This window comes from Chenopodium quinoa, unplaced genomic scaffold (assembly GCF_001683475.1).
Source record: "Chenopodium quinoa cultivar QQ74 unplaced genomic scaffold, ASM168347v1, whole genome shotgun sequence".
NCBI lineage: Eukaryota > Viridiplantae > Streptophyta > Magnoliopsida > Caryophyllales > Amaranthaceae > Chenopodium > Chenopodium quinoa.
The window spans coordinates 4,311,265-4,383,353 of record NW_018743252.1 but is presented as its reverse complement, the minus strand read 5'-3'; the positions used below and the strand labels follow the sequence as shown (position 1 = coordinate 4,383,353).

Below are 72,089 nucleotides of genomic sequence, written 5' to 3'. Positions count from 1 at the left end.
TTGTCCATGACAATAACAACAATTACATGTTTAATTATTTTATCTCGCGTGTTTTTTTTTTTTATTATTTGAATATACTTCATAATTTTTAATACTTAATTAGTCGATTTATTATATTTTATACCCCCTTTTTTTTTGTAAATAATACTGACTTATTTTACTTTAGTCCTCATATTAAGAACTCTTTTTTTTTTTGCATTTTTCCACCAAAAAAAGTAAATCAGTTGTGAGATTATAGCTACGAAGTACAAGTAGTAATAATTCTAATATTTAAGATATATAGTTGGTCAAACATTTACATTGTCATATTTGCCTAACAGAAATGGATCACTTGTTAAAAAAATAGTGGACAGTATAACATATTAATGAGTATTAAACTACCAATATTTTTTCTTATAAGGGGCCCTTATTTCTTACTTTGCCTAGGGTTCATAAAATGTCAAGTACGGGGTTTGAAATATCAAAGAACGCAAGCCAACTACTTGTTCTAGCTAGCTTGACCTAGCTCTCAAACATTGTACTAATATTTAACTACTCAAACAGACAAACACTCAACTTGAGTCGCATCATTTTACAAAAAGGAAAATAAAAGTAATTTATAGATACATAAAGAGTAATGGCAATACATAAGGTGAAAACATGGAGTAGAAACATTATAAGTTAGTGATACAAAGATGGTGAAATAGAATCCATAAAAGCTGTGTATTATAATGTAATTTATATTCCTGAATTCTTGCTTGAAGATGGGTGGTAGCATAAGAAAGTGTTGTAGCTTTCCATTTGGGCATTGCAATCAGGGCAAACCATAGTTTTAGAAGGCTTGGCAGGAGCTGGGAATTCAATACGTCGGTAAGGAAATTCCTGTTGATAACGCTTACGATAATGACTTTCAAATGCTACCTCAAACGCTTTTTCGGACGCATTTTCTTTCCAAAGCTCAAAATCTTCAAGGGTAGACAATGCCACTCCGCCATGCCCTATGACCCAGGCAAATAGATCACATACTATTACCCAGCCAACATTGGATTTTTCATAGTGAAACAACCTTTGAAGGTCTTGTAGAATGACAAAAGCATGGTCACCTACATTCGTGTGATTTCTCAAAGAGGATATCATGCTCTCTATTCTAACCCAAAAATAACTGTCTTCAACTTTAAACTGTTTTGGGTACCCTTCATATAAAACCCTCCATTTTATATAATTATCCTCATTTCTCCCTACTTGGACGACCTTATTCATTATATATCCCCAATGTTCAACTTCACCTACTGCGCCTAATAATCTCAGGATCCAGTCTTTATTATCACCTCCATATATAAAATAGCATTTGTTGCCATCCGATGAAAGTGTCCTTGCTGTTTCGCAAGGGTACTTGCTTAAAGAAAAAAAACAAAAGAACTGTTCAGAATAAACCAAAAGCTTGCCGCGTTAAACTAAACACAATGCACTATCCAACAACGTTAGAATGCACATATGGCCCCCAATCAAATCATTCGTGAACTTTATAAGGTTTAAAAGGTCCTTTATCCCTGAAATAGAGTAAGAGCAGATTAATATGCAATTGATGGCCTATTTCTTTCATTTTATTTAACTAATTACTTCCTCTTGGTTTTTTTGTTACTGGTAAACATTTTTGTTTTTCACATTTATCAAATGTATAATTTCAACCGTTAATATCTCGTGTTAGGCATTTATAAAATTGTACAAATTTAATAAATTGCATATATATTAAGATGGATCTCATGTCTATATTGAGATGGATTCAATCATATAAGATTTACTTAAAAATTACTTCCTCTGTTTTTTAATACTTGCAACACTTCTATTTTCACGCTTGTCAATGCACTATTTCAATCATTAATATTTTTAATTACTAATGTGTAAAAATTATAAATATTGATATCATAGAAGTTTAAATCAAGACATGCGTATATAACAAAATCCCACATGAATATAAATTTCCTAACCGATAAATCACCAAAGCTAATCAAAGTGAGATATATGAATAGTGTAAAAGTCAAATTGTTGCAAGTAAACAAAAAGCGAAGAAAGTATGAGGCACAAAAATTATATTTGCTCGATTTCATATTGCTATTATATGAGAAGGCTATGGTTTGTGAAATTTGGGCTATGAAAAGGGTTTGGACTAAGGGAAATCAGACAATTCTCGGGTTGGGATACGCAACCCAAACAAATGGTAGTGAAAGATTACTCATCATCGAATTTGGGCCAAGGAGACACAACTATGTGTCTACAATCATATATGTGTTTAACACAATGTATGCTCATTTGATCAAAATATTAGGTAACAAAAATACTCTATGACTTCTTTTGAAAAAAAAAGGTAAAAGTATCTCCAAAATGTTTTACTGTAGTATAGTTATAGATTATGCATTTGGAAAAAATATAATAATTAATTTTAAATAAATGCATATAGAGAGTTTGAGACCAATTAAATTTAATAAGATCTTGTATGACAATTTTTTTTTTTTCATTTAAGTATAAATAATAAAATATGATTGACATAGAGTATGTAAATAGTGTGCACAACTAGTAGAAATGTTGCAAGTTAAAAAAAAAAATGCAACACCTTTGTCGCACAATTTTTAGGAGTAATTGATTAGAGTAGGTCAACAGTGACTTTTTCAAAATAATTTGAGCATCAAAATTAGAGTGGAATTAGACGTGTATAAATTATTTTGATTAATTTTTTCAGTTTATATAGCTTAATCTCTTTCTGAAAGTGCGTACCAAAAAGGTGTGTTTATTTATAAGAAAACAGAGGAAGTATATTGATAGATTATGGAAATAATCTATTTATGTTGATAATATTTTTGTATTTTAATTAATCTTGTATTTATCTAGTTTAACCTAGCTTAGCCAATTGTAATTTGTATATATATTGCTTTGCAATTGGTGAAAAGGCCACGACAAATATTCTTATATGGTATCACGAGTCTAGGTTTTCTTCTTCTCTCTTCCGCAAAACCCTAATCTCTTCTTTTTCTTCTTCCCTGTTTTCATTCGGCACCTTCATCCACCATGGCTCAAAATCCAAAGATTCACCCCGCAACCCTTAGCTTGTGATTAACATCAAAACATGTATCCTCATTGCTCTTGATTATGATGGTACCTAATTCAATAATTGGTCTACTTTATTCAAGCTTCACGGCCGTGCTAATATGGTCATTGACCTTAGCTTATTATTCCCCCTAAGGATGCTAAGAAACCAAAGTCTAAGAATGCCAAGCAATCTGTGGATTACAATGCTTTGTGGCAACGACTTGACGATATTGTGCTATAATAGATTTATGGGACCATCTCTAATGATCTTCTCAATTCTATTATTTATCCCGATGACAAGGCGGTTGATACACGGAAACGTTTAGAGAATTTCGATCTTTCACAACAACAACTCTGCTCAAGCATTACAACTTGATGCGCAATTTACTAACGCCAAGCTCGATCAATTCGATGGTGTTAAGCCCTATTGCACTCACCTTAAATACCTTGTTGACAGTTTGAGGAACGTTGGAGATAAGGTAGGTCTCCGATAATCGAATGACATTGCAACTCTTAAAGCTAGGGTCTTTCGGAGGAATACAAACCCTTTCGCACGTCCATTCGTCATATGGACCCGCTACCTTCCTTTGATGCTTTACGTTCCATGTTGGAACTTGAAGAACAAGGTAACACCGCTGATATTACGGTGGAATCTAGTGAGGAATCTCATCTCACTTAATCCTCATCGCCGGTTTCATCTTTGCAGCAGCCCCATGGTAACTCTTCTAGCAATCGTGGTGCATCCCATACGTCTTGCGGTGGCCGGAAAGGAAATAAAGTGAAGGGCAGCCGCAAGACAGGTGGAAATGGCAGCTCCCATGTAGCCGAAGCAACCATCAGCAGCAACAACAACAACCCCAGCAGCAGGGTGGCTCACAACAACAGGAACAAAAGCAACCTGCTCAGGGTTGGATGTTCCCATCTTAGCCTCATTGGAATCAAGGTCCGTGGGCAACTCCACCGTGCCCTAATTCTTCTCAAGGCCCAGGCCCAATGTAGTGGGCAGTCCATCCAAGTCAGTCTAACAGTCAGTCAGGAGTTCTTTGTGTACGCCCTCCTCAAGCCTACTATGTGTTCAATCCTTCTTCGGGTTACATGCCAACCAACATTTAGCAAGCTATGCACACCAAGACTTTGGCCGACCAGAATTACTACATGAATACCGGTGCTACATCTATCACACATGACGAATTCTCAAGGTAACTTGTCGTCATATTTTCCTTTGAGCAAAAATATTAATATGCAATTATTGTTGGTGATTCTAGCAAGGTTCCAATCACAGTTTATGGTCACACTTCCTTAAACTAAAACACACTTCAGCTCAAAAATGTTATTCATGTCCCCAAATTAGTCAAAAATCTCATTTTTGTTAGAAAATTCACTATTGATAACAAAGTGTCTGTTGAGTTTAATCCTTTTGGGTTTTCTGTGAAGGACTTGCTGACGGGGAGAAAAATAGTGACGTGTAATAGCAATGGCGATCTTTATCCTTTCTTCACAAATCGTCAAGTCATTTACACTTCAATTCCGTCGGCTTTTGTAGTTGTTTCTCCTAGTGTAGTAGTGTGTGGCTTTCCCAATATAGGTCATCCGGGAAATGCAATTCTTAGTTCTTTGCGTAGTATGAATCTTATCAGTTGTAATAAGGCTTCAAAACATACTTGTCATTCTTGCCCTTTGGAAAACTTAATGAAAATGTCTTTTTATGATTCTATGTCTTATACCACTATGCCCTTTGATATTGTTCATAGTGATTTATGGACATTTTCAATTGGTAGCTCTCTTGGTCATAAATATTATGTTTTATTTCTTGACAATTACATGAATTTTCTATGGACTTTTCCTATCTCTTCCAAATCTCAAGTTTATAATTTATTTATTCGTGTTAGAACATATATTCGTACTCAATTAAGAGAGAAATAAAAGCTTTCCAATGTGACAATATCGTGAATTTGAAAATGAACCCTTTAAAGATTTTTATCGCAAAAATGGGTGGTTTTTCGCTTCTCATGTCCATATACATCACCTCAAAACGGAAAATCGAAACGGAAAATAAAAACGATCAATAATATTGTTTGTACGCTCCCTTTGAAGGATTTATGTCTTCGTCAAGTGAAATTACTAGATATATCAAGGATCATTATTATGGAGATAATTAGTTCATTCTTTTGGGTAATCATTGTCTGTTGCTAGATATGATAAATGATCTTTGGGCTAGTCAAATAGTTCAAAGGCCAATAGAATGGATCCTATAATTAGGTCACACACAAGGGTTAAGGATTGAACAAAGTATAAAGCCCATTAATGGCCCTCATGAGGTAATGACAAGCCACATAAGAAGTGAGTCTAGAGAAGTTTGGATTAGGTTAGGAGTTCACATGGACAAGACATTAATGGGCTTCACATGGACTCTAATTATATATGAGATATATAAATAGAGGTCTTGCCTAGGTTATACACATAAGCCACAATTAACCCAAGCAGTGAATTATGAAGCAAGCAACAAAACTCCCACCCCTCTCTCTCACACGCCTTTCTCTCTCTCTCTTTCTCTCTCTCTCTCACTCTCCCCTGTCCGTACAGTACGGACGCCGGCCCCCTAGTGGACGCACGGTGGTGGTGGTTCGTTGGTTCATGGCTCGTTCGTTCCTCTCTTCTCCGTAGAAGGTTGATTGAAGGGTTCAATCACAACTAACTAGCATTAATGGAGGTTCAATCTTTGTCCGTGGACCAAGTAGAGGAACCACGTTTGGGGTTCTTGTTCTCCTTATTATTCTTGCTTGATCACTCGTAGTGAAATCACGCTTCAAAGGTATAACTATGTGTTCTTTATGTGTTATGAAAAGATCTTGTTTTTCAATGCTTATGAATATGATTTATGCAATTCCGCTTATAGTATCTAAAGTCCTACAATGATATCAGTTAGCCTCTTGCATTTACGCATATTGATCATAATTCTTTGTTGTCCACAAATTTTATTTCAATTAAGAGGGAGAATAATTTAATTATGGGTCAATTATTATTTTAAGTGGTGATTTAACATATGGAATCATTAAAGATGTTTAATTTGCTCAAATTTTTTCCTAAAATTGGACCGAATTTTGCCCTAGTTGGTTCGAAAAATTCGAATCCCCCTAAATCCTAATTCGAAAATTCCAAAACCCTAAACCCTAAATTTTGATTTTGTGTTTTGGTTTTTGAATTAATTTTGATAGTTCCTAGTTTCATGTATTTAATTTAATTGATTTCATGTATAAATTGTGAATTTTGCATGATCAATAATTTAATTTAAGTGTTAAATTGAATTGAGAATTATTTTCATCAAGAACCCTAATTTTAAAATTGAATATGATTTAATTTTAATAACTTGGACCAATTTAATATAGTTTAGCAAGGGTTGTTTTAATTAAATTAAAACTAAAAAAAATAAAAAGGATTTTTGGGGTTGTTTTGAGACGGCAGCCGCGGATGGGTGGCGGCGCAGCCAAGGTGGCTGTCGCCGATGATGGTCCAAGAGGGAAGGAAGAGAGGGGTAGCAGGTTCAAGCAAGGAGGAGCAGCAATAGCACCGTGCAAGAGTTGCGCGGCACTACTGTTGTACGTCGCTGCTGTACAACTACACCGTACAGGTGTACGGCCACCGTGGCTAGCTTTGGCTGGCCACACCGCGGTGGCTGACGTGTTTTTCAAAAAAAATTATTTTATTTTATTTTAAAATCAGATTTTATTTTGAAAAAGATAAGTTTTCAAAATTAAGTTGTTAATTTTGATAAGTTTAATAGGATATTTTGAGCAAAAGATTCTATATGGATAATAATTGATTTAATAATGAGATTATCCCATAATTATTTTAGGACATAATTGATTTAAAATAATGTGATTGGCTAAGTAATTAGTATAGAATCTCCTAAGTTAGTTTGGATAATCAAGGAAAATAAATATGATTTATCTTTCCAAGATTAAAATAAGATTTTATTTTATCTCATACCTAAATTAAAATATAGATATTTTATAATTGGTCATGAATAATATATGATATTATCTAATTACTGTTTAAAATATGAGATATTTAGGTACCATGTTTCCTTAATTATGAACATTCGATGTTGTAGTTTAGGCAAGCATGTTGAGTGATTTATTATATGGCAAGTTTTATAATATATAATATTATTTTGCTATATATAGACTAGTATGGCCCATAGATTCTAAATCCGATCTGCGCATCGTGATGTATTTTTGTAATCTAAATACGGTCTGCGTACCGTTAAGTATTTTGGTAATTTATTTTATTTTATTTAACTAGTAGATAGAATAGAATAGTATTACAGGTTGCAGTTACTCTAAGAAGCCAATGGAGTGAAGACCCAAAGGAGCAAGGTGGATGAGATCCATGAAGGTTCAAGTGGAAGCTTTTGCTTTATTAGTTTTCTTAGGATTAAGGGGTCATACTATGTCATGTTCTATTTTATGCATTAGTAGATTATGCATGCTAGGTTTTATTTATGTTGATGATGATGCGCTACAATTCACTAAATTAATAACAACATAATAAATCTAGGTCCCGGTAATATTGAGATTGTTTTTCCAATTAAAAACCCAACAACCCTTCGATAATTAATGATAGGTCATGCCAAAGCTGAGTATCATTTTTGTATCTTAGGTGACTTGGGGTAAATCAAGTTTTACAATTTTAATTGGTTGTGCTCAACAAGGTTACCTAAAGAGTTTAGAACCTTGAAGCAAAGGGTAATAATTAAACATGAGATGGTTAATTATTCAACCAATAGTTAAAAGTGTTGTAATCAGTAAAGAGTTTACTCACCTTGAAATTGTAATGGTTGATGGTAGTGCCAAAGTCCGGTGAATTATTGCACAAATAAAGGGTCTTGGAATCACTTAATTCAATTGGGATCATTTAATATTGAATAAAATGTTTTAAAGTAACCTATTTAATTCGCTTATGGTGCTTTAAATTTTATTGAACATAATTATTGAACTTTGCCTCGTTTTGTTTGTAGATGAATAGCTTTAACGACAACACTAAGCTGCCAACCAAATTGAAAACAAGGCTAAATCTCATAAACTTCAAGGATTGGGAAAGGGAGCTAAGAAGTGTTCTAAAGAGCCATGGGCTCGAAGCTCGCCTATATATTCCCATTGAAAGCAGATTTATAGTAGGTTTCACTCCTGAAAGGCGTGCGAAAGATGTTTCAAATGCAGAGAAAGTCAGGAATCTCATGTTAGCCTTTATTCCAACTTGTTGGAAAAGAAGGTTTAAGGATTATGAGCCAACCTTACTGAGAGAATGCCTATATGTTGTCTGTAAATGGGGCATATGGGCATTAGGGAGTGGAGGCATCATTGATAAGAATGTCAAGGAAATCGTTGATTTTATTCCCAAGATATATTACTCCTGGACTAACAGTGCAAGGTTTGAGACTTACAATATTCATTGTAAGATAATGGCTAAGAAACTCATACCTAGTCAGTCAGCTAAGACCCATGTAAAGGAACTGATTGAGTTACTCAATTGGATGGATATCTTAGGGAGACCATTTGATGATGTGTCTGCTCATGACACAATTCTGTTTTCACCCCATGTTGACTTTGATCTCGTCAAGCTAATTCATGATGATGAAGACTCTACAGTCACGCTTGTCGATTTATTGGTCAACCACACAGAAGAGTACTTGAAGAAAGAAGGAAGCCAGTGTTTCAATTACGTAAGGTGGTCTTACCACTTACTAGAATGTCCTCACAACATGCCGTTAAAAAATGGAAGGTAAGGAGTTACCTAGTATATTTGTTGTTGAAATCAATCTTACTCCTTCCACTTAGGTATTTGATACTAGTTGTGGTGCTCACATTGTTAATAACATGCAGGGCTTAAGAGAGATTAGGAAGTTAGCAAAAGGGGAGGTAACGCTTCGAGTAGGAAATAGAGCAAAAGTTGCTGCACTTGCTATTGGAAGCTATCACTTGAAGCTCCCATCTAGTCTTATTTTGGTGCTTAATAACTGTTATTATGTTCCAACAATTACCAAAAACATTATTTCAGTTCCAGTGTTGGATACTGAAGGTTTTCTTTTGAAATAAGAGATAAAAGTTGTTTTATTTCTAAAGATAATATGTTATATGCTAACGCAAAATTGATTAATGGTTTGTATGTTTGAGACTATACAACCCACGTTTACAACATAGATCATAAAAAGCGCAACCACAGATGAATCAAACTAAACCTACCTATGGCATTTTAGGTTAGGTCACATAAACCAATCACGCATCTAGAAATTACAAAAGGATGGACTCTTATCCTCATTTGATTATGAATCATTTGAGAATTGTGAATCATGCTTGTTAGGTAAGATGACCAAATCACCTTTTAAAGGAAAGGGTGAAAGAGCTAGTGACCTTTTAGGCCTCATACATACGGATGTGTGTGGACCAATGAGTTCAAAAGCTAGAGGTGGATTTAACTACTTCATTACTTTTACTAGTGATTTAAGTAGGTATGGCTATATTTACTTAATGAGGCACAAACTAAGTCGGAATCCTTTGAAAAGTTCAAGGAATTCCTGAATGAAGTACAAAATCAGCTTGGGAAGACAATTAAAACACTACAATCTGATCGTGCAGTGATGGTGAATATTTGACTCGAGATTTTGATGATTATCCGAGGGATTGTGGAATACTTTCACAATTAACTCATCTAGGAACACCACAATTAAATGGTGTGTCAGAAAGGAGGAATCAAACTGTGCTTGACATGGTTCGATTCATGATGAGCTTTACTGATCTGCACATATCGTTCTGGGGAAATGCATTAGAGACAGCTGCGAAAATACTAAACAAAACCCTGTCCAAAGCAGTTGAGAAGATGTCATATGAGTTATGGACTGGAAAAGTTCTAAAGTTGTCTTTTCTCAAGATTTGGGGATGTGAATCCTTTGTAAAACGTTCACTAGGCGATAAACTAGGCCCTAAATTAGACAAATGTTTCATTGTGGGTTATCGCAAGGAGACAAAAAGGGTATTACTTCTACAATCGCGCAGATAACAAAGTGTTTGTTGCTCGCGATGGTGTCTTTTTAGAAAAAGGATTTCTTTCTACAAAGCCAAGTGGGAGTAAAGTGGTACTCGAAGAAATTTGAGACAAGCAACAAATGGATGTGGATAACACCACATCATAGGCGAGGGCGCATGAGTCAGCTAATTTGACAAATCGTACGTCAGAGCAAACTAATTCAACTAACGAGACTCCTATCATCCCACTTGAATCTAATTCTTGCGAAAATCTTCAAAGAGTTGAAGAGATTATTTCTACTGTTGCTCCTACCCTCCGTAGGTCTAGCAGAATCAGAAATAAACAGTTGGTTGATGTTCTGTTAACTGAGGATTTCGAAATCTTTCTATTGGAAAATGAGGAACATACAACCTACAAATAAGCTTTGGCGAGCCCCGACTTAGAGAAATGGCTTAGGCCATGAAATCCGAAATGGACTCCATGCCTGATAATGATGTGTGGACCCTCGTAGACTTGCCTAATGGGGTCAAACCCATTGGTAGCAAATGGGTTTACAAGATCAAGACAAAAAAGATGGAAATGCCTACATCTATAAAGCAAGACAATTTGCAAAAGGGTTCAGACAAATTCATGGTATAGACTATGATGAAACCTTTTCCCCAGTAGCAATACTTAAGTCTATTCGGATTCTTCTAGCGATTGTTGTATTTTTCGATTACGAAATCTAGCAAATGGATGTCAAAACCGCCTTCTTGAATGGGTTCTTGACGGAGGATGTGTATATGACACAACTTGAGGGTTTTGAAGATCAAGAAAATCTTGGAAAGGTATGCAAACTTCAGAAATCCATTAATGGATTGAAGCAAGCATCAAGGAGTTGAAACATTCGCTTCGATGAGGCAATCAAACAGTTTGGTTTCCTCAAGGGCGAAGAAGAACCTTGTGTATACAAGAAGTCTAGTAGGAGCAGCCTAGTTTTCTTAGTCTTATATGTAGATGACATATTGCTCATGGGGAATGACATACCAATGCTTGAGTTAGTCAAGGAATGGTTGAAGAGTTGTTTCTCCTTGAAAGACTTGGGTGACGCCGAGTACATATTGGGAATCAAGATCAATCGAGATAGGTCTTGAAGGATGATTGGACTAAGTCAAGAGACTTATATTGATAAGATCCTTGACAAGTTCGACCTAAAAGACTCCAAGAGAGGATTTCTTCCCATGTCTCATGGTATTACGCTTGGTAAAACTCAGTGCCCTCGATAGCCAGAAGAGTTGAAGCGTATGGCTAGTGTACCTTATGCCTCTGCAATAGGGTCCATTATGTATTCCATGATATGTAAAATGCCGGATGTTGCATATGCCCTAAGCATGTATAGAAAAATTTCAGGCAAATCCAGGGGAAGCGCACTGGACAGTTGCCAAGAACATCCTTAAGTACTTGAGAAGGACTAAAGGAATGTTTCTAGTTTATGGTGGCGAAAATGAGTTGGTTGTCAAGGGCTATACAAATGCGAGTTTCCAAACAGACAGAGATGATTTCAAATCCCAGTCTGGGTACATTTTCTGTTTGAATGGAGGAGCAGTGAGCTGGAAGAGTTCAAAGTAAAGCACTATCGCAGACTCTACGATAGAATATAAGTATTTTGGTTGCGGTAGAAGCAGCTAAGGAAGCAGTTTGGATCAAGAAGTTCCTTACAGAGCTAAACATTGTACCTAATGCTCAAGAAGGAATTGAGTTGTTATGTGACAACAATGGCGCCATTGCTCAATCAAAGGAGCTAAGGTCACATTACAAATCCAAACATGTTGAGAGGAAGTATCACCTCATTCAAGAGATTGTTGGCAGGCAGGATGTCAAGATCCGCAAAGTTCTTACGGATGAGAACATCGCTGATCCACTTACTAACCCCTTCCAAAGCCCAAGCATGAGGCTCACTCTAAGGCTTCTGGATTGAAGCAAGTCATGTAATTTAATTTGTATTAGTTTTGAGAAAACTTACTACATATGTAATACAATTTAACTTGCAGAATTATGTTTAATCAGAAATTTATTATTTCTCCTATTTAATTATGGTTTTGATGTTAAATAAAATGTCCAAAATAATTATGAATTGATGGGATCATCAAATACGTGATTTGGTGAATGAAGGCTTAAATACGTGTACACATTGACTTAAGGAATTTTAATATTGCACACTTGTCTCAAACAAGTGGGAGATTGAAGGATTTATGTCTTCGTCAAGTGCAATTACTAGATATATCAAAGACTATTATTATGGAGATAATTAGTTCATTCTTTTGGGTCGTCATTGTCTGTTGCTAGACATGATAAATGATCCTTGGGTTAGTCAAATAGTTCAAAGCCCAAAAGAATGGATGATATAAGGTCACACACAAGGGTTATGGATTGAGCAAAGTATGAAGCCCAATAATGGGCCTCATGAGGTAATGACAAGCCACATAAGAAGTAAGGCTAAAGAAGTTTGGATTGGGTTAGGAGTTTGAGCTTCACATGGACTCTAATTATATATGAGATATATAAATAGAGGTCTTGCCTAGGTTATGCACATAAATCGCAATTAACCCAAACAGTGAATTGTTCCCATCGCTAGTGGACGCACGGTGGTGGTGGTGGTGGTGGTGGTGGTTTGTGGCTCGTTCAATCCTCTCCTCTCCGTAGAAGGTTGATTGAAAGGTTCAATCACAACTAACTAGCATTAGTGGAGGTTCAATCCTTGCCCATGGACCAAGTAGAGGAATCATGTTTGGGGTTCTTGTTCTCCTTATTATTCTTACTTGATCTCTCGTTGAACCACGCTTTAATTATGTGTTCTTTATGTGTTATGCAAAGATCTTGTTTTTAGATGCTTATGAATATGATTCATGCAATTCCGCTTATAGTATCTAAAGTCCTATACCTTTGTCATGCTTCTATGCCGCCATCCATTTGGCACCATGCCTTAGAAATGGCTACATATCTTCACAACATTTTAGCAACCAAAATTCTTGGCTATAAATAACCCACTCAAATTCTCTATCAAAAGCATCCTGATTATTCTCACCTTTGAGTGTTCGGTTGTTTGTGTTATCTTCTCTTTCCTTCTAATACAATAAACAAACTCCAATCCTACTTAACTCCTTGTGTGTTTCTCGGTTATCCAAGTAATCATACGGGCTATAAGTACTTTGATATATCAAGTTGCAGAATAATAATAGCTAAGCATGTATGTTTTGATGAGTCGATCTTTCCTTTGGCCAAAGTTTACACTCCTAATGATCACTCATATGACTTTCTTGATAATTCTCTTGACACTCCCATTTTGAGAAACTACCTTTCCTCGGACTTGGATGCTGATCCGGTCCCTCATAGCCCAAGCACAACCTCCCCTCTTTCACCCATGTCAAGTCAGCGAGGACCGCAGCCCACCTGCGGCACCTCATCTCCCTCCGCAGGTAGCCCGCGGAGCTTACTCTAATCCCTTCCATGCAGCAGCCCTGAGCTCTCTCCTCACAGCCTGCGCCCGCAACACTTGCTGGGCAGCAAGCTGGGCACTCACTATCTGGTCCGCAGCCATTCCCTACGCCCGCATCGAGTGCAGGCAGCATCCTCATATTCCTGCTCAGCCACTTCGTGCTACTAATCTTCCTCCGTCCATTCCTTCTCATTCCATGATTACTAGAAGTAAACATGGAATAGTCAAGCCCAATCCAAAATACAAAGATAGTGCTTAGCCTCATTACCTGCATATCTCCTATTCCAAAGAACCCGATTTATGCCCTTCGTGACCATAACTGGAAACTTGCTATGTAGGATGAGTATGATACTCTCATTGAAAATAGAACTTGGGATTTGGTTCCTTGGCCCTCTAATGTCAACATCATTCGGTCACTATGGATATTTCGGCACAAGACGAATTCTGATGGCTTCTTTGAGAGACACAAGGCTCGGCTTGTTGGGGATGGAAAAACACAACGGGAAGGAATTGATTGTGATGAGACCTTTAGTCTGGTTGTTAAACTGGCTACTATTCGGGTGGTTCTTAGCATTGCTTTATCCAAATCTTGGTCGATTCATTAGTTGGATGTCAAGAATGCTTTCCTACATGGTAATTTATCAACCTTTGGGGTTTAAGGATCCTTCTTGGCCTGATCATGTCTAGAAATATTTGTCGTGGCCTTTTCATTAATTGGCTAAACTAGGTTAAACTAGATAAATACAAGACTTCTTTCAAAAAAAAAAAAAAAAAAAGATAAATACAAGACTAAATAATATACAAAAATATTATTGACATAAATAGATTATTTCCATAATCTATCATATATATCAACAAAAAGAATTATTAATGAGATATGTGCAAGCATTGGAAACCATAAAAGCAAGTGTTCCATAAGATAGAAAGTGAGGGAGTAAGAAATAATTTTTAAAGAATTAAAGAGAATAACTTTAATCCTGCAATGAGGTGTTACCTTATACATGCCATGCAAATCGCCAAATATTTGTTTAGCGTAATAACCAAACAACATATCAAGGCTCGAACGTTGCTCCTTCCACAGGGTCTCCTCCCTTGAATTTGTGAACGGGACTGCCTCAGATTTCCAAATGTGTATCATGTGCATCGCATTTTGATGTAAAACATTTCTTTGAGGATCCAACACCACAACATTAGGATCACCCTTAAACTCCCATTCTTTTTTGAGAAACTTAAATAACTGCATTTTTTATCATCCTAGGGTGGTTAACAGAGTAGCCGGGCATCTTTTCTTTCTGACTCGAAAACTTAGATTCGTCTATGGCTTCAGTTTGATCAACAGGAATCCAGACAACCTTGTACCGAGAATAATCTAATGAAGCAATTTTTGTCATACATTGTATAGGATAAGTAGGGATATCCAGGTCTGATATGAGTAATAACACATTTTGTCCTTTCAACACCTCAAGATGGACCTGAAATAGCTCAGAAAAGAAACAACTAACCTCAATATTTATACTCCTTAAGTGAATCAAAGTGGTCCATAATTACTTTCATTAATCATAGTTAATAATTTCATGATGAAAAGAACTATATATGCAGTGACTACAAATTGTAACATACCTTTCTATGAACCTGGCAATCATACAATTGTGAGTTATCTTTGCCTGAAATAAGGGCATTAAGAACTTTCATGTTGTCAATGTGTTTTTCTTTTAGTACAGCTTCCTTAACCAAATTATAAGCCTCCATGTCTACGTCTTCCTCTGCATCACATCATAAATTATCCTCATTCTGTTTTTACTTTTAAATGTGACAGGATATTATTCTATCACTATGTCATGTCGCATAGTAAACATACCTAGAAGTTTAGTTAATTCAGGCAACATGTTCTTCAGATCATCACTAATACGTTTTAGCTTCGTAGCCCAGTCGAAAAGCTCCATACGATTTAAGGTAGAAAATCTGTAAAATTAATGAATTATCATGTTAGTAACTCAGCCCAGTTGAGTATGTAGCTGCTTAGGATTCAAGGTAGCCCAGTTGAATTACAAGAACTCACATTAGTCTAATGAAATATATTTTCTTCGTTTCTTTTTACTTGCAACACCTTTTAGGCACGCAGTTTTAGAAAATGATTAGTAAAGGTAAACGAGCGATTTTATCAATATAATTTTAACACGAGGATTATAGTAAGGTTAGGTATCATGAGTAAATTGTCCGTTTACAATATATAAACTCGACCTCAAAACACGTGCCATAAGACTGTTTCAAGTAAATTAAAACGGAGGAAGTATATATTTATAAACTTACTTGACTCCCCTACTTGACATTGTGATATTGTGGGCTGCAGCAGTAACAACAGCTCTGACAACCAAATAGACAGCAACTAGAAAATCAGTATTAGCATTCTTGATTTTTGGATCTTCCGAAGTGAAAAATGATGTGGGTAAATTTTCGAAATCAGCAATGCAATTAGTTGCATCGACCATGGCATCGATTAGACTTTTTGTGGGTTCGAACTCATGCTCATTGAACAATGGTGATTTATCAACGTTGGTCCTGGATTCTGCTGTCAAGTTGAACCCAGAGTCTCCAAAGGTCAATACAAAAGTTGCAACCGTTAGAGCCACCTTTGATTCCCAAGAAAACTTTTGCAATACATTCAGCACAGAAAGGGTGGTGGTGTGTGAATCAACCTCATCATTCACGACCTTGCAGGCTATCTGCATTAGTTTTATACTTTCAATTAGGATCGCAAAATATACCATTCCAATTTAAGTTGTCATCAGATATACCATTTCAATTTCGTTTTTCACTGTGAGAAACAGGGAATTTCCCTTTAAGTTGTCATCAGATATTTTTATAAAATTGTAAAATCTACAAAGTAAGAGTTTGTGAATAGTCTATATACTCAATTAATTCTTATAGATTGATTTCTAACTGCAGTATTCTACAATCATGGATTATTCAAAAACTAAACTATTTAAAATAATTAATTGGAAAATGAAAAATAATCACCTCACTTGCTACCTTTCCGGCAATAATTGGCATGTCAGAGAATTCTGGTAGACTGTCATAGATGCTCGGCGGAGTATCCTACATATAACATATCAGAACATAAGCAATGATTATTGTTTGTTTTTGATGGGAAAACATAAGCAATATAATGTAGTATTTGTAAAGTAATAACACTCAATGATTAAGTTGTACTAACATACCTGTGAAGCTGCTTCTACAGTTTGAGAGGCAGGTGCGGGTTCAAGAATACGCTTAACAAAAAGAGAAATGGGCTTGGCATTAACATTACTACCATCAGGCTTGTGCAGCTGCTCAACCTGCCTGACGATGTCATGTTTATCCTTTTGTTCATCATTTGATAAGGACACATACATGCTACGTTCGTTACCCGTTGCTTGTGGCAACCCTTGATCTTTGCTCTTTGATGCTTCTGTGACATCTACATTGTCGGAGGATAGATGGGTGGTTGCCATAGTTGTGTTTAACTATTTTCTTAAAGAATATGAAAAAATGGATATATAAATACATATTAAAGCCTTTATAAATTAAAGGTTGAGGAATTTTGTATTAATTTAACTAGAAGCAAGGAAGTTGATTCAAATAAACGAATAAAGCCTTTTGAATCAACTTCCTTACTTCTAGTTAAATTAATACAAAATTCTCCAACCTTTAATTTATAAAGGCTTTAATATATGTAATTATTATATATACATGGGAATGAAATTCATCTACATTGCCATAATACACAACTATAACCTCTTTTTTTCTTGCTTTGATTTTTTTTTTTTTTAAAGATCATAAAAATATTTTAAATGAGAACAACCAAAAATGATCAGAGGGAGTATTGTTTCAGAAGAAATTATGCCATATAAACTTCCCTACCCCCATTCAACTTTAAACAAAAATTCTCAAAAGTTAAAGGCTAGGCTTTAAAGTTAAGGGTCACCATGTCAATTATGTTGTTTCATTGGGGTTAACAAAAAAGAAAAAATAAAATATCTTGTGGTGTTCATCATAGGTCCAAAAAAACTAAAAAGGGATATGAAGATATTTTGGAATTACTTAGTCCCTATTCACTTCACCTTATTTTAATTTTGCTGAACTGAAATTATTTTTACTGAACTAAAATTATTTTTGCTGAACTTTAATTATTTTTACTGAACTGAAATTATTTTTATTAAACTGGAATTATTTTTACCGATTCTCTGTTATATTTCTTCATTAAAGTTACTGGTTTTTACTGAACTGAAATTATTTTTGCTGAACTGAAATTATTTTTACTGAACTGATATTATTTTTATTGAATATTATTTTTGTAAGGTAAAGTGAACAAGGCCTTAGTGCAAGTTTTGAATATTCCATTGGAGCCTTTTATTTTACCAACTTTGATCATGATATTTAATATCTCACAAAAAAGATTTTAAATGTGATGAGCAAAAACGAATGGGACTGAGTTTTTCTCTTGAACGAATAAAGCCATCTAAATTAACTTCCTTGCTTCCAATGAATTTACATTCGCAAAAATCGTCAACACATTCATCATGCCGGTAAATTGATGGAGAAGTTACTCAAAATCTATTTGCTTTAGTGTGAATGTGGAATAATCTTTAATTTTTAAACCCTTATAGAAAAACAATAAGTCTTATATAAGGTGGACTTACTTTAATTTTATTGTAACACGATCAATTTGAGGGTAAGTTTAAAAGTTTTTATGGTAACTTTAATCTATGTAAAGATAACTTTTAATTTGTAATGAGTTTGATTGTAATTTAATATGTAATTTCTAATAGATGAATGTTATGAAGGCTAATATGTACAAGTGGCTTTTAAGAGTACAATTTATAATACGAAAATAATAACTTTTGTTGTATATATATAAGCAGGGGCGGATCATTAAAGAGACTACATGGGGCTTGGCCCTGATATGAAAAGGCTTAAACTACATTAACTTATTACTTTTCTATTTACATATATAGGAAAGACAAATAATTAGGACTACAATAACTATATAATTTCCACAAATCAGTGACAACCAAGGATGCACGGACACGCCAAAAATCTGAAGAGTCCGAGTCGACACGCGTGTCGGACACGGACACGGATGAGACACGGGGCGACACGTGTCCGACACGCAGAAAACCGTGTCCGATTTTTTTTAACCGTTTTTGATTTTTGGACACGGGCCGTGTCTTGGGCTGACACGGGCCGTTTTGGTATGGACACGCGAAATACCTAAATTCCTATGCTTTGCCTCTCTACCTCTTTCCAAGTTTCCAGTTCTCAAACTCTCAATCCTCTCATCCTCTCAAGTCTCAACTGAACCCCTTGCTGCTCACTTGCTCAGTCGCCGACTTGTAGGTCTCACCGTACCGCTGGCTTGCTGTCTCCGTCATCGCCACTCGCCTCCTTGCCGGTTGTCAGGGTTGCTGGCCTGGCCCTTGCTGCTCGTGGCCTTCATCTCTCATTGTTGCGGGGGTTGCTGGAGTTGCTGGCCTGGCCCTTGCTGTTCGCCTGCTCGTCCTCAGCCACCACCTATCACTCCACCGCGCACCTTGTCGCCCGTCGTCCGTGTCAGCCACCAGGTATGGTTCTTCTCTACTTTTTTTTAAAAAAAAATTCAATTAAAGTTCTGAATATGCATCCTTGGATGTCGAGAAGTGAGAGAATGTCGGTGAGAATGGAGTCTGGGAGAGAACTTAATCGGTCTTCATTTTCTGAGTCTCCGCCATTGTTGTCTTTAATGGAGCTCAATTTCAGCCTTTTCGTGCTTATTTCTTGGTGTTCTGCCATTCAACAATTGAGCTCCATTGTTATCTTTACTGGAGCTCAATTTCTGCCATTCAACAATTGCTGTGATTCTGAAGTGAATTCGAGTAATGCTAATTTGGAGAATTTTTTAGGGTTTTAATCAGTGTAAGTGTGTAAGAACTTCTGATTTTCTGAAATTCAATTGCTTCAATAATTCAATTTGTTGTTCGTCGTCAGCCAGACAACCACCGCCCACCACCGTGTTTTGACAGTTTTGTTGATTACTTGATGAGATGTTTGATTTTGTGTTATGTTTCTAGTTTTGTTTGATTACTTGAAGAGTACTATTAAGACATGTCTGGTTTGATGGTTTCTTGATATGTATCCGACTATGTCCGTACACTTTGTTCATTTACTTGTTTAATTAAAATTGTGTGTTTTGAGGCTAATTATTTAGTGTTTTATTGAATTAGTTGTCAAATTCTCGTTTTTTTTAATATATTATATGCCTTGTTATACGCCGTACCCGTGTCCCCTATTTTAGGATTGCCGTTTTCCCGTGTCCGTATCGTGTCCGTGTCCGTGTCCGTATCCGTTTCCGTGCATCCTAGGTGACAACACACTACCCACAAAACTCCTCTTTCTCTTTTAATCCACCCATCAAACCATCAATTCAATAAAGATGAAGTAATGCACTTTTTTCAGGGGAGCACAATTAAACGCATCAATTAAAATTGCAAACAAACATCAGTAATAATATTTCGTTTAATTTTTATTTGGATCTTGTGTGCTAACAAACACCCCGAGGCATTAGATAATAAGCATTTAAAATATTTATCAAAGTAGTACGGAGTATTAATGATTACGGAGTATTAATTTAGGAATACATACCAAAATCACGCGTCAATCATTGTAATTAATGTTCATTTTTATTCAACATTTCTACCTTTTGTTATCTAGCTTATCCAACGCCCCCGAGACGATCGTTAGTTTTTACCTTTTTATATTTCTGTATTACTGAATTTGTAAATGACTTCATATGCTTATTTAATTGTAGTCTTGTTTAAGCTGTAAAATTATGTAATGTTGTATAAATTATTGGCCCCGAAAGAAAACTTTTAAGATCTGTCACTGTATATAAGGGTAACATTAAATACTTTTAGGATAAATTTAACCCGGCTTACAATAACTTAACAAAAGCCCGCCTTAATCAATAATTTGTGTAAGCCAAAAACCCAAACAAAGGCTTTAATGTTTCAGGTCACCATGCCAATTACAATAATCGTATATTAGAGAATTACTAGAAAAATGAAATTATATTGCGGGGTTCATATGACCAAAAAAATGTTCAAGAAGAAATACAGAGCTTTAGAAAATAATTATGTAATTTAGGAATATTCTCTCATATCTAACCCATTTTATTTTTTATTTTTCCTACTAAAGTTTTTACTTTTTTTTCCTAATTAAAAGATTTCAAACGTGAATGACAAAAAAGATCAGATTGAGGGAGTAATGCTCTGGAATGAATAAAGCAATCTAAATCAGCTTCCTTGTCCAGTGAAATTCATACAAATTAAAGAACTATGACAATTACTTTTTTTTTAATGTTAAGTTTCAATCACAATGCCAAAAAAGAACTATGACGATTACTTTTTTTTTTTTTTTTTTTTTTTTGAAAGAACCATGACAATACTTGAAAAAGAAAAAAAAATCTTGTGGGAGTTTATTGGGAAAAAAATATTAAAAGGATACATCTTTTTTTCAAAGAAAAAAAAAATAGCAATAAAAAAAAAGAAAAAAATTGAAAGAAAATATTATGAATTACATAGTACCAATTAGAATTACTCCTCCTTTTATTCTTACCACTTTGATTTTTATTTTTTGTCTAAAAAAAGATTTTGAATGGGAAATATTAAACAAAATTGATCATCAAATCAGCGCGTGTATTACTATGGAGCACAAAAAAAATTTAAATGGGAAATATTAAACATTTTAAATGGGAAATATTAAACAAAATTGATTATCAAATCAGCGGGAGTATTACTACAACATATAAACCATTTGAATAAACTTCTTATAACCATTGAAATTCATACAAAAAGACCCAAGCTTAAAGGCTTTAATGTTAAGGTTCACCCTGCAAACATTTTATTATTAGGGTTACAAAAAAAATAGGAAAAAAAAAAAAAGGGAAAGAAAAATAAAGCTTGTGGGGTTGATAGGTCCCATAAAAGTTGCAATGGAAATAATGTTATTTAGTAAATTCTTGGTGCAAGTTAAGAATATGATCCGAGAATGTGCTGTATATGAAGCCGCTTTTAATAGGTCCCAAAAAAGATTAGAAATGCTTATCCGTCTCAGCCAGAACATTTCTATTTTTCTAATAATTACTACTCCATACTAAACTTATTGTTTTTAATTGAAATGAAATTATTTTTCACTAAATTCTTAAATTATTTTAACTTTGCAATTTAGCCACAATGAAATAAATTATTAGATTACGTGTACGCTCAACTTGAGGCGAAGAATAACACAAACTATTGGAGTAGAGTGCAATGAAAGACATGAATGATATTAGAGGTCAAATGCTTCATCAAAGCTAATGACTTTATTATTTTATTAGCTTTTTTTTTTAATTTTTAATTTTCAAACCCTCCCACTTGACACCCCCTCTTTACACTACACCTCCATCTTTGATCTTATTACTTTTTGCGCTCAACAACCCTTAATATTACTGCTCAAATAATGAAATAAACCCTTGACTTGCTCGATTACCTCCACAGCCTGAATGAGCTCACATTAGTGTACCATGTAAAATATGATTAATATACTAATTTTTCTTGGTGTTTAGAACAGTCACTAGGACGAGTAATAATAATAGAACTTCTGAAATCGAGAGGAAAGCCTTAACCACATGAGCTATTGCAAAGCTTAAGATCCATTGTCATTCATTGACAAAAATATATAACGTACAACTTGGCTAAAATATGGTAAAAAAAATATCTTAGGTAAACTACCTAAAATATGATAAGCAAATATCCATAAAAACAATCTTTTCTAACATTTTTTATACTGTGTATATATCTCTATTATATAAGGCAAGAGGGGAGGGGAAATTAAAATTTGGTGTCCGACTTTTAAACTTCCTAAATTTCCCCTAATAGCTAAACAAAAGAATGAAATCTTACATATAATCGTGAGTTTGCAAATTTTGAATACCTATTTCATTAATATATAAAATAATAATAATAAATAAATAAAAAAGCAAAACAAAACAAAAAAAGCAAAAAAATCATTGACTTACTTAAATATACTAATCAATCAACATTCAACTATTCATATTATTATACAGTATTAACTATTATTGTCTCAAAATAATAGATTTTTGCCAATAAAATATGCTACGAGTATTATTTTCATCTATATATCAGAATGTGTGATTTAAAACAAAAATTTTAATTATGTACTCCTTCCGTCCCTTTATTAAATGTCTATTTCTAGCATTTATTACTCACATAATAAAAAGAAGTATGTATCTAATTAAGGAAAGGGAGGAGTATTAAGTATTAACAATTCACAATATTCAATTATCTATAACTTATTAATATAAAAAGTTTTGGAAATTTTTTTATTACCAATGTATTTATCATCTATCTATAAAAATTATACAAACTATATGAATTAAAAAATTAGAATTTTCATGCTCCTGTATATTGTTTACTTCTTTATTTATTTATTTTTGAAGGGACTTTATTTATTTTTATTCCATAATCATGATAATTTAATACGGAGTACCATTAAAGTTTTAAAAGCTTGTTAAATCTTTTATGTGATGTCATTTTTAACACCATTAAATTAATAAACAAATCATCTTTATAAGAGATACTTATCTAGTTCGGGCATTCGTTTTACAATACTCCGTATTAAATACTCCTTATGAATTTTACTTTCAAAAATAGCAATAAACTTGAAGTTCATAATAGTTATTACATCCAGTATAAATATCAAGCGCGCATCGCATGCATGGCTAGTATTACTTTTAAGTTAGGATTAGAATAAATGCAAAAGAAAGAATAATATAAAGTTCTGTTGTAGCCCTTTACGCCAATGGCATTCCTTTTTTTTTCCTAATATTTCTTCAGGAACGGTGGGCATGGTAAGGTTATACTTCATACATTAATTTGCATTTTATCTTGTAGTAGTTACTTTAATTTATGTCGACAGTTATCCAATAATTATGGAAATACCAATGGTATAAATATTTTATCTTGTACTAGTTACTTTAATTTTACTTTTTTGTTTGTTTGTTTGTTTTTTTTTTTTTTTTTTTTTTTTGACAAGTTTAGTTATTTTTACTTAAAATGAATTAAGCCTTGATGAATATTTGAGTCATGACAAAATTTTAATTTGCATTTTCAGAAGATACAGGAGTACGGGCCATACGGTAGTGAAGATAAAGAAGAAACGAAGTGGTCCGTGGAGATTGGTTGGTACGATAAGATTGTAGAAGTGTATATTGCCCATACAAATCTCGGGATTGAGGGAATCTCGTTCGGCATAATTGATGCAATAGGAAGAAAAATTACCAAGAATGTTGGAGCCACGGTATTAATCATTCCCAATCTCTTCACATTCTAATTTCGTCAATACTAGTAGAGATTTAGACGGTCGTTCCATGCCCCACGGTATAGCTAAAAATTGTTTCATGCTAACTCCTTTGTAAATTATTTTAAGAGTAAACAAGTAAAAATAAAAATAAGGAAATTTTGATTTTTAACACAAAAAAAAAAGGTTGAAATTGGTTTTTAACACCACCAAAATAAATTATTTTAACACGACCAAAATTTTAAAAAATTGGATTTTATCATCACTTAACTGGCTCCGTCAAAGAATCCGTTTAATAGAGGTAACAGTGCCACATGTCACTTTGTTATTGGCTAAAAAAAGAAAAAGATTTTAAAAAAAACAAAAAAAGAAAAATTAATAAAAAAACCTAAAACTACCCAGCCACCCCAGCCCCACCACCGCCACCCTCTTCTCCGCCCCCACCTAGCACAACCACCGCCCCTCGCCCCACCATCAGCACACCCCCTTCCCCAGCCTAAACCCGCACCATCGGAACTCTCCCCCTCCCTTTCCCCCAGGCCTAAACGCCCCAACACAACCAAACCGCAGCCCCCTTCCCTAAAAAAACGTCCACGAATTCGGCCACTAATGGCCGAAAAATCGGCCGGCCAAATCCGTGCCCACTTTTTAGGGGAAGGGGGCTTAAGTTTGGCGGTGGTTGAGTAGTTTATGGCTTGGAGAAAGGGAGGGGGTGGGTTTTGGTGGTGCGGGTTTCAATTGGGGGAGGGGGTGTACCAGCGGTGGGGCGGGCAACGACAGCTGCGCTGGGTGAGGGCGGATAGAGGGTGGCGGTGGTGAGGCTGGGTAGTTTTAGGAATTTTAATTTTATTTACTTTTTTAAAACCAATAACATGGCAACTCGTGTCACTGTAGACCTCACTTAGGGGTCTTTTCGTTGGATCATTTAGAATGGGTTGGAATGGAGTTAGAATCCATTCCATCTAGTTTTTTGTTTGGTTAAGGTTTTTAGTAATGGAATCTCATACCCAAAGGGTTCTAATTTCCACCCATACCCATAGAATCTCATACCCACCCCTCCCTCTAGGATTCACAATCCCTTCCAACAATTAAACCAAACAATTTTGGACTAGTATGGGTTTTAGAATCCATACCTCTCTAGTATGAGATTCCGTACCAATCCGTTCCAACTTGATAACCAAACACCCCCTTAATGAATTTTTGGATAAAACTGTTAAGTGGTGGTAAAATCCAGTTTTCTAAATTTTTGTGGTGTTGAAATAAATTATTTTTTGGTGGTGTTAAAAACCAATTTCAGGCTTTTTTTGTGTTAAAATAAAAATAAAAGTACGAAGAGTTGTCTATGAAATTCAATTCACATTAAATGATAGATTGATGTTTCAAAAAAAATAAAAAAAAATATCGATTGAAAAAAATATTCATAAAATAAAATGGAAGTAGTGAATAGATACTCCAGAAATAAAAAATACTGGTAAAAATATTTTGTACGCTAACTCTTCACATGATCAGTTTTAATTTGAATAGATTCTTTCCGACCACCCAGTCTCTTACATTTATATACTAGTTCAAAATTCATGTTATGCACGGTTTTACAATAGTACGTATTTTATTATTCGTATTAGAAATTGTACAAATTGAAATATTGAAAAAAAAAAGAAAAGGAAAAAAAAAGGTAAATAAACATTGTTTTTTTGTTTTGGTGCAAATGAGGGGCAAGGTAAATAAACATTGTGATACCATAAGATTAATCTCAATGTTTAATTTTATAGTACAATTAATGTGAGATGGAAGGAATAATAATAAATTAGTATTCGATATAAAAGCATACTCTTGTTCTTAATTAAAAAGTACGAGTACTCACTATTATTGACATTATATTCTTGTTGATAACAAAAAAATAATAATAAAATAATATTTTTTGATAATATCTAAGTAGTATTTAATAATATTATTACGTAACATTTTTTATTCTTTACCACTATATTTATTAATTTTATTTAAATTATTATTGTTGAGCATCATTTCCTAAATATAAGGCCAAAATTTCACTATGAGATATAGTAGCAAACATCTTTCAATTAAAAAAAAAAGTATAGTAACAAATTTTTTTGGCGGAATTTTTTTTTTATGAAGTGATGACACGTGTATTTAAGGGATAATTACGGGGATTACTTTAGTATTAATATATAATAAATGATTGATATTTTTTAAAATTTTAAGTATAATAATTTTAGAGCAAACTTATTTAAATCTTATCTACGCTTCTCTGCATATTGAACCAATTTGATCTCTAAGCTTTTTTCTATTTTTTGATTTTTTTGCTTTCAACTTATTTTTATTGATTTTTTGAAGTGTAGGTAATAAACATAAATATAAATTTGCTGTCAAATTGTCTAACGAAATTAATTTGGCTAGACAAGGCCCTGTTCACTTCACCTTAAAAAAAGAATATTCAGTAAAAATAATTTCAATTCAGTAAAATTAATTTCAGTTCAGTAAAAATAAGTTCAGTTCAGCAAAAATAATTTTAGTTCAGTAAAAATAATTTCAGTTCAGTAAAAAGTAGTAAACTTAAAGAAGAAATGTAATAGAAAATCAGTAAAAATAATTTCAATTCAGTAAAAATGATTTCGATTTAGTTAATTAATTTTAGTTCAGTAAAAATAATCAGTAAAAATTATTTCAGTCTAGTAAAAATAATTTCAGTTCAGCAAAATAAGGTGAAGTGAACAGGGCCAGTTAGCGTAAAGAATCACCTAATAATCTTTTATCGCATTAACTTTTTTGTTTTTGAACATTTTACATTTACTTAGTAATGCAGTTTAGATTTAAGATAAATTCTAACTCCGTATAATTGATGGAATTTAACCAAAATGTGAAAGAATAATGCTTTAACTAAGGCCTTGTTTGGTTGACGTAGGAAGTAAATTTCCATGGAAAATTCAAATTTATGGGAAATTACTTTCTTAATAAAAATTTCTAGGAATTACATAAATGTGTTTGGTTGTCATGTGGGAATTTGTAAATCCTACGAATTGTGAATGACCAAGGGTGGGGTGGGGTGGGGTGGGTAAGTAACTTCCCACGTTTTGTGGGAAGTGGGAATCCCATGAATTGTAAGTTTGTAACTTCCCCCATTTTGCTTTTTAATGTTGACCAAACAACATATCAAGAAGGAAATTCACGGGAATTTTAAGTGCCTATGAAAACAAAGGCAACCAAACAATACGTAAGATATATTTTTTTTTTTTTTTGACGGACCTAAGATTATTTAATGTGTGCTCAAATAAGCAATTAATGAATTCCTTGTGTAACATTTTTTGTCAGCTTTATAACTTTGGATTGAAGATGAAGTCTCATGAATTTATAACGCAAATAAGCGGCAGAATTGCGACTGAACCACATAAAACTATTAAATCACTGAAGATACATACCAACTTATTTCCTGGTGGATATTTTTGGAGTGAAGTAAAAACTCAATCGACAGACGAAATATTTTCGATTCAACTCCAAAGTAGAGATGTTATTTTCAATATACATGGGACTGCTTATCTTGAAAAGAAGAAAGGGGTTGGATATGACAAGTTTATACTTTCTTCCTTTGGAATTTGTGTGAAGGAGGTATGGCTCATTATTTTTCACTTATTTTTCATTTTATTTTTCACTTATTGGTTGGGGGTAAGGGATCGGAGAAAGTATAAATGGAGGGTTGTGAGACAAAACAACCATGTCTCACAACTGTTAAAAAATTACGATGGTGCAAGGAAGGAAGAGATAGGAAGAGTAAACTATAAATACAGTCCCTAAACTTTGAATTGACTGAATTTAGTCCCTCAACCACCACATTTGGTGGTTAGTTAATTGACTCTGGACCAAAGTTTAGGGAATTTTGGTGCTGACTGGACCAAAGTTTAGGGACCCTCTAGCTGATTTAATTTGACAATTGGTTTAAATACATTTAAAAGTTTAAGGACCTATAGGTTGAGTTTGCTTTTTTAATTGAAAGTTTAGGGACTTTATTCTAGTGACATAATAATTAATAAAATACATTAATAAAAAAATAATTAGCTTGACACATGGCTAGAACTACACAAATTAAAAATAATTAGCTTGCTCTAGTCAAGATAATTTGTTGGGTCTATATAATTTATTTATTTTATTTAAGTTTGCTAAGACAAATTTCATACAATCTCGGTCATTTGTAATTGTAGACTTGTATTACATTCTTTTTTATAATGCAAGCATTTATATGTTTGTAATTAATTAAAATTAATTGATCAAGCCAGATTAAATACTAAAAATACGGCAATATCGAAATTTTAATTTTACTTATTAATCAAGTAAGTTTCAAACTTACGTAAATTTAACCCATGACATGACTAAGCAATATCATTTACTAGATCATGTCCCGTGCCATGCACGGTAATATATTAAATAAAATTATTGTTGTAATAGGTAGTACATAACATTTTGTCACACATTCTGGCACACATTGTGGCACAATTATGTTAAAAATCTGATTTAATATTTATTTCTTTTTACTTAATTTTATATTTTTCTCAAAAAAAAAAAATATAGTTGTCAATGTATATATTATGGAAAGACATATCAAATATTTTATTTATGTATTATTTTGTTATCTTTTTCTTTATTGTATAAGATTTGTCAAATATTTTATTTATGTATTATTTTGATATCTTTTTATTTATGTATAAAATTTGTTTTCTAAAAATTATTTTTATAAAAAATTAAAATAAGGGACACACCAGAAAATGATACGTGTCATTGCTGGTGTGTCTTTTAGTGTATAGTATTGATTTTTAAAACTATTTTTTACTTTCAAGCATTTTTTTCATAAAATTCTACACTTGAAAGTCTAAGCATTAATTAAAGTCTTACGGAGTATGGTAAATAATCTTTATTTTATTTTGTTTAGGATTTATTTATTCAATTAATTCTTTATTTTTTTTGTTAACAAAATATAATTTTAATTAAATTGACATTTTGTTTTTGTTTAATTTTGCTTAACGCTAATATTTGCTAACACTACAAGAAAATCGCTCTATATCAATGGTTTTGGACCAGCGATTTTTCCTCATTTTTCCGACAATTTTTTTATCGTCGGAATATAGGCAATTTGTTGTTGTATAATCTCGGTAATATATTTTTCTATCTTATGAGTATTTAGTTATTTCATTATTTGTTGTCATTCTTTGAATTTCTTCATGAAGAATACGAATGTGGCCGCACCTCGATGTAAGGTTGCCTACGTATCCGTTAGGAATCAGGCCAAACGTAGCTCTAGCCGAACTTTGCACAAATGTATGTACACCTCGAAGAGTTCTTTTGAGGGTTGTAACGTGGTTAAGTTGATGGTTTGAAGAAGAAAGGGTGAAAAGGCTCAAGACCCGAGAGAAACCCCCCAAGATGTGCAATCGTGTTTTGAAACTTGAAATTTTTGCAAGCTTTATATGTGTTTGCATTTATTATTTTTTTTGCTTTGAATTTTTTCTTTTTAATCAATGTGAGCAATCTCGAAATCATACGGTCCATCGCTCACTTAGCATTCATGTTTCTCAGGCACGGTGCTAAATACTCGATAAGAGACGCGATTCGAGACATGTTCATATATATCAAAGACATAAGTGTAAAGTGGACCTCCATCTAGAAGTGTAGAATTTTATGGAAAAAATACTTAAAACTATTTTGTAGTTTGTTGGTGTACGAATACAAAAGTCCCTACACTATACTCCAGTTTAAAAAAAAATTGCAAGGTCCCTAAATTTTGGTCTAGTCAGCACCAAAAGTCCCTAAACTTTGGTCCAGTCAGTCTCTCAAGTCCCTAAACTTAGATGATCTGAGTCACTTTACTAACAACCAAAAGTAGTAGTTGAGGGACTAAATTCAGCCACTTGAAAGTTTAGGGACCAAAACCAAACTTTTGGCAAAGTTTAGAGACTATATTTATAGTTTACTCTAAAATAAAGGGTGGTGTAGGCTCCATTAATACTTATCAGACATACATTCACGTGCAAAACGGACATAAAATTATAGGGATCACTACCAATGAGAGTATATTTTGTATCACTGAAATTGCAGTGGGATTTTTGTAAGTACCAATGAAACAAAATATAAAATTAAAAATTTTCCTCCATATAATTGTTATTTTTTTTTTATTTTAATAGTGTTTAACTAACAATTAGGAGCAAATATGCCTTCTAGGATGATATCAATCATACCATCACCATCTTCTTAAATTGGGTCAATTTAATATTTTGTATTTTTAAATATATATACCAGTGCTATTTCTCTCTCTCTCTCTTTTTTTTTTCTTTTTTTCTTTTTTTTTTCACTCACTTATTATTAATTGGGTCAAACTAAATTTTTTTTTACCATCCATTGCTACTAATGTACAAATCTAATATAATCACTTGTGTTTTTGTTAAAACTGTTTTAAACGTGTAATTTTTATGTATCAAGTTTTCATAATTTATGTTAGTGTACAAAAAAAGTTATACTTGTTCAAACATACATGCTGGAAACCGCATAGAAAGTAAGTGAGTAGAACAAAAAAAAAAAAAACGAAGGGTGTATAATATTTCAAGCATTAATTTATAAGGAATATCAAGTGTATATATTTGGTAAGTCTTCTGCGTGGCTGTATTGTTTTTTTTTTTTTTTGTTTCATATGAGCCACTAGGGCAGGGATGAGAATCGATCCCAGGATCACCTGGCCGCATTGATTTATAAGAGTATGTTGTATTCATTCATATGAGTAATCTTAGTTGTTAGGGAGCAAAATAATAGTAATCCCTTTTGTTCATAAAAATGACCCAAGTTTATTGTACGGGTAATAATAATCAATTAAAAAAAATAACCTCAATTTTTCATTATTTATTCGAGTAACTCCTATTATTTTGTTTTAAGTTTTTTTAACTAATAAAGTAAAAACTTAAGTTTTTCATTAAAATAACCTCATTTTCCCATATCCGTCAAAATATATATTCATATTTGCTCATTTGAGTAATCCCTATTATATATAAAGTGGCCACACCATGTGGCATGCTTGTAATTAGCCACATATAATACTTTGTGTACATGTTTTTATATAAGAAAATATATAAAATTTGAGTAATTAACTTTTTTTCGTTCAGGTTAGGCTATCCACAATGAAACATGGTCCATATGGTTTTCCAGAAATTGGAGGAGGTTGGTCGATAGAGCTAGATAGATTTAATTATATCAAAGAGATAACAATAAGCCATGACGACATAATACATGGAATTGGGTTTGTCAAAGTTGATGCATTTGGAAAAATATCAACTAAACAATTCTTTGGCGGCAACAATGGAGAGACATATAGGGTAATATTATTTTAGTGCTTTCTGAATCCAACTTCTTAATTACGGAATATTTGACATTTCTTATTCAATTGGATTACTCTGGATTCAATTTTTTCAAATTATTTTACTTTTATTATATGATGATCAAGCATTAATTATTTTGGAAAGTGTTAAATGCCGTCAATAATTATTATCTAAACCTCTCACCCACGCCCTTGTGGCTCTCTAAACACAAAAAAAAAAAAAAAAAAAAAAAAATTATCAACACCGCCAATAATTAAAGTAAAAGGACATCAATGCCCTTACTAAACTGCACCCATCGCCAATAATAGTGAATCTTTCTTGACTTTAATTTGCTTATTCTTCATTAGCTATTGTTATTATCCATATAAACGTACATGCATGTTTGTAACTAGATTGTCTATATAATAGGAATATTTCTTATATTATAAATCTTGTATGTAATGGATGTTAACTAGATAAAATAATTAAAATTTTGGGTATTACTCAAAATCTGTGATCAAATCTTTTTTAGTTTTTACAGGCACTCCCCTTATATTCCATAATAGTACTTCTACGTTTCTCTAATTATTTTTTATTCTTTTTAGGTTGTTCTAAAGCATGACGAGTTTATACAGAAAATAAGCGGGAAAAAAGGATTTTACAATAGTATAAGGAAAAGCGTGATCGTGTCATTAATAATATACACACCAATATATGGCGAAGTGGATATAAATCATGTGGATCAGGATACAATTGTGAGGACTTGCAGCCGTTTTCAACTCCACTTCAAAAAAGTGACGACTCCATTAAAAGTATCTTTGGAACACATGATAATATGCATCTTACTTCGATCGGATTTTCTGCAAAAGAGGTAAAATCATTGTTTGCACATTAAATACAACATATATATGTCCTCAGTTTATTTTTAATTGCATCATTTGTATGATTATAAACTTTTATATGTGGTTGACCACACCGTGTACTGTAACTAACGTTTATGGGAATTACTTCGTTAGAGTTATAGGAGTTACTCAATTAGTGTTATAGGGGTTACTTCGTCAGTGTTATAGGGATTAATCAGTCAGTGTTTTAGGGTTTAGCCGGTCAGTATCGCTGGTCAGTATTATAGGAGTTAATTGGTCAGCGTTATAAATGTTATTTTGTTCTTTTACAAGCAGTTACGTAGTGTGGCCAGCCGCACATAAATGCTTTGATGTATGATTTCACGTTTGCCCAGGTATTTTTTTTTGTCATTATTAATATCTTTAATTAAAAATGATTAAAAAGTTGTTATTTTAAAAGTAGATATTGAGACAAATCTAACTAGATCTCGACTATATTTTTCCTAACAGATAAAATCACAAAAGATGGTCGAAAAAGATTGTATGCATAATGTAAAAGTCCAAATGGTAAAAAATAATAAATAAATAAATAAAAAAGGAAAAATTCATGGGAATAATCCCACCTTTGGGCCATTCGTTTTTAATAATCCCACCTTTGAGTTATTTTTTAATAATCCGACCTTTAGCCCCCATTCTGTTTTAATGTTCCCATTTTACCTGAAACCGGTTGAGAAGGTAATTTTTTTTTTTAAAATTAATTTACACGTGTCATTACTTAATTGATAAAAAAAAATATTTAAAGAAACAAAGAAAAAAATAAAAAGAAAATTAACAGTCCCACCCACGACCACCCTTCCCACCACCAGCCACGGCCACCTCCCGGATCCCCCCATTCCCGGTAGCGCCCAAACACCCCTCCCCCGCGCCGGTGCTAGCGACGCCCCTCCTCTACCCATTGAACACCCTTGCAATACACCGCCACCCCCGCCGCGACCAGCACCCCTATAAACACACATCAACCATAACCACCACAAAACCACCATTTAGCAGCCCCGCAACACCGCACAGCCCGTAACACCAAATAACCACCATCACCACCAACCTATTAGCCTAAACCATCAACCGCAAGATCCATCTCCACCTCATCACCGTCAGCCGCAAGACCCATCTCCACCGCACTGCCATTTTCGCCCATATTAAGCATCGCAGCCCCCACAATCACTAATTCGCCACCCGCAATCAATAATTCGCCACCTGCAATCAACAATTCAACCACCACGAAACCACCTTAGCTCGCAGCACAACCTACAACTGCCGAACTTCGCGCAACCCAAAAACATTAAATCAATCATTCGACCTTCACCAATCAACAATTTGGGGTGGGAAGGCGGGTTGGTGCTTCAGGCGAGGGGGTTCAGGCCAACACCGGAGCCGGCGCTGTCACTGGGGGTTCTCGTGACCGGAGCCACGGGGCAGGGGTGTCAGGGGCAGCGGGGAAGTCTTGGGCTGGTGGTGGTTTTGTAAATAATTATTAATTTTATTTATTTTTTCTTTAAAATTTTTCTAAATATTATCAATTTTTTTGACCAATCACAGGTTTCCATGTGTCATGTAACCTGTTATAACAGGTTACATGACCGGTTAGGACCAATAAAAAAAGAATGGGGGTAAAGGTCGGATTATTAAAAAATAACTCAATGGTGGGATTAAAAACGAATGGCCCAAAGGTGGGATTATTCCCATGAATTTTTCCAATAAAAAAAAAAAAAAAAAAAAAAAAAAAAAAAAAAAAAAAAACCAATGTAGGAAGTGTGTGTGTGTTTGTGTACATGGAAGCTGGTTAAAAATTAAATTTGTGCATTTAATAGAAAATGTATATGGAGTATACATTTTATGCTTCTCATTTTAAGAATTCTCTCATTGGATTCCAAACCTGTATATATTATGGTCATATGGAATCCTATTAAAATCGTCTAGAATCTAGATTCTTAGTTTCCAAATGTTACAAAGTGAAAGTTTGTAATACGTACCCAAATGAATTGTTACTCGTATTTCAATATTGCATTGATAGCCGTGTAAGATACCGAATAGGACAAAGAAAACGAAATTGAGGAAATTAGATAAATAATTAAGATTTTTGTATAAAAAAAAGGAAAAATTCATGGGAATAATCCCATCTTTGGGCCATTCGTTTTTAATAATACCACCTTTGAGATATTTTTTAATAGTCTGGCCTTACCCCCCATTCTTTTTTAATGGTCCCAACCGGTCATGTAACCTGTTATAACAGGTTACATGACACGTGTCGGCCTGTGATTGGTTAAAAAAAATATTAAAAAAAAAAACAGCCACCCTTCCCCTCCTGCTTCTCCCTCCCCTTCCCCTCCTAATTCTCTCTCTCCTATCTCTTCCTCCATGATCACTCCATCACAACCACCACCAAGGAAACGACTGAACTGAACTCCCCACCCACGTCCATTTCCCGGCAGCCACTCCCTTACCCTGCCTCAGCCTCGACAACCACCCTTCCCCCTGCCCCACCGCTAAAACCACCCTCTTTCCACAACCTTTTGACCAGAACAGACCCCCTTCTCCAGCCCCACCCCCGAAATCGCCCCTAACTCGAATCCCCCACTCCGAAACCACCTTAAACCCTCACCCTATAAATCCACACCCCTCTCTTTCCCCCACCCCTCGAAACCGGTGTTTTAGTGGTGAAGGACCACCAGTTCGGCAGTGGGGAAGGGAGAGAGAAAGAGAGGGTGCCCGAATTCTGGGGTGGGCCGGTTTTGGAAGTGGAGAAGGGAGGGGGTTCGATTTCCGTTACCCTCAAAGGTGAACAAGGGTTTCGGGGATGAAGGGCAAGGTGGCTAAGGGGAAGGGGAGGGGCAGCAAGGTGGCTGTGGGAAAGGGGGGCGACAGGTCTTTCGGGGGGAAGGGGCATGGTTGAGGGAGGAGGAAGAAAGAAGAGGGTGAGCTTTGGGTGGTGGTAATGGAGGAATATGGTAGGAGGGAGGAGAGATCAGAAAGTAGGAGGAATATGGTAGGAGAAAAGAAGTTTTCTGATTTTTTGTTTATTTATTTTTTTATTTTTTTTTTTTTAATTTTTGACCAATTAAGTAACGACACGTGTAAATTAAGCTTTTAAAAAAAAAATTACCTCTTCAACCGGTTACTGGTCACCTGGGACCATTAAAAAAGAATAGGGGGTAAAAGTCAGATTATTAAAAAATATCTCAAAGGTGAGATTATTAAAAACGAATGGCTTAAAGGTGGGATTATTACCATGAATTTTTCCTAAAAAAAATGTGTTATGAAAATATACTTCCTCCATTTTTTTTAATCGCTATGTTTGGAAATTGACACTATTTAATAATATACACATTTATTTGATTATCTTTTATGATTTATACATTAGAAAAAATGTACTAATGTGAGATCTTGTTAGAATCGTCTTAAATTATAATTTGTAAATATATATAAAAAAAAAAGTTTCCAATTGTTAATTACTAAATATTTCGTATAATTTAAGATATTAATGTTATAAAATATGTAAGGACAACCGTTGAATCCTCAACGTTGCCCGAAAAAAAAGTAGAAGTATTCATTTCGTCTAACTTAAAAATAGTAAAAGTAATTTTTTAGTCTAATTTGGTTTGCACTTCTTATAGGTTGATCTTTTGGAAATTCTTCATGAAAACAAAGATGAGAACAAAACAACTCAAGACCACCACGCTAGCAACAACCAACAAAACTAGGGCCTCTAGACTGGACTGGGCCTTGATGGCCGGTTTTCCCATTTGGCATGGGTGGACACGTGGCGTGCCTCGATTGGTCCGTAGAGGACGTATCTGTGACTGACACGTGGCAGGCTCCTATTGGCCTTCGTGAAGGACACGTGGCGGAACCTGGTTGGTCCACTTGTCAAACGGTGATTGGTGGATAAAAATCCCCTAATCAAAAACCATGCTGCAATGACTAATGAAGGAGTCGAAGGCCAAGTGAATTATTCTTGAGATAGCTGCAATTTTAGTGAGTTAAAAAAATAAGAGGGTAATTAATTTGAGTAGGTATTATGTGAAACCTAACTCACCCGTGAGTCAATATATAATGACATCATATTTAGACCTAAGAGAATAAAAAATAATTGGGTGAGTCGGACTCACAGTGAGTCCAATATATCTAATAATAATAATCTAATTATTGACAATAATATTCTAATATATGACATTAATATTCTAATATCTGACATTAATCTTGACATTAATATATAATCTAATATCTGACAATAAATTATTAGATTATTAATGTCATATATATATTAGAATATTATTGTCAGATATAAGAATATTAATGTCATATATTAGAATATTATTGTATATTAAAATATTTTTGTCAGATATATTGGACTCACGGTGAGTCCGGTCTCATGCAAAAGGTTCTCTAAGAGAATTCTTCTATCTTAAATTGTATCATATTAAAAACATCATATTTTTTTAATTTTCCATTCATATTAGATTTCAATCATTCCACACTAGATTCTGATTTTTACATATCATATTTTGCCTCTTTTATATCATACTAGATGAAAGCCCATGCGATGCACGATTTTTCGTACATATATCTCAAGAAAAGATATTTCCTATATACTCTAAGTGTTTTTTTTATTTTTTATTTTTTTATAATTATTTGATTTATTTTACAATTTAATAATTTCAGACAAAAAAAAACAAAAAAAAAACAAATAATAATTTAATTAAAATGATATTACCAATTACAAAAGTATAATTTTTTTTAATGGAATTTATAATGCGACTTAATTTATTGTTGTTTTGTATTTTATTCGTTGTTGTTAGTTATATGACAATAATATGATATCTTTCAAAAACAAAAAAAAATAAAAAAAAATTGCAAGTATGGTATTTCATTGATTACATATTAGGATAAAATCTTTAATGTAAAAAGATAATAATTTTTTATTTTTAAAATAATTTAAATCCTAAATAATTATTTGTTGCTTTTTACACTTGAAATTAAACTCTCAAATCTATATATCACTAGATGGAAGCCCGTGCAATGCACGGTTTTTTCATCTAAGACTTTTAATAATTTCAGACAAAATTACAAAAGTTTAATATTTATTTTTTTTACTATAATTTATAATGAATTTATTAAATATAAATAAATTATAAATATGATATTTTTTCCGTTATATAAAATCCATAATGTGAAATGATAAATTCTTAATAATTTAAATCCTAAATCATTATTCATTGTTTTACCATATCTTTTATTTCGATAGAATCACCAACCTCGTCCACAACCAACCTACTACATCAATGGATAAATTGACCCGTGAAATGTTAGCCAAACTGAAATTGATATAAATTAAACTTTTACATTTATATAAAATAAATCAATATATTTACCAATAAATGAAAAATTGTTGCGATATAAAATCAAATCTATGCATTGGAATTTTTTCATCATCTCCAAAAAAACCAAAGTCATCCAGATGTTAAGTATACAACATCTAATCGTATGTCATTACATAAACAAATAATCGTTAAGTATCCTAAATAAATACAATGTAACTAATAATTACAAATATAAATTTAAACATAAGATTTTAAAAATTACCCGGACATTGATGACCTAAAACTAACACAAAATTATTAACACAAAATTCTCTGATCTTGATGGGGTTTTGTATTGATAAAAAATTTTATTTGTGTCGTATGACGTGTTAGGTCTGCATTTAAATACACATTTAGGAAATAAAACATATACATATAATCGTTGAGTATCCCAAATTAATACAATGTAAGTAATAATTAGAAATACTAATTTAAACATAGGATTTTAAAAATTAAGCTAAAAATTACCTGGCCATTGATGACCAAAAATTAACACAAAATTCGCTTGATGGGGTTTTTAATTTATTGATATAAAATTCTATTTGTGTCGTACGATGTGTCATTTTATAATGGTAGGTATCACAAATTTTAATTTAATTATAACTAACGAACAATTTGTATTTCTTATCATAAATACTATCAAAATTTATCTTATAATGATAGATATTAAACTTTATTAGAAACGTTTTGACAGGCTTAAGTCGTATCACCTAATCAAAAGTAATTCCTAAGTCCTCTAACTAAAGTAGATAGGGAAGTAGGGTCGAATTCACAGGGAAACAAGATTCTTCTATTCCTAATTAACAATTATAGTCTAAATTACCAAGTAACCAAATTTGTGTTTATGGGAATTAAACTAATAATGAAGCTAAACAAATAAATCTAAGGAGATAATCAATAATAAAAAGCTATAGGGTATAGGTTCACCAATAAATAATACTCCAGGGTAAAACATACGATCAAATATGAATGCATAAATTAACCAGATTATAAAGGGCTGTAGCTACGTATTATAGTCACATAATTAATCTACTGGTATTAAATCTCATCTCTCGAATCTCGACCTAACCATTAATAGATTAACATGCCTATTGAAACTAAGCCTAAACATCAATTCTCATCTGTCGAATCTCGAATCAATATTGCTATACTCATGCAATTAAACCAGGCCTAATCTAATTGCATAGCATTAAATTAATCAATAGGAAATTAATCAATCATCAATAATAAACAATAATAATTTACCCCTTCGTATTATTCATGGGTCCCCACGACCCTAGAATAGAAATCTACTCTGACATAATTGAATCTAAACTAAACATAATAAATAAACAAGACATGATTAAATCAAAGCAATTAAATTACTAAGAGTAAAGAGAGAAGAAATCGTTACCAAAATAAATGGAAAATAATTAATTGCATAATACTCAAGAGTGTGTAGAGAGAAGAAGTGCAGAGAGAGAAAGTAAGAGAGAAAAATAGAGAGAAAGAGAGAGAGAAAGAAGTTAACAAAAGCGTATTTATACAAAACTCTTAAAGCTAATTAAAGAAAAAGATAAAATAAATTAAAACATCTTAATAAAACACGCGCCCGGTCGGGCGAGGCACCGCCCGGCCGGGCGCGCCTTCTTCACACTAAATGCCTTGCTCGCGCCCGGTCGGGCGCGCATCCGGGCGAAGCATGCCCTGGCCTTCTCCTCTCGCCCGGCCGGGCGCGCCTCAGGGCGAGGGCACTGCCCGGTCGGGCGAATGCTTGGGATTACTCTTCTTCGTCCTTTGGGCCTTGTTACCTTAGCCCAATTTGTCATCCTTCTTGGATCGAATTGCCCAAGCTCCAAATCTCCTCATTAAGCCCTGAATCACCGGATTGAATCATCAATTACGGTCTTGGGCTTCGAAACACGATCATATAAATACGTTTCAACTCCAATGTTCGCGGTGGCTCAACTAAATGCCGGGAAATGCACCAAATCTGCAGTTTCTAGTAGAATAATACCACAACTACGAAAACACATATTAGTAATAAAATTGGCTCTGAAGAGCAAAAAATACTCCTAAATATGATCATGGGACGGGGATAAAATACTATATAAAATGAATACATCACGTTTATCAATTAAATATTTCTTAGTATATTTTTTTTGGATTTCTTATACTCGTAGTATTGAATTAATAAATTTATCTTTTCCTATATTTTTACTTTATTTTTTTTTTCTGTAAAATAATTTAATTTGTGGATTATAATCTACGTGGCATTAAAATTTTTAGATATATCAAATCTAATTCGTTACTTTTATCTAGGTGGAGACATAATTTTTTAATTCAAAAATAAAATACAAATCTTTCTTCTTATTGGTCGAAATAAGTATATTTCTTAAGTGGCGCTCCGAATGCCCTCCAAAAATGCCTATTTTATTTATATAATATTAGATTAGATTATTATTATTATTATTATTATTATTATTATTATTATTATTATTATTATTATTATCATTAAATAAACTTTTTAAAATCACTCTTGAAAATTGTATAAAATTAGGGCTATATATAAGCATTAAAGCCATTGATGACCAAAAATTAACACAAAATTACTAACACAAAATTCTCTTGATGGGGTTTTTTTATTGAACTAAGTTTTGTTTGTGTCGTATGATGTGTCAATTTATAATGATAGGTATCAATAATTTTAATTTAATTATAAGTAACAAACAATTTGTATTTCTTATCATAAATACTATCAAAATTTATCTTAAAATGATAGATATCAAACTTTATTATAAGCGTTTATCATTTAAGATGGAAGCTCGTGCGATGCACGGTTTTTAATCTAAGATTTTTTATTATTTGATTTATTGAATTTAATAATTTTAGACAAAATTACAAAAGTTTAATATTTATTTTTTTTTTACTATAATTTATAATGAATTTATTAAATAAATAAATTGTAAATATGATATTTTTTCCGTTATACAAAATCTTTAATGTGAAATGATAAATTTTGTATAATTTAAATCCTAAATCACTATTCACTGTTTTACCATATCTTTTGTTTCGATAGAATCACCAATCTCGTTTGATATAAATTAAAATCCTATGTTCAAATAGAAATACTATTCATTTGTTTAAAAATATTGGTAAACATAGAAATACTAATTTAAACATAGGATTTTAAAAATTACCCAACCATTGCATGCCAAAAATTAACACAAAATTACTAAAATAAAATTCGCTTGATGGGGTTTTTTATTGATACAAAATTTCGTTTGTGTCGTATGATGTGTCAATTTATAATGGTAGGTATCACAAATTTTAATTTAATTATCATTAACGAACAATTTGTATTTCTTATCATAAATACTGTAAAAATTTATCTTATAATGATAGGTATCAAACTTTATTATAAGCGTTTATCATTTAAATATTTCTTATTATATTTTTTTTGGATTTCCTATACTCGTAGTATTGAATTAAACAATTTATCTTTTCCTATATTTTTGCTTTATTTTTTTCATTAAAATAATTTAATTCGTGGATTATATATAATCTACGTGGCATTAAAATTTAGATATATCAAATCTAATTCGTTACTTTTATCTAGGTGGTGACATAATTTTTTAATTAAAAAATTAAATACAAATCTTTCTTCTTATTGGTCGAAATAATTATATTATGGTTTTTTCATCTAAGATTTTTAATTACATAATTTATTGTATTTTGTAATTTCAGACAAAATTACAAAAGTTTAATATTTGTTTTTTTTACTAAAATTTATAATGAATTTTTTAAATATAAATAAATTGTAAATATGAAATTTTTTTCCATTATATAAAATCTTTAATGTGAAATGATAAATATTTAATAATCTAAATCCTAAATCACTATTCATTGTTTTACCATATCTTTTATTTCGATATAATCACCAACCTCGTCCACAACCAACCTACTACATCAATGGATAAATTGAACCGTGAAATGTTAGCCAAATTGAAATTCATATAAATTAAATCCTTACATTTATATAAAATAAATCAATATATTTACCAATAAATGAAAAATTGTTGCGATATAAAATCAAATCTATGCATTGGAATTTTTTCATTATCTCCAAAAATAACCAAAGCCATCCATATATTAAGTATACAACATCTAATCGTATGCCATTACATAAACAAATAGTCGTTAAGTATCCTAAATAAATACAATGTAACTAATAATTACAAATATAAATTTAAACATAAGATTTTAAAAATTACCCGGACATTGATGACCTAAAACTAATCCAAAATTACTTACACAAAATTCGCTTGATGAGGTTTTGTATTGATAAGAAATTTTATTTGTGTCGTATGATGTTTTAGATCTGCAAGTAAAAAATATTTAGTAAATAAAACATAAACATATAATCGTTGAGTATCCCAAATTAATACAATGTAATTAACAATTAGAAATACTAATTTAAACATAGGATTTTAAAAATTAAGCTAAAAATTACCCGGCCATTGATGACAAAAAATTAACACAAAATTCGCTTGATGGGTTTTTTATTGATACGAAATTTTATTTTGGTCGTATGATGTGTCAAATTATAATGGTAGGTATCACAAATTTTAATTTAATTATAATTAACGAACAATTTGTATTTCTTATCATAAATACTATCAAAATTTATCTTATAATGATAGGTATCAAACTTTATTATAAGCGTTTATCATTTAAATATTTTTAGTATATTTTTTTGGATTTCTTATACTTGTAGTATTGAATTTATAAATTTATCTTTTCCTATATTTTTATTTTTTTTCATTAAAATAATATAATAAGGGATTATTATAATCTACTTGGCATTAAAATTTTAGATATATCAAATCTAATTCGTTACTTTTATCTAGGTGGCGACATAATACTTTAATTCAAAAATAAGATACAAATCTTTTGTCTAATTGGTCGAAATAAGTATATTTCTTACGTGGCGCTCAGAATGCCCTCAAAAAATGCTTGCTTTGTTTATTTATATTATATTTTGTATATTTCTTGTGAACTCTTGATGTCTAACAAATTATCTGTCTTTTCAAATTTTTGGACATAAAATGTTTAAAGAAGGTAAAGTTTTTATTGCGTTAAAAGTTTTAATTTTTTTTTATGAAAAAACATCTTATTAATCGGGTATTTAGATAAAACCATTAATTTCATAAGATAAATTTTATTTTCTTTAATAATTTAAATCCTAATATCCCACGGTTTTTTATACATAAAATCTCATAAAAATAATTTTTTTAATTAGATCATACTCATAATATTTTTGAACATTAAAAATTATAGTTTTTAGATGTAATATTTCGATGTAAAAAAATTTGTATTAAAAAAAATTTCGATAGGATTACCAACTTTGTTCACACTGATATCTCTTCCATCTAATAAAAGTGGATAAGTAGAACATGTTAGCAAAAATAAAATTTATATAAAATTAATCTTTATAGTCTTATAAAATAAATTAAATTATTTACCAAAAAGTTAATAATTGTTATGAAATTAATCTAAAAATTGTAATTATACAAAATTAAATCTATGCATTGGAATTTTTTCCCCAATTGCCCAAACATTAGTATTTTGGAAAATTGAATCATTATTTTATTGTCGCTGACAATGCGTGCAATATTGCTTCTTATTTGTAACGACTGAAAAGTATCTAATGGAGTAAATTTTTTCCTTCAATCAATTTTGAACAAAATTGTAGAACAAAGTTGACTTTAATTGAGGTATGAATGTAATAACCATATAATTAAAAATTAAAAATTAAATTAATTTTATGAATTAATTAAGCTACCTAAATCACAAAAAATTTGTTTTAATCATAGAATAAATTGATAAAAACTAAAAGGTTCATTACAAGATTAAATAAATGTAAACGATTTATAAAGATATAATACCTCCTCATCCAATAGGACCATCAGGCGAGAAACTCGTACTTTGATATTCCAAAGATCTTTGCTCGAATATAATTCTATGATTAAATTAGATCTGCATGTAAAAACAAAATTCAGTAAACAAACATAAACATATAATATTAAGTATCCCAAATAAACACAATTTAAGCAATAATCACAAATATACATTTAAACATGGGTTTTAAAAATTAGGCTTAGAATTACTCAGCCATTGATGACCTAATAAAATTGACACAAAATTAATGACATAAAATTTGCTTGGTTTGGTTTTTTATTGATACGAAATTTTGTTGGTGTCGTATGATGTGTCAATTTATAATGGTAAGTATCACAAATTTTAATTTAATTATCATTAAGGAATAATTTTTATTTCTTATCATAAACACTATCAAAATTTATCTTATAATAGTAGGTATATAAATCCTATATCTAAAGATGATTATTTTAAAATATAATTTTTAGTTTTTTAAATAAATTAAATCCTAAAAAATCAATTTTGTTGTTTTTACTTATGTGGATTCTTAAATCTCATTCGTCATTTTTATTTAGGTGGAAAACGAATTTTTTAATTCCAAAATAAAATAAAAATCTAATTTTTAATTGGTCGAAAATATACCTTTGCTTATGTGGCACACCGAATGCTCTTAAAAAATGCCTACTTTATATATATAATATTAGATTAGATTTAGGTATACCAACATTATGAGATTTTGACTCTTTTATATCATAATTTAAAAAAATATTATTAGAATTTTTTTTTTAATATTCGATTTAGATGATTTTTACATCATATTTTGACATTCTTTAATCATATTTTGACTTTCTCTACATTCAAACCTGACATTTTATAGTAGGTTTTGAGATTCTTATACACTCACATTTTAATTTTTTTTTTCTTATTTGATTTTGTATTCTTATATCATATTTTGATTTTTTTTTTTATACATCATATATAGATAATTTTATATAACATTTTCAACTAGGAAGCACGGAAACGGACTCGGACACGGACACGGACACGACACGGACACGGGAAAACGGCAATCCTGAAATAGGGGACACGGGTACGGCGTATAACAAGTCATATAATATATTAAAAAAACGAGAATTTGACAACTAATTCAATAAAACACTAAATAATTAGCCTCAAAACACACAATTTTAATTAAACAAGTAAATGAACTAAGTGTACGGACATAGTCTCATACATATCAAGAAACCATCAAACCAAATACACTAGTTTATATCAATGAAGATAGTCATGATTAACCCTAACAAGTCCAACAAAACACATTATTCACATCACAGCAAAATTAGCAACAACAAGAACCACAAAAACTGAATTTTCTACTTATAGAACCACTAATCAAAACTAAAATTAGAAACTTCTCTCAAAGCATCAAAGTTTTCTTATATAATAAAACCAGATCAAAGAAGCTTAATAACACAATTATAAAGCCTCGTCATTCACGTTGGTAATACACTCTTTAATCAACCAAATATGAAGGAGATAAATGCTATCAAAGCTCCAAGTATAAAAGCAAACATAATTACACAAATCCCAGAACAATAGGAATCAAGACACAGTGAACATTGCATCTTCAAAACCCTAGGATCCACATGCTACATTTAATAAACACAAATGAAAAGAATAATCCAGAAGCAATATTCCACTGATCTCAAAGAAGATACATTTAAATAAAATTAATTAAATTAAAAAATCTAACTTTTCACAAATTTAGAAAGAAGTGTATGAGGTATTCTTGTGCACATGCTCACCAAACCCAGATTCCAAAAACTCAATTATTATTATTATACTATAAAATCCCTTACAAAATTTCTTCAATTTCAACCAAAATTTCTTTGATACCCACAAATTTCGTCCGAGACATCCAATTACCCTTCAGCTTCAACTTCTAAATTTCTAATTACATGATTCATGAAACTGAAATGCAGAAAATTAATTGAATTTAAAAAAAAAAAACGTTGAGAACCATACCTGGGAGTCTGGGACAGCAAGTCAGCAACGACAATGAGAACGGTGGAGTGGTGGGTGGTGGCTGAGGACGAACAGCGGCAATTGAATGAGGCAGAGGCAGCGACGACAGTGACTGAGTGACACCAAGCGTGGAGCAACGACGACAGTGGAGCAACGACGACAGTGGAGCAACGACGACAGCTGACTGTGTTGATGCAAACGGTGGAGTGGTGGGTGGTGGGTGGAGCAACGACGACAGTGACTGAGTGATGACAATGGTGATGACTGATTTCGCGTGAGGCAGAGAGGAAGATGAGAAATCGAGAAGTGGAAATAGGCAAGGAGGCAGAGAGGCAAAGCAGAGAGCAAGACTTTAGGTTATTTCCCGTGTCATACCAAAACGGCCCGTGTCTAAGGGTGACACGGCCCGTGTCCAAAAATCAAAAACGTCAAAAATAAACCGGACACGGTTTTTGGAGTGTCCGAGACGTTTTGCCCCGTGTCCCACGCGTGTCCGTGTCCGACACGCGTGTCGACTCGGACACGCCTGAACTTACGAGTGTCCGTGCTTCGTTGATTTTCAACACTTCAATATCTGATATCAACCTTTTAATATCTTATATCAACATTTCAATAAATGATATCAACCATTAATATCTTAAATGAACAATTTAATATTTGATATGAGCATGTTAATATCAAATATCAACACTTCAATATTTGATATATAACATTTTCAATATATGTTATTATTTTCATAAAAAACTGATCTCATTAGCTTTCTTCTGTACTTTCTACCTTTGGCCTTGGGTGTCTGGGTACATACCTGATATGTATGACATTACTAGAAAAGACTTATTACGACAACAAAAAACTGCCGTTGAAAATACCTAAAACTATCGTAAATAATGGTAACGACGGCTAGTCACTGTAATGAAGCTCGTTGCAAAGGAAATTTACGACACAATGACAGCTTCAAAACCGTCGTTGTAACTAACTTTACGACAAATTAAAGCTTTCAAAAACTATTGACGGCTCAAAACTGTCGTAATTAAGGTTGGTTACGACGGCTTAAAGCCATCACAAAGACTTGGATAAAAAAAAACCCCACAAACTGATTTTATGGGTGGGGTTGAGGAATGGGGCGGTTTTGTGGATGAGGCTGAGGAGGGCTATTTCGGGGTGGGGCTCGGGTAGTTAATGCCTTGATACAGGGTCAAACCTCATATGAAACCAACCATATATTGTATATCTAGAAATAATGGAGAAGAAACAAAATTTTTAAGAAATGTACAATTTAAGAACTAAACAAAATAGAGTAATTGTTCTATATACATAGAAAAAAAAAGCAACAATTTTAGAAGCTATTGCAACATTGTCATCTCCAGCAATACAATCTAGCCTTCTCGTATGATGAGTAACTAGGTTGGGGTTCACTCATGCTGCAAGGAAAAGAGGCCTATAGAGTAGGCCGGGGTGAGCATGGGTCGAGTATCCATGCCGTTAACATTATCGGTTTGGGTACCCGATAACCAATAACACTAAAAATGATATCCATTACCCGAACCAATAAGTTTGGGTACCCAAACTTCGGGTACCCGGATTTTCGGATCGGACATCGGATACCCAATATGATATCCAATAATGAAAATTTAGACTTTATAATATAGTTAATATGATATCTTTCAACACTAATCAACAATAATACTACATGATCATGACCAAATTACTAATAATTACTAATCATTTAAATTATGAAGTGATTACGAAGTAAAGTAAGAGTTTAGATTTTGGATGAATAGATTTAAGTAGGAAAAGAAAAAATTGCTTATCGGATCGGATCGGGTGACCATTAATTTTAAAATGATACCCAATAACTGTACCTGATAACAAATTATCGGATCGAGTACCCAAATCGTTATGGTTATCGGAATAGGTACCCTAATTTGTGTATCTTCCATCCAAACTCAATGATGAACGACCTTTTAACGCAAAGTGGTCAAGTTCCGCATCGGAATTAAGAATTGCTTGAAATCCTAACCCATTTTTATTTTAATCCACCTGATTCAATCCATTCCTAACCCAAACATCCATTCAAACTTTTTTTCGACCCCAAAATCCACCAATCATAGCCCAATTTCTCTTTTCGATGACCTTAGTCCAACACCGAGTAAATTTGAATTTTGTGGCCCATAACATTGACTCAAATCTTATTTTGTTGAATAGGCCGTAAAACACTAGTAGAAAAAATGAAATAGGCAGCGCACTTTTCGCACCGGTTCTTGAAAACCAGTGGTAAAAGAAATGAGCGGGATTGAGAAAAAGACTTTTCGCACCAATTCCAACCAAACCGGTGCGAAATTATATTTTTCGCACTGGTTTGAACTGGTGCAAATTAAAAAACAAAAAAAACAAAAAAAAAAAAAAGAAATACTGGTGCCCCTTAAATTTTCTAAACCCTTTAATTATACTCCCTCAACTCCTCTTTCTCTCATCCGTCTCTCTATTTCTTCTCTCCTCTCTAATCTCTCGTTCTTTTCTCCTTCTCTTTCATCTCTCGTTCTTCTCACCTTCTCTCTAAGCTCTCGTTCTTCTCTCCTTCTCCCTAAGCTTTCGTTCTTCTCTCCTTCTCCCTAAGCTTTCGTTCTTCTCTTATCTTCTTCTTCCTCAATTTAGATTCCTTAGTTGAATTTTCGAAACCAATCACAACAATTTTCGAAACCAAGCACAACAATTTTCGCCTTCACCGCCTCCGCTGTCAATTATTCGAACCATGCAAGCATCAGCCACCGTCATTAGAACCAAGCACAACCGCAACAAACTTGAATGAATTTTCGATTTGAAAATCAGAAATTTGAGGTTGGGGTTTTTGGGTTCTTTAGGTTTTCGTTTTGGTTCAATTGACGTAATTGTTGAATTTTTTGGGTTTAATTGATGTAATTTATTCGAAATTTCTGGTTTTTAGGTTTTGGGTTTTGGGTTCTGGGTTCTATGTTTTTCTGATTTCTTCTGGGTTTTTCTGGGTTCCAATTTGGATTTTTAGTTTTTTCTGGGTTCTAAATTTTTGGGTTCTAGATTCTGAATTAAAAATTTCTAAGTTTTTTTGAATTCGAAATTTTTAGGTTTCTCTGGGTTCAAACTTTCTGCATTTTTTCGAATTCGAAATTTTTGGGTTTTTAAATTTTTGGGTTCTAAATTTCTCTGGGTTTTTTTAAGTTCAAAATTTTTGAATTTTTCTTTGTTCGAAATTTTTGGGTTCTGGATTTTGAGTTCAAAATTTCTAAGTTTTTCTGAATTCGAAATTTTTGGGTTTTTTTTTTGGGTTTTTCTAGGTTCAAACTTTCTGGATTTTTTCGATTTTGAAATTTCTGATAGTTGATATTTCTTTGTTCTTTGGATTATAATTACTAGATCTTGTGGGTTTTACTAATTTTGGTGTTTTAATTGATGCAAGTAGTATATGATGATAATTTCTAGGTCCTTAATGATATCATTGCAAAAATTAGATGCGAGTATGGTGATACTGCACATAAAAAAGGATTGAAGATGTAGATTTTGGTGTTTCGTTGTTCATTGTTGCAGTTATATATATATATATATATATATATATATATATATATATATATATATATATATATATATATATATAACAATTTATTTGGATGAATATATATGTGATTAATGTATATTACGATTCTAGTGTTTTGTTGTTAATTGTGTGTTGATTTGTCAGTGAGGAAAAAAGCCCTCACGAGTAAAAATAAAGGTGTAAAAAAAATACCCGAGCATTACGTTAGTGAGGGAAAAAACCCTCACCGTTGAGAGCTATGGAAAACGCACAAGAGTTGAGGGGAAATACTCGTGAACAGTAACCGGTGGGCCCCACATGTACACGCTGCTTTCCCTTTTTTTTTTTCCTTTCTAGCTTGCAAAACGACGTCGTTTTGCCTTAAAGAAGGGCGAAACGACGCCGTTTTGAGGGGCAAAAAGGGAAAAAAATAAGGGGGCAGCTGGCCTGACGCGCGTCAGACCCAGCCAATGGGGATGCGACACGCGTCAGGCTTTGTCCTTCCAACCAATCAGATTTTTTTGCTTTTATTACAACGGTTATATTTTTGTAAGGTAAATATAACCATTGTAATTATAAAAAAAAAACAAAATTCACCAACGGATAGATTTTTTTTTCCTCTATAAATAGACATGCATTTTGATATATTTTGATATACTTTCAAAAAACCCATAAATACTACAAATTTCCTTCTTTTCCCAATTTCTTTGAGTTATTTTCATCATTTTTATTATTATTATTATTCGTGTTATTATAAACGGAAACAATCCCAAACACACCAACTACCTAACCAAAATAAAAATGTCTTTCATTTCTTTTACCTCAAGCTCCTCTTCTGATGATTTCTCCAAAAATCATGAATTTGATTGCTTAGTTGATGAGTATGTAGCAAATCACCTACCTCATAGATTACTTCTTCTAGACCAACCACAAGAACCTCCACTAAATAATGAAACTGGACTATCAACGGAGCCCAAAAGGGATAGGGAAAGAGAAAAAGGGCATGTGCAACTATACAACGATTATTTCGCGAATAATCCAGTGTATAACGACAACCAATTCCGACGTAGATTCCGTATGCAACGGTCATTGTTCTGCCGCATTATGAGCAAAGTGGTTGAGGGGGATCAATTCTTCCAGCAACGTCGAAATGCAGCTGGGAAGCTTGGTTTATCATCGTTGCAGAAATGCACCGCTGCAATAAGAATGTTAGCGTATGGCGTAGCCGCAGACGATGTGGATGAATATTTACGTCTCGGCCAAACAACCTCTAGGCAGGCATTGCAACATTTCTGTCAAGGGGTTATTTCACAATTTGAAAGTGAATATCTACGAAAACCTACAGATGAAGATTTAAGGAGAATCCTTCATCAAAATGATCTGCATGGTTTTCCAGGGATGATTGGTAGTATAGACTGCATGCATTGGGAGTGGAAGAATTGTCCTACTGCTTGGAAGGCACAATATGCTGGTCGTAGCAAGAGTGCAACTCTCATTCTTGAAGCTGTTGCTGATCAGGATCTATGGATTTGGCATGCGTTCTTTGGAATGCCTGGGTCATGTAACGATTTGAATGTCCTTTACCGTTCACCGGTATTTGATGATGTTTTACAAGGTCATGCACCACCCATAAATTTTACGGTTAATGGACATCAATATGAGTTGGGCTACTACTTGGCCGATGGGATTTACCCGAGATGGCCAACTTTTATACAGGGTATAACACATCCTCATGTTAGAAAAGACAAGTTGTTTGCTGATCAACAAGCAGCAGTTCGGAAAGACGTCGAACGGGCTTTCGGAGTTTTACAAGCTAGGTTCGCTATACTACGACAACCAGCACTTGCATACGACGAAGATATTCTCTGTGATATTATGAAAGCCTGTATAATAATGCACAACATGATCGTCGAGGATGAACGACACAACTACGCACGTGCAGATGTTTTGAGACGATACTACGAAGAAGATCGACCACAACGTACGGTGAGGCGGGCAGACCCGAGCACAAGTGCCACGGTGTTTAACAACGAGCCATTTGAATTCAACGTCGGGCGACCACCCAACATTGATTTCAACACGTATTTGGAGAGAAGGATTTCCCTTCGTGATAGAGAAATTCATTCATCTCTGAAACAAGATTTAGTGGAGCACATATGGCAGAACTTTCGTCATAATGCGATTGAATAAATAATTTTTTAGTTTGTTATTTGTAACCGTATCGTTATTTATGTTTTAATACTCGTGTTTGTATTTTATTTTAGTAGAACCACTTTTATCTAGTTCGTAATTGTACCGTTATTTAACATCCCATGTGTTTGTATTACCGGTATTGAAGTTCCCATGTGACTATTTAATGTGTTCATTACAAAAATGTGCTACTAATTCAAATGTTAAATTATAAATAAAACGTAATTGAAAAATAAAAAAAATATTATTAATTATAATTAAAAAGTAATTGACAAATAAATAACAATCTTATTAAGTTATAATTGAAACGTAAATATAAAAATTATAAATTTTTATTATATTATTTTTAAACGTAATTGAAAAGTAAATATAAAACTTATAAATTGTTATTAAATTATACATTTTTATTAAATTATTTTTAAACGTAATTAAAAATAAATTATTTTCACATATTTTAATTGTATTGGAAAATTAAATATGTAGTATAAACATTATTTCAAAATAAAGATAAAATAAAAAGATGATGTGTATTATGGTGGGGTATAGTAAATAGTGGAGGAAAAAGTGATGAGCGGTTTTTTTCTCCTCATTGATGTAGTGAAAAAAACATTTGATGAGAGAAATTGTATGGGAGGAGTGAGAAAGTGGGTAGAGAGAGATTGAGAGGTTTTTTTTTTTCCTCACTGCTGATAGTGGTCTAAGTGGAAAAATGCAAATTTTTGTTTTTATTTTTGTAAGGCATAATTTTTTTTTTGGTCGTTGTATCTTAATTCATAATTTTTTTTGGGCTTTTTGGCAACAATTTCCTTTATTTTTTTTATTTTTTTAGAGAACTTTTCACACCGGTTTTGAACCGAACCGGTGCGAAAATTTTTTCTTTTTTAGCACCCCTCAAATCTACACCTATTCAAAACCGGCGCGAAAGGGGGGTTTTGAACCGGTGCAGATTTACATTTTTCGCCTACTGAAATAAGCTTTCCAACGATATATCACAAGCCCAATTTTAATTTATACCGAAGAAAATATGAGGAAAATACTTAAGTTCGGCCAAAAACCAACACCCTTGCACTCAACTGAGTCAAGACCTATCCTAGTTCTAATTGGGATGGAAAGTAGACTTCAAGATCTTTCCAAAGATATAATCTATGCCTTAATCCGAGTAATTGATTAAAAGTTCTGGAAGTTTTAAAAATGAGTGAAATTTACCAAAAGCACTGCGCCACAACACGCCAAGTCGTGCCACGGTGCATAGTAACGTGTCATGATACTTTTTCCGTGTCATGGCAATTAATTTTATTTTTCCTTTTTTATTTCCCTCCCGTCACCTAGCCTATGAATACCGAACTCTTTTCTAGGTTTTCGGACACTAATTCTTCCGCAAAACAGTCTATTCTACTCTTTTGATACTCTTAATCCTTATTCTTTCAAATAATTTGAAATCTCTTTGCAATACTTGGAATTCTACTCTGAAACCTAGGCGTAAAAGGTTGAATTTATGATAGTTTGGACAAATCTAAACTTTTTTTTATTTTAATTTGATTCTTTCAATTTAATTTATACGGAATATTTTTTTTATTGTTACTAACAATTTATTCATGATATAACAATTGAAAGGAGCACGCGCAACATAAGTAAATTATTTAACTTATTTAATTTGTTAGTATTATGATACAGGATTTTTAATATTTATTATTTTCATGCTTATGATTTAATTTGTGCTAATTAATATAATGACGTTGCTTTTAATATTTTGTCATATACTTTTATTTATTCTTAACACCCTTTTTCATGTTTAATTGGAAATACGTAAATGAAAATCGCACCTAATAAGATAATTTGGATAACCGGATTAAGTAGGTTCTCTATTAATCTTGAAGACATAAATAAGTGATCACAATATTTAAAATTTTATGTGCATTAAAAATTCAACCTAGTTTGTTAGTTTAAAGCAAATTAAACTTTGATTTTATGTCTTTTGAATCGCAAATAATACTTTTCGCAATAAAAATTGAGTAGAGGCCAATACAGGCGAAATTGACCCCTCGATTCAATTTCGTACCATCATCGTCCCAGATCCTCCAACTGTGGTTCGTGACCCATATGAAGTTAATAATCTAATGGATTATGAATGGGGTGTAACCTTCATGTATTAAAATTGGTTGTTGCCTTACAAGTTCCTTAAAATGTTGTTGGCGGCTCCTAATTTATCCATTGTCCCGGCCCTAATGGTTAAAATGTCAAATCCAACTTCCTATGATACATTGTCAAGCGTATTTATACATGCTTAAGTAGGTGCGCTTTGATTGACGCCTATTGGGCAAAATTATTTTAAATTTTTCGTAATTAACCAACCAATATGAGTAATTATAGTAGAACAACTGAATAATCTGACATATATATTAACTAAGTAGGCCAATCATTAGTAGATTTCAAAACAAAGGGTGGGTGCCAAATAATTGGATGTATCCTTAATAACATAGAACAAAAAGTGAGAATACTAGGCAGGGGTTCAGGTTAGAAATTACTGCAGTAATATTCAGAATTAAATACTATTACAATTGTTTCAAGGTTAGCATTAACTTACTGTTGAAGATACACTTTGAATAGGCACTAAAACATGATTATGGACTTGATCAAATGGTCAAGTCTAACAGTGATCTGACTGATCTCACCAAAGTGTTAACACAATATATTTCTTTACACATTGTAACTTGATTATCTTCTTGATCTGCGTGACTACAAAGAGAAAAAAGCAATATACAGAGTAAGAATACTCAATCCTTACTAGTATTCTCTGTAAGGGACATGTTGTATAAGAGGGAAATCTGGTCCGTGCGACTTTTGGCATCTTTTGGACAGCTTTGGACATCGTTGAATCACAAGTTTTTGTAATGACTTGAGGTCAGCAAAAGACTTCGGAATTTCTTTCAGTTTTGGGCAACAATGTATATCAAGCTGTTGCAAAGTAGATAGGCTACCAAGTGACTCAGGAAGTGTTATCAGGAAAGGGCAGTTCCGAACAGCAAGTGAACGGAGCTGTTTGATGTCGCCAATCCACTCAGGAAGGGATCTCAGTTCGTAAAGTGAATACAAATAGAGTCCCTCAAGTTTATGCAAGGAACAAAGGCCGTTCTTAAGTGACTCTAAATTGAAGATACTGATCAGTTTCAGAAAGCGGAGGCTCTTGAAGCATTTCCAATCTTCTGAACTGTTTAACAGTTTCAACTTTTTGCAATGTTTGATTTCTAATGTCTCAAGAGCAGAAAGTTGGTCCATGTTTCCAACAGTAATGTCTACCAATCCATTGCATTCGTGAATTTCTAGTCGTTGAAGAGATGTCAAAGATCCTAAAACCAATTCTTCGAGTTCTGGACATCTTCTGATTGCCAGGGACTCTAGAGCATTAAGATTTCTGATTGGAAAAGTGGACTTAAGTTGGGAAACTGAGACAATTTCCAGCTTCCTCAGCGTGGCACCAGGAGACGGCCCTGCACTAGTTGACAAGAGATGCTTTAGCAACTTCACATGTATATCATGTGCCTCTAGTGACACAAGACTTCGCAGCAGAGGCATCGATGACATCTTTGGACAATTGCTCACACAGAGTGTAAGATTACGAGAAGGGATTGGGTATTGTTGCTTACGTGACCATCGTTCCAATCTTGGTAAATTGGCCAACAACAGGTATTCCAAAGAAGGAAAATAGTGTCTAAGTGTAGATGAATCAGAACCTGTATTGTTGCCACTATCAACATCATGCTCCACATATTCCAAGACATTTAGGTCCCAAAGTTTAATAAATCTCAGATGAGGCAATGAACTCAGAGATGGTAGATCTTTGCATCCTCGACAGTCTTCGATATATATAGAAACAAGGCTATCAAAAACAGCCTTGCCAAACATAAGTTGTAGGGGAAAATTTTCTCCCTTCCAATGGCAGACTGCTAGGCTTCTGAGACCATGAGGCGGCTGCAAGTAATCAAACTTTTCCAGGTTGGCTGGTTTTGAATACGAAGATGACCATACCAATGACAAGTTTATGACGCTCTCAGGGAGGCATTTTGAGGATACACCGAGTCTGAGGTACCTCAAATGCTTAAGCTCTCCCAGGGAATGAGAAAGGTTTTCACAATTCACTGCTACCAAATCCAATGCTTGTAAGCCTGTCAATTTTGAAATGATTTCTTCCAAGTTTGGGACATTCACCGAGTTATGTAATCTGCTTGGCAAGAAAATAAGGGACTGCAATTTACCAGCATTAAGCAGCCAACTCGGTGCTTCCCATGAACTTTCAATAGCGAAGCTCACGTGCAAAATATTAGCATCATCAACCTCCCTAGTTGGTTCCTCACCCAAACAAAACTGAGTTTTCGCCACATTCTTGAGAAACTCATTCAATACGTAGTGCGTCTTGCAGAAATGCTGAACCACAGCACCATCTCTACTAGTGACTTGAGAGAAAAACCCATTATTGAGTAATTTCTCAAAATATTCTTCACCAACCAACTCTTCTGGCCTTCCTGTATCAGTTGATAAGTAATCTTGAGAAGCCCACAGATGTATCAAATCTGTCTTACTAAATTCGTAATCCTTCTGCAACAATGAAACATAACGAACACACTGCTGAATCTTCAACTGTAGATCTTCATAGCTTATGAGGTTGAATTTTGAATAACTAGATTCTGATAGATCTTGTAATTTTGTTATCAAATCATCAGCAAAATTCTCCCATTTTTGTACTGTATGCTTAAAAGAAAGAAAGAAAGCAATTGTCTTCAGAAGGCCTGAAGCACCGGCGTATTTGCTACTAATCTCCTTTTCTTCTTGTAGCATAGAAGTTGATTCAATGGGGGCACCTTCCGGCATCTTCAAGGGCTCCAACATTCCAAGTTTGTCCTTACTTGATGCAGTTAAAATTACTCTGCTTCCATGACTAACGTCCCGTAACAAGTCCTCTAGAAAAAACCCAAGACCAGTCTGTGTTACTCCATCTAAGATAAGCAAGTATCTTTTGCCATCAACATTGGAATGGAAATCCTTTAGGATGTCTATATTAGAAGTCTGCTTTCGAAAGACTAGATCAAGTAGTTTACTTGGATGTCCATGGTTCATGTCACACATGCACACCCAATGTCTTTCTTCAAAAGAACTTCGAACACGATTGTCGTGATAAACACGTTGAACTGCAGCCGTTGCTCTTGTCCCAATGATTGGGATAGCCAAAACTCGTTGATCAAGGTTGAAGTTTAAAGTCATCTCTATGAGATGTTGAACATTGATTCCACCATAAAAAGCTTGCTCTAAAGGCTTCAACACAGAGTCCTCTTGTGTCACCCAACGTGACAATTTCTCTAAGATACTCTTAGCATCTTCTTCATTTTGATCACCTACATGTGAGACACCCCAAGAATTAACAAAAGACCGGAATAAATAAATAAAACTATAGCCTCTTTTAATAAGGGCATTCCATCACGTTCATACTTCCGAAAGGCTAACACGCGCAGTACGCTCACCATAGCTAGTCATGTCTGAGGCGCTCTTTCATCGATTCGCCCTTGAGGGTGTTGGGCTTATTAAGTTAACTTATTAAATATTAATTTGTTGTTTTGTTATTAAATTATTAATATTAATGAACTAAAATTATGTTTAGTTCAATTTATTTATTTGTAATTATCTATTCTAATCTAAACTTTTTTATTTTTGAACTTATTCATTCTAATCTGATCTAATTTGCTTGTCTAATCTTACTAAACTTTGATCTTGTACGCTAATTTATACGGAAAATATATTTCAATGGGTATTGTTCATAAGGGAATCGATTTGCTGCAAAATATTATACTCACACTATTTTATTCAAGTGCCCTGAACCAGTGACTATCATCGGCTGTTTTAATGTAAGTTTTCACTACTATTTATAGCAAGTTATTCTTTTTTATGTACATATAATTAGGGGTTCTGATGCGCACAATGTGGCTAGTATTTTGGAAAGAGTTTTTGTAATTGGCCCTAATGTCCTATGCCTAATCATATGGTGTTTTATTATAACTATTTTCATATAAACAATAAATGTATTAAATGTTGTGTAACGTTCAATGTTCAAAACTTTAGTAGAGTTAATTTAAATATAGTGAGGAAACAACAAAAAATATCAAGTTCTAGAAATGTAAATTTTGATAAATTTATAGTACATATAATAAGAATTAAATAAGAAAGGCATCACACTAAAATAGAAAGTGTAAAAAATATACAAAGTAGCATCGAATATAATAAATGAAATGAATACAACTTTTTCTGTAATGATAATTAATCAATTTAGCCAGAGGTTTCAATTTTTCTTTAATGTAATAGAAAGTTAAATATAAAACAATTTCGCTTTATTTCAGGTCACAATTGTCAACAATAATAATACGTCCTTTCACAAGTCTTCCAAATAAAATGACCTTTTGAATATTCTAGAGTTAAATAACCTTTGACACGCATCTACTCTAAATGGATTAAAAGATCATAACCTATAAAAACACATTAGCCTAGAAACGTGTCGCATTGTTATTAGGTAGGCTAAATTGTATTTTATCCAACATCTAGCTTGATTAGTTGCGGGAGTGAACTAATTGAGTTGGGAATTCGTATGTCTTTATGTGCAGAAGTGACTTGATTATGCTAATTCCGTCCACTTAATATGACTATCATGTTAGTCATCGTAACGTAGTATGAGTGAATGAATCACTATGCTTACATCCCCTAATTCCCCTGTGCTTTCTTATCATGTGATGAAGCCTTTGATCCGCTTGATTGTGATAATGCGAGGTTGGTGTAGGTGAATGGGAGCAGTCGAAAGAATCGAACAGGGAGGGGGTTTGATGAGTTTTGTTTTGTACTTTCTCCGTTTCTTTTCAGTTGGCACGCTTCTTTAGTCACATTTGCCAATGCACAAATTCAACCATTAATATCTTTAATCGCCAATAAACGATAATTATAAATTTGATATTTTGATAATATATATCGCGACAAATTTAACAAGATCCTACATGATTATATTTTTTTATTATGTATAAATCACAAAACACGGTCAAAGAGAAGTGTGTGAATAGTGCTAAAGTCAAAACGTGTCAAAAAAACAGAAGATATTATTTTGTTTATTTATTTTTTGCTTACATTTTATTTTTCTTCTTACTTCTTTTATTTCCTTTTCCTTTTCCTTTTTAAGTTTAATTCTTTTATTTAGACTTGTAATATAAAAACCCTTTTTTTTGGGTTATTACTCTCTTAGATTAGGCCTCTCTCTTTTATTTTTTTCTCTTAGGTTTTCCGGATTAGAATTAGTTTATGGTTTTTAGAGAGGGATAAAGGGAGAGAAATCAAAGAAAGATTAAAGCTTTTGGATGATTGTTTAGTGACAAAATGATTTGAAGATTCATCAATCAATGAGCATTTCTCAAATTCTTTCCTTTTTATTGCTTTCACTTAATTTAGTGTTCTATTTTACCTATTTTTCTTAGTTTTAATGTTTATTTGTTTGTTAGTTGTTATGCTAATTAGTTGTTAATCCTTGTTTAGATCTGAATAGTTTTGTTGATCTTGCTTACTCTTATTAATTTTAATTTGTGTTTAATTTTTCTTTGATTATAGTCAAGGTTGTAAACTAGGGGAGGAGAAGAAGAGTATAGTGAAGATTGATTTCAAATGTTGACGATTGATTATAGATTGTGCATGCCTTATGATGGTTGGTAATTGGTTTAATTCCTTGGGGTTTTTCTAGTTAATTAATCTCAAGTTATGTATCGCTTTTAAGCTAGTTGTGTAAGAGTGAGCTAGGTCAGAGTGTAATTTATCCAATATCTAAAGCATCAATTAGTTTCGCGGGATTAAACTAATTGAGTAGGGAATTCGCATGTCTTTGTGTGCAAAATGACTTGGTTAGGCTACTTTCATTCACTTGTTATGATAAAATTATCATGTCATTCATCGTAGTTTGAGTGATTGAATAATTACTATGCTTACATCCACCAATTTCCCTAGTGCTTTCTTATCTTGTGATTAAGCATTTGAGACATCTGACAGTGATGATATGATGCCAGCAGTGGCGGACTTGGGCTTAGACCTGGTGGGTCAAGTGACTCACCAGGCCCAAAAAAAAATTTTAAGTTATTTTAAAAAAAAAAAAAAAAAAAAAAAAAAAAAAATTAAAATCAGTTTTCCCCAAAAAAACCAAACACGAATTCAGTTCAAGACTTCAAGCCCTAGCCTTCTTCTCTTCGTGACTTCGCCTCATCTCCATTCTTCAGTTTGCGGCGTTCGCCTCTTCGCTTCGTCCCAGCCAGGCAGCCAGGCAGCCACCGTTCTCTTCGCCTAATCGCCTGGTGGTCGGACGTCGGTGGTCGTGGACTCCGTCCTCTTCGTGGCTTCTCGCATAGTCGCATAATCGCATTTCGAAATCGCTACTCGCTAGTAAGTTGATTTCTAATTTTTATTTTTAATTTCTAATCTTCAAATTAATTCAGTCTAATTAGTTAATTTTATTAAACTTTGGTTTAAACTTTGGTTGATTTGTTAATTTGTAGTTGGCTGTGCTGCTGAATTGGCGAATTGCTGTCTTGCTGAGTGCGTGCCTCGGTGCCTGAGACTTGAGTGCTGCCGACTGCCGTGCTGCGGTGCTGGCTGACTGCCCGTGGCCCTATTGCAGTGCTGCTCCGCCTGCTCCGCTGCTCGCCTCCGCCTAGCAAGGACGCAAGGTAGGTAATCAACTAATCATCAATTGATTTTTTTTGTGAAATCTGTTTTGTGTAATTGTGTTTTGTGTAATTGTGTTTTGTGTAATTGTGTTTTGTGTAATTGAAATCTCTTGAACTTATTAGTTATTACTTATGTGAAATCTGTTTTGTGTAATTGTGTTTTGTGTAATTGTTTATGTGATTATGTCATTATGTGAAATTTCTTGATTTAGACCATTTAGTTGAATATTTATTCAAATAATTTTTCTGGGGAATATTGCTTGATTTAGTTCAATAATTATTCAAATTTCAGAATGAAGAGAAAACGTACTACAAATGAAATGCAAAACATTACTAGCTTCTTTGCTAAAAAGAATCCTACTCCAACTTCTCTTCCACATCCAACACAAAATGAACAAACTATAACTCCACCTCAAGAAAGTGAGCAACTTTCATCTCCATCTCATTATTCAACTCAAAATTCCCCTCAAAATGAACAAGGCCAATGTTCTCCTAATGCCCCAATCTTTGGAGAAAGATTAAGTGAACATGAATTTGCTAATCTTCCACAAGATCCAGGAAAGAGGAGAAAAATGAGTCAATTTCATAAAGATGATAGAGATTTAGTGAGAAGAATTTACATTCAAAGAAAGCCTTGTCGGCCCAAAGACTTTACATTTCCTCAAACTTCTATTTTTGGCAAAAATCGTCGCTTTTGTGCTAAGTGGTTTGATACTTGGACTTGGCTTGAGTATAGTGTGGAAAAGGATGTTGCATATTGTTTCCCTTGTTATCTATTCAAGGATGAAAATGCCTTTGGAGGTGATGCTTTTGTTAGTGATGGTTTCAAATCATGGAATCGATCGGATTTAATAAGAAAACATGTCGGTAAACACTTGAGTGCACATAATAATGCTGTTTTAGCTATGGATTTGTTCAAGAAACAAAATTCAAGCATCACACAAGCCTTAACAAAACAAACCGCTGAGAGTACAAATGCATATAGGACGCGACTTGAAGCTTCAATTGAATCTATCCAATGACTTTTACTCCAAGGGTTGCCTTTCCGTGGTCATGATGAAAAAGAAAGTTCCTTAAGAAGAGGTAAATTTCTTTCACTTTTATCCCTTATTTCCAAAGGTAATCCTGAATATTCTAAAGTTGTTTTCAAAAATGCTCCTAGTAATTGTCAACTTACTTCTCCTAAAGTCCAAAAAGATATCATAAATGCATGTGCAAAAGAGACCACTAAAGCAATGCTTGAAGATATTGATGGTGGCTTATTTTCTATCCTTGCTGATGAGTCCGCTGATGTTTCTGACAAGGAACAATTGGCTCTTTGTTTGAGATATGTTAATAGAAAGGGAGAAGTGTGTGAGCGTTTACTTGGTATTGTGCATGTTGTAAACACTGCTTCTTTGACTCTCAAAACTGCTATTGAATCCTTATTAATGGAGCATTCTTTGTCTTTCTCTCAAGTACGGGGTCAGGGTTATGATGGGGCAAGTAATATGCAAGGTTCTATTAATGGCCTTAGGACTCTTATAGAGAATGAGTGTAAAGAAGCTTATTTTGTCCACTGCTTTGCTCACCAACTTCAATTAACTCAAGTTGCACTTGCTAAAAAGAATTCAGATTGTGCTTGGTTATTTGTTGATGTACTTGCACCTCTCTTGAATTTTGTGGGGGGTTCACCAAAAAGGAAAGAGTTTCTTCGTGAAAATCAAGCTCAAAGAGTGGTGGATGCATTGTCTCTAGGTGAACTTGAAACGGGTTCAGGTTTAAATCAAGAACGTGGATTAGGTAGACCTTGTGATACTCGTTGGGGATCTCACTTCAAGACAATCTTGAATGTACTTGATTTATTCCCTGTAATCCTTGGTTCTCTTGAGGATATTGCAAAAGTATCTGATACAATAGATTCTAATAGAGCTCAAACACTTACAAATCTTCTGATGTCCTTTGATTTTGTGTTCGTGGCACAGTTCATGGTTAGTATATTTGCGATAACAAATGCTTTGAATGTGGCCTTACAAAAGCACGATCAAGACATTGTGAATGCAATGGCCATGGTTAATGTAACCAAGACTAATTTGCAAAAAATGAGAGATGAAGGATGGGATTCTCATATGGAAAAGGTAATTTCTTTTATTGGTGACTATGACATTGCAGTTCCAGATATGGAGGCTAAATATGTTGTTCCCGGGAGGAGGTTGTTTAGAGGTAAATGCCCACAAGTGTCTAATCTACATCATTTTCGAGTTGAAGTTTTTTTTGGTGTCATTGATCTTCAGTTGCAAGAACTTGAAAATCGATTTCCCGAAATAACTAAAGAACTACTTGTGTGTATGTCTTGTTTGAGTCCTATGGATCGTTTTTCTAAGTTTGATAAGGAAAAATTGATTAAGCTTGCAAAATTCTATCCTAATGAATTTCCAAGTTCAGAATTGATAGTCTTTGGTCATACACTTGATAGTTACATTTGTTCTGTTAGAGGAGATGAAAGGTTTTGGAATTTGAAGGGTCTTAGTGATCTTTCAATCAAATTGGTTGAAACGGGATTGTCTGAAACTCATGATAGGGTCTATTTACTTTTGAAGTTGGTGTTGCTTCTTCCTGTCGCAACGGCAAGTGTGGAAAGGGTATTTTCTGGCATGAAGCAAGTGAAAGACAAACTACGAAATAGCATGGGAGATCAAATGTTGAATGATTGTTTAATTACTTATTTGGAGAATGATTTGTTTTTGAATGCTAGCATGGAAGATATCATGAATCGATATCAAAACATGAAAACTCGTCGAGAACTATTGTAATAAGTTTGCATTACTATTTAGTTGTCTTTTGTAGTATTATATGAACATTTGGTTGTATTTTGTACTGTTTGAATATTTGGATGTATTTTTTAGTACTATTATTTGGTTGTTTGGTAAAAAAAATTTTTTACATATTTGATTATCGATTGTGACTCACCAGTCGGAAAATCCTGGGTCCGCCACTGATGGTGAGTGGCAGCAACCAAAAGAATCAAAGAGGGGGATAAAGGGTCTGATAGGTTTTGTTTTATACTTTTCCTCCGTTTCTTTATGGCTGACATGTTTCCTTAGTCACGTTTGGCAATGCACAAATTCAACCATTAATATCTTTAACCACCAATTAACGAAAAAATAGATATCATGATGAATCTAATTAACAAGATTCAACTTGTTTATAGTTTTTTTATTACGTTTACACCACAAAAAACGGTCAAAAAGAAGTGTATGTGTGAATAGTACTTTAATCAAAACATGTCAACTAAAAAAAAACGTGGTAGTTTTTTTTATTTATTTATTTATTTTATTTTTACATTTCATCTTTCTTCTTACTTCTTTTATTTCCTTTTCCTTTTTTAGTTTAATTCTTTTATTTAGGCTTGTAATATAAATACCCTTTTTTGGGGTTATTATTCTCTTATCTCTTAGTCCCTAACTAATTAGATTAGGCCTCTTTATTTTATTTTTTTCACTCTTAGGTTTGTAGGATTAGGAATAGTTTATGGTTATTAGAGAGAGAAAGTGAGGGAAACAAAGAAAGATTAAAGCTATTGGATAATTGTTTGGTGACAAAGTGATTTGAAAGAGGATTCATCATTCAATAAGCATTTCTTAACTTCTCTCCTCTTTATTGCTTTCATTTATTATTCTATTTTACTTGTTTTTCTTAGTTTAATGTTTATGCTTTATTTGTTAATTGAGTTGTTAATCCTTGTTTAGATCTTAATAGTTTTGTTAATCTAGCCTAGTCTCTTTACTTTGTGTTTAGTTTTTCTTTGGTTATCATGTTTAATCTTTTATTTTTAGGCTGGGTTGTAACTAGGGGAGGAGGAGAAGAGTATAGTGATGATTGATTGATTATTAATTGTTTATGCTTTGTGATGGTGGGTAATGGGTCTAAGTCCTTCGATTGATTCTAGCTAATTTATAAGTTGTGTATTATTGCTTCTAAGCTAGTTGTGCGAGAATGAGCAAGGTAAAAGCATAATTTATCCAATATCTTGCTTGATTAGTTGCGCAGGAGTGAAATAATTGAGTTGGAAATTCGCATGTCTTTGTGTGCGGAAGTGATATGGTTATGATTATGTCGGTCGTCTGTAGTTCGAGTGATTGAATTATTATGCTTAGATCCCCCATTTCCCCTAGTGCATTCTTATCTTGTTTCATCTCCTTTTTAATTAGTTTATTTGTGCAATTTCATTTTAGTTGTTTAATTAATAAATAAAAATACCAAAAACATCACCCTTGTCTCAACTCTAATTGCAAATTGGTTTGGATTTCTTGTTCGCTTCTCGGTGGAAGAATGACCCTATTTGTCATTATGTTCAAATTATGGTAGCTAATTAAGTTGTTTGACTAGGTGTATTTTAACGATATAGATGTATTTAACGCCCAAGCAATCACGGTTCGATGGCTAAGGTGGGGATTTTGGATGAGTGCGTCGGGGTGTGATTTGTATGATATTGCGTAGGTTATGCTCATCCGGCGGGGGAGGGGGTGGTCTAGGAAGTGGATCTGGGTTTATGGTTAGGGGTTGTACGGTGGAGAAGGGTTTATACAAACAAAAACACTTTATATAAATTTTATTAATAATTTTTTTTAAAACCAAACCAAGCACAATGTAACACATGTGTCTGGTTTAACCTATTGCTATTTTGAGTAGAGGTGATCAAAAAATTGGGTCGGGTCAGGCCTTAACATGATATGTCATGCTCAAACCCGCAAAAAAGTAGCGGGCTTGTCGGGCTTTTTCGGGCCGAGTTCGGGCTTTTAACTAAAAATGCGTTTTTATGCTTGCCCAAACCCGCCCTATTTTCGGGTCGGGCCGGTATTGATCACCTCTAATTTTGAGCAGATGCATATTAAAGGTTGTACCAAAAGCTTGTTTTATTTTAGAATGTTTGGCAAATTGTTATATTATTTTTGACAAATTTTTCTTTATTTAATGTAATACGGAGTAAGATAAAAGCAGGGCAGAGCCAAGATTTTTTATTAGGGGGGGCCAACTAAATGTCTTAATATCTCATGGACAGATATAATATTCAAATGATGTGGAAAAATAGTGAGACCAAGTTTTATTAAAAAAATTAATGAAAATGTATGGAAAAGGGAATTTAATGCCTAGGGTTGTGCTATAACTTATTATTCCCTCCATTTCATAATAATCGCAAAACTAGGTGTTGTACAAGCTTTTAGAAAAATTATAGGGTAGTGACCAAAAGATGAATTTTATAATATAAAATAGGAAAATTGTAAACTAATAATCCCACCTTTAATCGGTCTTCCACAAACAATCCCACCTTTTGAAATTTCGGAAACAATCCCACCTTTGATAGGGATCTTCCACTAACAAACCTTGACCGCTTGGATTGTTTTGCTAACCGGTTTTATTAGGTTACAAGACACGTGTTGACTATTGATTGGTTTATTCTATTTTTTAAAAATTAAAAAAAAAAAAAAAAAAACCAGCCACCTAACGACCCCCTTTCCCTTCCTCATCCTGCCCCTGCCTTCCCCAACAAATCAATCAGCCAATCGGAAGCTTGACAAAGGGGTTTTTTTAGGGTGGTTAGGGCGTTTTCGGGGGGAGTTTTCAGGGCTAGGTGGGGATTTTGGGATCGGGATGGAGTTTGTCATGGTTGGGGGTTGATTTTTCAGGGATGGGTCTGGTTTTATGGGGGCTTGAGACGGAGTTTGCAAGCTCCAAAGCCCATAATCGACCCCAATTATTCCTTCTTAATTTAATTTTGGGCATTATTTTACCTATTTTAGGGCTGATTTGTGGGTGTGAATTGATGTTGTAGTTGTTAGATATGGAGGATCAGCGGCCTGCAAGTAGGCGCTGCAGTGGTGGCGCGTTGTGCGACGCTGCGTTTGAGGATCGATAATGTGTGGGATTTTTGTTTGGAGGGTGGGTTTGTTGAATCGCGGCGGAAGAAGTCGTGGATGGTGGGTGTGGGGTTTTCGGCCTTTAGCCTTTAGGTGCTGCTAGAGGTTGCGTGGGTGTTAGGGGGCTTGCTGGTGGAGGAGTGGAAAGGTGTTTATGGTTGGTGGTGTTGTGTGAGGGTTGCGATTGGTGATGGCTGGGTGAGTGGTGGCCGATGACAAGTGAGGAGTTGAGGAGGTGGTGGACCGGTGGTAATTTTGGTGGCAATTCATAGAAGGAACTCAAGGAAGGTGGAAGAAGATGAATTTAAAAAAAATAAAAAAAGTTTGACCGGTTTAACCGGTTATAGGTCATAGGGATCGTTTATGGAAGATCCATGTTAAAGGTGGGATTATTTCTGGAATTTCAAAAGGTGGGATTGTTTATGGAAGACCGACTAAAGGTGGGATTATTAGTTTACATTTTTCCTATAAAATATAGTTAGATATATGTAAGTGTTAGTATAAGAGAAAAATGATAATAAAAAAAGATAAGTTAAAAAGTAGTGTAGGTAGAGTTGGCAGGACAGAGAAATAATAAGATAGTAGTGGGTCCTTATCAAATAAGGAAGTATTTCAATTATTATGAAACGGATGTAAAAAAGAAAGTGTTGCGATTATCACGAAATGGATGGAGTATATGAAATACTCATAAAAAAAATCTCTACAAAGTACTTGTACAAAAAAAAATTTAAAATTTGAGGAGCAAGTCTCGATCTTGTGACCTCCAAATATATTGCTTTACTCTACTACCAACTCAACTATGATGCATTCAACATAAATCTTTGCTTCATTTAATATATAATCAAAACCAAGGGGGTGGCCATGCACTACTAGAAATAGGTCATTTTCCGACAGAATTGTTCCGACCGACCAAAATTCCGTTGAAATTTTAGAACTTTTTCGACATAATTAGGGTCTGTCAGAAAATTCCGTCGGAAAAAGTACGTTACGACGGAAAATCCCTCGGAAATATTCCGACGGAATTTTTTCCCCTCGGATTTACAGATTCCGACGGAATATTCCCTCGGAAAATTTCTTCCGACGGAAAATTCCATCGAAAGCTGTACATAGCGAGGGAAAAAAATCCGTCGGAAATTATTAATTTCGAGAATTCTGTCGGAAATTTCCGACGGAATTTAATGCCCTTCCGACGGATTTTTGAATATTTTTTTTAAAAAAAAAAAAAAAAAAACCTAGATATCCCGGATTTCTCATTTCTCTCTCCTCTCCGCCTCTCATCTCCTTCCTCTCCTCTCTTCTCCTTCTTCTTTTTTTGTTTGTCTTTCCTTTCTCCATGACCTTTCTCCTTCTTCTCTTTCCTTTCTCCTTCTATTTTTTCCTTTCTCCTTCTTCTATTTCCTCTTCATTTTCAATCTCAAATTAATCTTGGTTTTTTTTTTCTCAATTTCCGTAAAAACTTGCTATGGGTGTTCGGATTTTCGTCAAAATTCGCATAATTATCAATCATCACTGGCGAAACTATCTCCACCGACATCAACACAACCACCAAGAAGTGTTCTCCACCGACATGCGGGCAGAGCTTCACGGGATTGGTTGAGAAATCGAGACCCACAACTGAGTAACCGGCATTTGGACAAAAAATTTTTGACTTTTTTGTTTTTTTTTTCTAATTTTGATTTAGATTTGTATAATTTGTTTTTTTTCATGTTTTTTTTTATTTTTTTGGATTTTGATTTTGTATTATTGAACTTGCTTATTAGATCTGTTTTTTTTTTTAATTTGTATATTCATTTTTTCTGTTCTCGTATTAGATCTGTTTTTTTGTTTTTTTTTTTTTGGATTTTGATTTTGCATATTCAATTTTGTATTATTCAATTTGCGTACTAGATCTGTTTTTTCGTTTTTTTTTTTTTTTTTTTGTTTTTGAATTTTCGTTTTTTTTTATTCTGGGTGGAGGTGGTGGTTGTCCGAATTTGGTTGTAGTAGTGGTGGGTTGTGGGTAGTTGTGGGTTAGGGGGGTTTCGTGGGTCGGGATCTGGGTTGTGGGGGTTTTTGTGGGTGGTAGTTTGAGGTTGAGGGTAGGGGGGTGGGCTTTGGTTTTGTGGGTCGGGATCTGGGTTGTGGGGGTATTGTGGGTGGTGGTCTGAGGTTAAGGGTAGGGGGCAGGGGGTGGGCTGGTGGTGGGGGTGGGGTGGGGCTTTTTTTTTTTTTCCGACGGAATTTTCCATCGGAATATCCCGCCTCTGACGGAAAATTCCGTCGGAACATCTCCCCCACCGACGGAATTTCCGTCGGAACATATCCCACTCCGACGGAAAATTCCGTCGGAACCTTGCGACGGATTTTCACTCAAAGTCGATAAAAGCGCCGACAGAACAAAATCCGTCGGAAAGGTCTATTTCGACGGAATATCGCAAAATACCCACAAAAGGTCTTCCGACAATCCTTTCCGACGGATTTTTTCCGTCGTTGATTGACTGTTTTCTAGTAGTGATGGCCCCCAAGCCCCACCCCCCCTCCCCCCCCCCCCCCTCCCCTAGTTCCGCCACTAGACAAAAGAAAAGAATTTCTCAAATTTTTTAATAGAGGCACATATATAAGTAAATATTTTAAATGTATAAACGTTCGTACACTATTATAAAAGTTCTCTCAAAATTTTTCATAAGAAAAAACAAAAAACCAAGAATTATTGATATAGCAAGTGCTCTAGCTGATACTTAAAGGGGATATATAATTTATTTATTTTTAAATAAAAAAACCATCACTTCTACTTTATACGAAATAATATTTTTGTATTAGCAAAGGACATTCCATTTTTTTTTTAATGCTAAAATACAAGAGTTCCTACACTTTTGTGCTCATTCCTTTGGCGCACTTATAAAAATCAAGGGAGTAATTTTGTTGTAAATTTTTTTTACATGGTCGTCAAAGTTCTTAAACGAAAGGATGTTATTGGATTCATTTTAATTCATACTTTTTTTTAATTTTTATATGTCTAGATTTAGAGATATATGATGTTTAAATAAATTACATCTTGAAAATCAAATGAAACAATCTTTAAGGTTCTAATTATGATGAAGGGAATTTTTATTTAATTTTTTTTTTTATAGTGGGAAGAGGCATGGGATATTAATTACACCCCTAAATCCAACATTACTCACATTAGGCATGTTTTTTGCACATTAAAATTAATTTTTTAAAAAAAGTCAATAATTGTTATTGACAGATACAATAGAAAATTGATAAAATTAAGTTCAAATCAATAAAATTAAAACAATTTCAATAATAATAATATTCAAAATCTTCACTTTGATCATTTTGTTTCTAATATACAAAAATAATTATTAATACGTAATTTGTTGATTTATCTTAACATCCAAGTTTTCAAACTACTTCGTATTATATTTCTATAATGGTCAAGTATGCTACAAACATTTCTCTTTAAAGGGATAAAGGGAGTATTCCAATAAAAACACAGAATAAATAATCCTGACAAGCGTGATTTTTTTTTTTTTGGTTACCGCCTTTCTTAGTATAGGTTGCTTGTGTTTATAGGATATATGGTCATACATTGGATTTGAAGGTATTTTTTATATATATTTTTGTAATCTGATGAACAAGCTTGAAATTGATTAAACGAATCTTTTATTTAGACGTAACAATTTAGTGATCGGTAGTTTGGTGCTACCCAGACCATGCTATTTTAAAAAATCTAGATTCACCACTGTCATTAAACGATACGTACTAAAATGAAGAGTAGATAAGATAGATGATTAATTACCTTCGATGAAGGATTTCAATTTAGAGAGCACATCTTTGAGACTTTCCTCTAGAACTGCGCCTGGTACTTGAAGTTCGGACTCCGCAACTTCAAGTTTGCCTTCAATAATTTCTAAACTATGCAACATATCATTCCCACTCTCACGTGACAAAGTTTTTTCATCATTTTTTAATTTCTTTCTGATTTCCCAAACATCATGCCTTAGCTTCATTGCTTCTTCCATTCTTTTCCTACTTTTTTGCCTTTTTTATGGAAAAATATAAGATTATGTTTTCCAACTCTCGCTTCTTTGATATTTAACTTTTTTTTTTCTTGAGGAATCAAGTTAACTCTTTGATTATTAAAAAAAAAAAAAAAAAAAAAAAGGTTAACTCTTTGATTCTTAACTTCATTCGTAGCTCACTAGCTTTTTCTAGAAGGTAATTTTATGTTTGAATTGGTCAGCCGTTGAGCTCTAAATATTCATATTGAAAATACAAGTTTATCTTTCAAATAAATAATCACACGACATTGTCGTAAATAAATCATTAAAGAAAATTTGTGAGAAATGTCCTTTTAACTGCTCGAATTTGTGAGAAATATCCTTATTTATAAAAAGTGGCAAAAAAGGTCTTTATATACCATTTCAGTTGTAAGGAGGGACTTTTGACCGATATTTCGATGATTGACTTTATTTTCCGGCCTTATTTTGTTTTTTTTCTCCCTTTTTCCTTTTTTCTCTCCAATTCCAACTAACCCTAATTCTTCCCCCCTATTTCTCCTTTCTCTCTCTAATTTGCGAGCCCTAGTTTTCACGAAGTAACTTATTCACATTAATAAATTAGAGAGTTGAAGGAGAAATAAGGGGGAAAGAATCAGGGGTAAGTTGGAATTGGAGGGAAAAGGAAGAAAAAGACAAAATAAAAAGTTATTTTTTAAAATCACGTGATAGTTACTAGTCGGAAAATGAAGTCAATTACCGGAAATTGGTCAAAGGTCCTTCCTTACAACCTAAATGGGAAATAAGGACCTTTTTTGCCACTTTTTTTTATATAAAGACCTTTCTCACAAAGTCGACCACTTCAAAGGACCTTTCTCACAAATTTTCCAATCAATAAGTATTTCTTAAAAAATGGATCCCACACTCGTAGTGATGATTGGATAAATTTGTATATTTATTTACCAAGATGTCATGTAGTAAACAAATACGGAATTTTCTATCTTTTTTTAGGATGCCCACCCGGTTCACCAGAGCTTAGCTCCGACTCCAGCCGGATCCGATCCAAGTCGCACACCTGGCTTATGGTGGGTGAGTCTCCCAACAAGAGTTTATGCTTACGGTGAGGCTAATGAAAACCCGAGACCTCTCTTAAGCGACATCAAGTTGCTTACCACTTGAGCCATTTCCTTCACAAATATTAACTTGGGAATCCTCGTATTTAAACTCCCTCTATTTCTTTTATAAATTACACTTTGACCGACATAACTAATTTAATTGTCTTTAGTAAAAAAATAAAAAAAATAAAAAAAAAGTGTAAGTATGATATTAAGGTACAAAAAAACAAGAAAAAAACTGGAGGTAATAAGAGCATTCTCACCAATGATCAAAAAATAGTTTTACATTCTCTCTCTACCCACTTTCTCACTCATTCTCATGGCCTTTTTACACCATTAATGGAGGATAAAAAAAATAAAATAAAAAATAAAAAATCATCATTATTCCCTCCGTGTTTTAATAAGTTTACATTTATCAAATACGATCGTGATTTAACGAGTGTTACACATACTCCCTACTTTGACAAAAAATTACATTTTATTATATTATTTTTTTCCATTCATGGTTCCTACCCAAATTCACTACTCATCTTTTTTATTATTTATTTCCTCTCACATTCATTACTTTACAACAAATTATTAACCTAATTTTAATACTTCAACTACCCCACATACCTCTTATATTTTATTTAAGTTAATTAAAATGCCTAAAATTGTATGTTAATTAAAGTAAAATAATTATTAAAACACGGAGAAAGTACCATTTTTCTTTTTTGAACTCATTACAATGGACACGCACATGTCTCCACCTTATTGTCCCACGATTTTACCCTTAATATGGATTCACATGTGAATTATTTGCTGTTATTGCTGAAAAATAACAACAAAAAATCTTAATTAAGTACCTACTTTTTTAGGTTGATGAAGAAGAGGAAAGTTTTGATTATTACTGTATCTTTTTAATTACCTTCTCTATGAAATTTACTCATTGATAGTTAATTGTACAGATTTTTAGTTCTCAACTTTATGCTTTACTTTACTAAGATTGTTGATCAGAGTGATGTGTTGGATAGTTTAAAAAAAAAATTAAAAAAAAGGTGTGTATTTAATACGGAGTATTAATTAGAGCTAATTTTTCTTGTAAAAACTTCAAAATGCAGAAATTCTTGCGTGGACCTGAGATTTATATACACACATAACTAACGTT

The 72,089-nt window shown here is 33.2% G+C and overlaps 4 protein-coding genes across 5 annotated transcripts; 2 read left to right on the top strand and 2 right to left on the bottom strand.

The window, feature by feature from the left end:
• Window positions 1-546: 546 nt before the first annotated feature.
• LOC110735056 (protein SIEVE ELEMENT OCCLUSION B-like) lies at window positions 547-17,160 on the bottom strand. Of its 2 annotated transcripts, XR_002513977.1 has the most exons (7): window positions 16,780-17,160; window positions 16,580-16,657; window positions 15,872-16,284; window positions 15,420-15,523; window positions 15,182-15,324; window positions 14,556-15,033; window positions 547-1,375 (listed from the first exon to the last, which is right to left on the bottom strand). XR_002513977.1 is itself a non-coding variant. In XM_021915184.1 (6 exons), exons 1-6 carry the CDS (start codon window positions 17,050-17,052, stop codon window positions 14,791-14,793), a joined length of 1,254 nt encoding a protein of 417 aa, XP_021770876.1. In that variant the 5' UTR covers window positions 17,053-17,160; the 3' UTR covers window positions 14,423-14,790. The 2 variants fall into 2 exon arrangements, 1 of the variants encoding a protein (XP_021770876.1); XM_021915184.1 differs by lacking the exon at window positions 547-1,375 and having other exon boundaries at window positions 14,423-15,033.
• Window positions 17,161-23,094: 5,934 nt separating this feature from the next.
• On the top strand, window positions 23,095-45,837 carry LOC110734880. The gene is made up of 7 exons (XM_021915009.1): window positions 23,095-23,483; window positions 23,747-23,932; window positions 27,260-27,553; window positions 31,087-31,296; window positions 31,884-32,149; window positions 35,792-35,929; window positions 45,765-45,837. Exons 1-7 carry the CDS (start codon window positions 23,481-23,483, stop codon window positions 45,835-45,837), a joined length of 1,170 nt encoding a protein of 389 aa, XP_021770701.1. The 5' UTR covers window positions 23,095-23,480.
• A 3,992-nt stretch (window positions 45,838-49,829) lies between these two features.
• LOC110734879 lies at window positions 49,830-51,218 on the top strand. Its single transcript, XM_021915008.1, has one exon. The coding sequence runs from the start codon at window positions 49,830-49,832 to the stop codon at window positions 51,216-51,218; it is 1,389 nt and encodes a 462-aa protein (XP_021770700.1).
• A 2,509-nt stretch (window positions 51,219-53,727) lies between these two features.
• Window positions 53,728-71,714, bottom strand: LOC110735055 (putative disease resistance protein RGA1). Its single transcript, XM_021915183.1, has 2 exons — window positions 69,629-71,714; window positions 53,728-56,605 (listed from the first exon to the last, which is right to left on the bottom strand). The coding sequence occupies exons 1-2, from the start codon at window positions 69,849-69,851 to the stop codon at window positions 54,003-54,005; spliced, it is 2,826 nt and encodes a 941-aa protein (XP_021770875.1). The 5' UTR covers window positions 69,852-71,714; the 3' UTR covers window positions 53,728-54,002.
• Between the last annotated feature and the right edge of the window lie 375 nt (window positions 71,715-72,089).

Excerpts from the sequence above, each read along its gene's own strand:
- LOC110735056 (XM_021915184.1), bottom strand. The coding sequence starts at position 17,052 with ATGGCAACCACCCATCTATCCTCCGACAATGTAGATGTCACAGAAGCA. Across the intron at positions 15,325-15,419 it reads TGAATTAACTAAACTTCTAG|AGGAAGACGTAGACATGGAG; the intron begins GTATGTTTACTA and ends GATGTGATGCAG. Across the intron at positions 15,034-15,181 it reads ATTGCCAGGTTCATAGAAAG|GTCCATCTTGAGGTGTTGAA; the intron begins GTATGTTACAAT and ends GAGCTATTTCAG.
- LOC110734880 (XM_021915009.1), top strand. Across the intron at positions 27,554-31,086 it reads TTGGAATTTGTGTGAAGGAG|GTTAGGCTATCCACAATGAA; the intron begins GTATGGCTCATT and ends TTTTTCGTTCAG. Across the intron at positions 31,297-31,883 it reads ACAATGGAGAGACATATAGG|GTTGTTCTAAAGCATGACGA; the intron begins GTAATATTATTT and ends TATTCTTTTTAG.
- LOC110734879 (XM_021915008.1), top strand. The coding sequence starts at position 49,830 with ATGTCTTTCATTTCTTTTACCTCAAGCTCCTCTTCTGATGATTTCTCC.
- LOC110735055 (XM_021915183.1), bottom strand. The coding sequence starts at position 69,851 with ATGGAAGAAGCAATGAAGCTAAGGCATGATGTTTGGGAAATCAGAAAG. Across the intron at positions 56,606-69,628 it reads ATTGAAATCCTTCATCGAAG|GTGATCAAAATGAAGAAGAT; the intron begins GTAATTAATCAT and ends TCTCACATGTAG.